Raw genomic sequence first — 72,089 nt, 5'->3', positions numbered from 1 at the left:
CCCTCAGGGCAATGGCCACTCCGGGTGCGGCCAATCCAGTCAAAATGCCCATTTTCATTACCAGTTTCAAAAACCATGAATTTTGATACCTATATTGCCCCAAGTCGTATGGTTTGATTAATGTCCCCCCGGTAGAACCTTCCCGAGGGCACTGGCCACTCCGGGTGTGGCCAATCCAGTCAAAATGCCCATTTTCATTACCAGTTTCAAAAACCATGAATTTTGATACCTATATTGCCCCAAGTCGTATGGTTCGATTAATGTCCCCCCGGTAGAACCTTCCCGAGGGCACTGGCCACTCCGGGTGTGGCCAATCCAGTCAAAATGGCCATTTTCATTACCAGTTTCAAAAACCATGAATTTTGATACCTATATTGCCCCAAGTCGTATGGTTCGATTAATGTCCCCCCGGTAGAACCTTCCCGAGGGCACTGGCCACTCCGGGTGTGGCCAATCCAGTCAAAATGCCCATTTTCATTACCAGTTTCAAAAACCATGAATTTTGATACCTATATTGCCCCAAGTCGTATGGTTTGATTAATGTCCCCCCGGTAGAACCTTCCCGAGGGCACTGGCCACTCCGGGTGTGGCCAATCCAGTCAAAATGGCCATTTTCATTACCAGTTTCAAAAACCATGAATTTTGATACCTATATTGCCCCAAGTCGTATGGTTTGATTAATGTCCCCCCGGTAGAACCTTCCCGAGGGCACTGGCCACTCCGGGTGTGGCCAATCCAGTCAAAATGCCCATTTTCATTACCAGTTTCAAAAACCATGAATTTTGATACCTATATTGCCCCAAGTCGTATGGTTCGATTAATGTCCCCCCGGTAGAACCTTCCCGAGGGCACTGGCCACTCCGGGTGTGGCCAATCCAGTCAAAATGCCCATTTTCATTACCAGTTTCAAAAACCATGAATTTTGATACCTATATTGCCCCAAGTCGTATGGTTTGATTAATGTCCCCCCGGTAGAACCTTCCCGAGGGCACTGGCCACTCCGGGTGTGGCCAATCCAGTCAAAATGCCCATTTTCATTACCAGTTTCAAAAACCATGAATTTTGATACCTATATTGCCCCAAGTCGTATGGTTCGATTAATGTCCCCCCGGTAGAACCTTCCCGAGGGCACTGGCCACTCCGGGTGTGGCCAATCCAGTCAAAATGGCCATTTTCATTACCAGTTTCAAAAACCATGAATTTTGATACCCATATTGCCCCAAGTCGTATGGTTCGATTAATGTCCCCCCAGTAGAACCTTCCCGAGGGCACTGGCCACTCCGGGTGTGGCCAATCCAGTCAAAATGGCCATTTTCATTACCAGTTTCAAAAACCATGAATTTTGATACCCATATTGCCCCAAGTCGTATGGTTCGATTAATGTCCCCCCAGTAGAACCTTCTCGAGGGCACTGGCCACTCCGGGTGTGGCCAATATCCTATAAATGTGGTCCCAAGCCCATTGCCCCAAATCATTCTGGTCCGGTGACCGTCCTTACAATCTTCATAAGAACAGAATTCCTCCCAATTTAGTGCACAAACTGTGTCTTTCAATGTGTGCGTGTGTGTGTGTGTGAGCAATAAAATTACCACCGTCGATCCGTCTCTGACGGATTTTCGGTCAAAACTATCTGTTCAGAGGCTATCTGTTAGCGTATATAGTTCGCATGAAATGTGGCAACAATGGTGCAACATTCTCGCGTGACAGTTCCAACAAAGCAGGAGACGAGGCAAAATTTGCACAATGTTGCCACATTGCATGCGAACTATATACGCTAACAGATAGCCTCTGAACAGATAGTTTTGACCGAAAATCCGTCAGAGACGGATCGACGGTGGTAATTTTATTGCTCACACACACACACATTGAAAGACACAGTTTGTGCACTAAATTGGGAGGAATTCTGTTCTTATGAAGATTGTAAGGACGGTCACCGGACCAGAATGATTTGGGGCAATGGGCTTGGGACCACATTTATAGGATATTGGCCACACCCGGAGTGGCCAGTGCCCTCGGGAAGGTTCTACTGGGGACATTAATCGAACCATACGACTTGGGCAATATAGGTATCAAAATTCATGGTTTTGAAACTGGTAATGAAAATGGGCATTTTGACTGATTGGCACCACCGGACAGTGCCTCGGGAAGGTTCTACCGGGGACATTAATCGAACCATACGACTTGGGGCAATATGTATCAAAATTCATGGTTTTGAAACTGGTAATGAAAATGGCCATTTTGACTGGATTGGCCACACCCGGAGTGGCCAGTGCCTCGGGAAGGTTCTACTGGGGACATTAATCGAACCATACGACTTGGGCAATATGGGTATAAAATTCATGGTTTTGAAACTGGTAATGAAAATGGCACTGATTGGCCACACCCGGAGTGTTCGAAGGTTCTACCGGGGACATTAATCGAACCATACGACTTAGCAATATGGGTATCAAATTCATGGTTTTTGAAACTGGTAATGAAAATGGCCATTTTGACTGGATTGGCCACACCCGAGTGGCCAGTGCTCGAAGGTTCTACCGGGGACATTAATCGAACCATACGACTTGGGCAATATAGGTATCAAAATCATGGTTTTTGAAACTGGTAATGAAAATGGCCATTTTGACTGATTACCCACACCGAGTGGCCAGTGCCCTCGAAGGTTCTACCGGGGGACATTAATCGAACCATACGACTTGGGCAATATAGGTATCAAAATCATGGTTTTTGAAACTGGTAATGTAAATGGCCATTTTGGGCCACCCGGGGGGCAGTGCCCTCGGGAAGGTTCTACTGGGGGACATTAATCGAACCATACGACTTGGGGCAATATAGGTATCAAAATTCATGGTTTTGAAACTGGTAATGAAAATGGGCATTTTGACTGGATTGGCCACACCCGGAGTGGCCAGTGCCCTCGGAAGGTTCTACCGGGGACATTAATCGAACCATACGACTTGGGGCATATGGGTATCAAAATTCATGGTTTTTGAAACTGGTAATGAAAACATTTTGACTGGATTGGCCACACCGAGAGTGCCAGTGCCCTCGGGAAGGTTCTACTGGGGACATTAATCGAACCATACGACTTGGGCAATGGGTATAAATTCATGGTTTTTGAAACTGGTAATGAAAATGGCAATTTTGACTGGATTGGCCACACCCGAGTGGCCAGTGCCTCGAAGGTTCTACCGGGGACATTAATCGAACCATACGACTTAGGCATGGGTATCAAAATTCATGGTTTTTGAAACTGGTAATGAAATGGCCATTTTGACTGATTGCCACACCCGAGTGCCAGTGCCTCGGGAAGGTTCTACCGGGACATTAATCGAACCATACGACTTGGGGCAATATGGGTATAAAATTCATGGTTTTTGAAACTGGTAATGAAAATGGCCATTTTGACTGATTGCCACACCCGGAGTGGCCAGTGCCCTCGGGAAGGTTCTACTGGGGGACATTAATCGAACCATACGACTTGGGCAATATGGGTATAAATTCATGGTTTTTGAAACTGGTAATGAAAATGGCAATTGACTGATTGGCCACACCCGGAGGGCCAGTGCTCGGAAGGTTCTACCGGGGGACATTAATCGAACCATACGACTTGGGGCAATATAGGTATCAAAATCATGGTTTTGAAACTGGTAATGAAAATGGCCATTTTGACTGGATTGGCCACACCCGGAGTGGCCAGTGCCCTCGGGAAGGTTCTACCGGGGGATTAATCGAACCATACGACTTAAGGCAATATTCATGGTTGAAACTGGTAATGAAATGGCCATTTTTTGATTGGACCACCTGAGTGGCCAGTGCCCTCGGGGGTTCTACCGGGGACATTAATCGAACCATACGACTTGGGGCAATATAGGTATCAAATCATGGTTTTGAAACTGGTAATAAATGGCCATTTTGATTGATTACACCCGAGTGGCCAGTGCCCTCGGGAAGGTTCTACTGGGGACATTAATCGAACCATACGACTTGGGCAATATGGGTATAAATTCATGGTTTGAAACTGGTAATGGCAATTTGACTGGATTGGCCACACCCGAGTGGCCAGTGCCCTCGGAAGGTTCTACCGGGGGATTAATCGAACCATACGACTTAGGGCAATATGGTATCAAATTCATGGTTTTTGAAACTGGTAATGAAAATGGCCATTTTGACTGGATTGGCCACACCCGGAGTGGCCAGTGCCCTCGGGAAGGTTCTACCGGGGGGACATTAATCGAACCATACGACTTGGGGCAATATGGGTATCAAAATTCATGGTTTTTGAAACTGGTAATGTAAATGGCCATTTTGACTGGATTGGCCACACCCGGAGTGGCCAGTGCCCTCGGGAAGGTTCTACTGGGGGGACATTAATCGAACCATACGACTTGGGGCAATATGGGTATAAAAATTCATGGTTTTTGAAACTGGTAATGAAAATGGCAATTTTGACTGGATTGGCCACACCCGGAGTGGCCAGTGCCCTCGGGAAGGTTCTACCGGGGGACATTAATCGAACCATACGATTTGGGGCAATATAGGTATCAAAATCATGGTTTTTGAAACTGGTAATGAAAATGGCCATTTGACTGATTGGCCACACCAGTGGCCAGTGCCCCAGGAAGGTTCTACCGGGGACATTAATCGAACCATACGACTTAGGCAATATGGGTATCAAAATTCATGGTTTTTGAAACTGGTAATGAAAATGGCCATTTTGACTGGATTGGCCACACCCGGAGTGGCCAGTGCCCTCGGGAAGGTTCTACCGGGGACATTAATCGAACCATACGACTTGGGGCAATATAGGTATCAAAATCATGGTTTTTGAAACTGGTATGAAAATGGCCATTTTGACGATTGCCACACCCGGAGTGCCAGGAAGGTTCTACCGGGGACATTAATCGAACCATACGACTTAGGGCAATGGGTATAAAATTCATGGTTTTGAAACTGGTAATGAAAATGGCAATTTTGACATTGCCACACCCGGAGTGGCCAGTGCCTCGGGAAGGTTCTACCGGGGACATTAATCGAACCATACGACTTGGGCAATATAGGTATCAAAATCATGGTTTTTGAAACTGGTAATGAAAATGGCCATTTTGACTGATTGGCCACACCCGGAGTGGCCAGTGCCCTCGGGAAGGTTCTACCGGGGACATTAATCGAACCATACGACTTGGGTATCAAATTCATGGTTTTGAAACTGGTAATAAATGGCCATTTTGACTGGATTGGCCACACCCGGAGTGGCCAGTGCCCTCGGAAGGTTCTACTGGGGGACATTAATCGAACCATACGACAATATGGGTATCAAAATTCATGGTTATTGAAACTGGTAATGAAAATGGCAATTTTGACTGGATTGGCCACACCCGGAGTGGCCAGTGCCCTCGGGAAGGTTCTACCGGGGGGACATTAATCGAACCATACGACTTAGGGCAATATGGGTATCAAAATTCATGGTTTTTGAAACTGGTAATGAAAATGGGCATTTTGACTGGTGTGGCCAATCCGGGTGTGGCCAATCCGGTCAAAATTGTCATTTTCATTACCAGTTTCAAAAACCATGAATTTGGATTCCCATATTGCCCCAAGTCGTATGGTTCGATTAATGTCCCCCGGCAGAACCTTCCCGAGGGCACTGGCCACTCCAGGTGTGGCCAATCCAGTCAAAATGGCCATTTTCATTACCAGTTTCAAAAACCATGAATTTTGATACCCATATTGCCCCAAGTCGTATGATTCGATTAATGTCCCCCCGGTAGAACCTTCCCGAGGGCAATGGCCACTCCGGGTGTGGCCAATCCTGCCAAAATGGTCATTTTCATTACCAGTATCAAAAACCATGAATTTTGATACTCATATTGCCCAAATTTGTATGGTTCCGTAAGTGTCCTCCCGGTAGAACCTTCCCTCAGGGCAATGGCCACTCCGGGTGTGGCCAATCCTGCCAAATGGCCATTTTCATCACCAGTATCAAAACCATGAATTTTGATACGCATATTGCCCCAAGTCGTATGGTTCCGTAAATGTCCTCCCGGTAGAACCTTCCTCAGGGCACTGGCCACTCCGGGTGTGGCCAATCCTGCCAAAATGGCCATTTTCATCACCAGTATCAAAACCATGAATTTTGATACCCATATTGCCCAAATTTGTATGGTTCCGTAAATGTCCTCCCGGTAGAACCTTCCTTAGGGCAATGGCCACCCGTGTGGCCAATCCTGCCAAAATGGTCATTTTCATTACCAGTATCAAAACCATGAATTTTGATACCCATATTGCCCAAATTTGTATGGTTCCGTAAATGTCCTCCCGGTAGAACCTTCCCACAGGGCACTGGCCACCTGAGTGTGGCCAATCCTGCCAAAATGGTCATTTTCATTACCAGTATCAAAACCATGAATTTTGATACCCATATTGCCCAAATTTGTATGGTTCCGTAAATGTCCTCCCGGTAGAACCTTCCCACAGGGCACTGGCCACCCGGGTGTGGCCAATCCTGCCAAAATGGCCATTTTCATTACCAGTATCAAAACCATGAATTTTGATACCCATATTGCCCAAATTTGTATGGTTCCGTAAATGTCCTCCCGGTAGAACCTTCCTTAGGGCAATGGCCACTCCGGGTGTGGCCAATCCTGCCAAAATGGTCATTTTCATTACCAGTATCAAAACCATGAATTTTGATACCCATATTGCCAAATTTGTATGGTTCCGTAAATGTCCTCCCGGTAGAACCTTCCTCAGAGCAATGGCCACTCCGAGTGTGGCCAATCCTGCCAAAATGGTCATTTTCATTACCAGTATCAAAACCATGAATTTTGATACCCATATTGCCCAAATTTGTATGGTTCCGTAAATGTCCTCCCGGTAGAACCTTCCTCAGGGCAATGGCCACTCCGGGTGTGGCCAATCCTGCCAAAATGGCCATTTTCATTACCAGTATCAAAACCATGAATTTTGATACCCATATTGCCCAAATTTGTATGGTTCCGTAAATGTCCTCCCGGTAGAACCTTCCTTAGGGCAATGGCCACTCCGGGTGTGGCCAATCCTGCCAAAATGGTCATTTTCATTACCAGTTTCAAAAACCATGAATTTTGATACCCATATTGCCCAAATTTGTATGGTTCCGTAAATGTCCTCCCGGTAGAACCTTCCCACAGGGCACTGGCCACTCCGGGTGTGGCCAATCCTGCCAAAATGGTCATTTTCATTACCAGTATCAAAAACCATGAATTTTGATACCCATATTGCCCAAATTTGTATGGTTCCGTAAATGTCCTCCCGGTAGAACCTTCCCTTAGGGCAATGGCCACTCCGGGTGTGGCCAATCCTGCCAAAATGGTCATTTTCATTACCAGTTTCAAAAACCATGAATTTTGATACCCATATTGCCCAAATTTGTATGGTTCCGTAAATGTCCTCCCGGTAGAACCTTCCCTCAGGGCAATGGCCACTCCGGGTGTTAACAATCCTGCCAAAATGGCCATTTTCATTACCAGTATCAAAAACCATGAATTTTGATACCCATATTGCCCAAATTTGTATGGTTCCGTAAATGTCCTCCCGGTAGAACCTTCCCTTAGGGCAATGGCCACTCCGGGTGTGGCCAATCCTGCCAAAATGGTCATTTTCATTACCAGTTTCAAAAACCATGAATTTTGATACCCATATTGCCCAAATTTGTATGGTTCCGTAAATGTCCTCCCGGTAGAACCTTCCCACAGGGCACTGGCCACTCCGGGTGTGGCCAATCCTGCCAAAATGGTAATTTTCATTACCAGTATCAAAAACCATGAATTTTGATACCCATATTGCCAAATTTGTATGGTTCCGTAAATGTCCTCCCGGTAGAACCTTCCCTCAGAGCAATGGCCACTCCGAGTGTGGCCAATCCTGCCAAAATGGTCATTTTCATTACCAGTTTCAAAAACCATGAATTTTGATACCCATATTGCCCAAATTTGTATGGTTCCGTAAATGTCCTCCCGGTAGAACCTTCCCTCAGGGCAATGGCCACTCCGGGTGTTAACAATCCTGCCAAAATGGCCATTTTCATTACCAGTATCAAAACCATGAATTTTGATACCCATATTGCCCAAATTTGTATGGTTCCGTAAATGTCCTCCCGGTAGAACCTTCCTTAGGGCAATGGCCACTCCGGGTGTGGCCAATCCTGCCAAAATGGTCATTTTCATTACCAGTTTCAAAACCATGAATTTTGATACCCATATTGCCCAAATTTGTATGGTTCCGTAAATGTCCTCCCGGTAGAACCTTCCCACAGGGCACTGGCCACTCCGGGTGTGGCCAATCCTGCCAAAATGGTAATTTTCATTACCAGTATCAAAAACCATGAATTTTGATACCCATATTGCCAAATTTGTATGGTTCCGTAAATGTCCTCCCGGTAGAACCTTCCCTCAGAGCAATGGCCACTCCGAGTGTGGCCAATCCTGCCAAAATGGTCATTTTCATTACCAGTATCAAAAACCATGAATTTTGATACCCATATTGCCCAAATTTGTATGGTTCCGTAAATGTCCTCCCGGTAGAACCTTCCCTCAGGGCAATGGCCACTCCGGGTGTGGCCAATCCTGCCAAAATGGCCATTTTCATTACCAGTATCAAAAACCATGAATTTTGATACCCATATTGCCCAAATTTGTATGGTTCCGTAAATGTCCTCCCGGTAGAACCTTCCCTCAGGGCAATGGCCACTCCGGGTGTGGCCAATCCTGCCAAAATGGCCATTTTCATTACCAGTATCAAAAACCATGAATTTTGATACCCATATTGCCCAAATTTGTATGGTTCCGTAAATGTCCTCCCGGTAGAACCTTCCCTCAGGGCAATGGCCACTCCGGGTGTGGCCAATCCTGCCAAAATGGCCATTTTCATTACCAGTATCAAAAACCATGAATTTTGATACCCATATTGCCCAAATTTGTATGGTTCCGTAAATGTCCTCCCGGTAGAACCTTCCCTCAGGGCAATGGCCACTCCGGGTGTGGCCAATCCTGCCAAAATGGTAATTTTCATTACCAGTATCAAAACCATGAATTTTGATACCCATATTGCCAAATTTGTATGGTTCCGTAAATGTCCTCCCGGTAGAACCTTCCTCAGAGCAATGGCCACTCCAGTGTGGCCAATCCTGCCAAAATGGTCATTTTCATTACCAGTATCAAAAACCATGAATTTTGATACCCATATTGCCCAAATTTGTATGGTTCCGTAAATGTCCTCCCGGTAGAACCTTCCTCAGAGCAATGGCCACTCCGAGTGTGGCCAATCCTGCCAAAATGGTCATTTTCATTACCAGTATCAAAAACCATGAATTTTGATACCCATATTGCCCAAATTTGTATGGTTCCGTAAATGTCCTCCCGGTAGAACCTTCCCTCAGGGCAATGGCCACTCCGGGTGTGGCCAATCCTGCCAAAATGGCCATTTTCATTACCAGTATCAAAAACCATGAATTTTGATACCCATATTGCCCAAATTTGTATGGTTCCGTAAATGTCCTCCCGGTAGAACCTTCCTCAGGGCAATGGCCACTCCGGGTGTGGCCAATCCTGCCAAAATGGTAATTTTCATTACCAGTATCAAAAACCATGAATTTTGATACCCATATTGCCAAATTTGTATGGTTCCGTAAATGTCCTCCCGGTAGAACCTTCCCTCAGAGCAATGGCCACTCCGGGTGTGGCCAATCCTGCCAAAATGGTCATTTTCATTACCAGTTTCAAAAACCATGAATTTTGATACCCATATTGCCAAATTTGTATGGTTCCGTAAATGTCCTCCCGGTAGAACCTTCCCTCAGAGCAATGGCCACTCCGAGTGTGGCCAATCCTGCCAAAATGGTCATTTTCATTACCAGTATCAAAAACCATGAATTTTGATACCCATATTGCCCAAATTTGTATGGTTCCGTAAATGTCCTCCCGGTAGAACCTTCCCTCAGGGCAATGGCCACTCCGGGTGTTAACAATCCTGCCAAAATGGCCATTTTCATTACCAGTATCAAAAACCATGAATTTTGATACCCATATTGCCCAAATTTGTATGGTTCCGTAAATGTCCTCCCGGTAGAACCTTCCCTTAGGGCAATGGCCACTCCGGGTGTGGCCAATCCTGCCAAAATGGTCATTTTCATTACCAGTTTCAAAAACCATGAATTTTGATACCCATATTGCCCAAATTTGTATGGTTCCGTAAATGTCCTCCCGGTAGAACCTTCCCACAGGGCACTGGCCACTCCGGGTGTGGCCAATCCTGCCAAAATGGTAATTTTCATTACCAGTATCAAAAACCATGAATTTTGATACCCATATTGCCAAATTTGTATGGTTCCGTAAATGTCCTCCCGGTAGAACCTTCCTCAGAGCAATGGCCACCCGAGTGTGGCCAATCCTGCCAAAATGGTCATTTTCATTACCAGTATCAAAAACCATGAATTTTGATACCCATATTGCCCAAATTTGTATGGTTCCGTAAATGTCCTCCCGGTAGAACCTTCCCTCAGGGCAATGGCCACTCCGGGTGTGGCCAATCCTGCCAAAATGGCCATTTTCATTACCAGTATCAAAAACCATGAATTTTGATACCCATATTGCCCAAATTTGTATGGTTCCGTAAATGTCCTCCCGGTAGAACCTTCCCTTAGGGCAATGGCCACTCCGGGTGTGGCCAATCCTGCCAAAATGGCCATTTTCATTACCAGTATCAAAAACCATGAATTTTGATACCCATATTGCCCAAATTTGTATGGTTCCGTAAATGTCCTCCCGGTAGAACCTTCCCTCAGGGCAATGGCCACTCCGGGTGTGGCCAATCCTGCCAAAATGGTAATTTTCATTACCAGTATCAAAAACCATGAATTTTGATACCCATATTGCCAAATTTGTATGGTTCCGTAAATGTCCTCCCGGTAGAACCTTCCCTCAGAGCAATGGCCACTCCGAGTGTGGCCAATCCTGCCAAAATGGTAATTTTCATTACCAGTATCAAAAACCATGAATTTTGATACCCATATTGCCAAATTTGTATGGTTCCGTAAATGTCCTCCCGGTAGAACCTTCCCTCAGAGCAATGGCCACTCCGAGTGTGGCCAATCCTGCCAAAATGGTCATTTTCATTACCAGTATCAAAAACCATGAATTTTGATACCCATATTGCCCAAATTTGTATGGTTCCGTAAATGTCCTCCCGGTAGAACCTTCCGTCAGGGCAATGGCCACTCCGGGTGTGGCCAATCCTGCCAAAATGGCCATTTTCATTACCAGTATCAAAAACCATGAATTTTGATACCCATATTGCCCAAATTTGTATGGTTCCGTAAATGTCCTCCCGGTAGAACCTTCCCTCAGGGCAATGGCCACTCCGGGTGTGGCCAATCCTGCCAAAATGGTAATTTTCATTACCAGTATCAAAAACCATGAATTTTGATACCCATATTGCCAAATTTGTATGGTTCCGTAAATGTCCTCCCGGTAGAACCTTCCCTCAGAGCAATGGCCACTCCGAGTGTGGCCAATCCTGCCAAAATGGTCATTTTCATTACCAGTATCAAAAACCATGAATTTTGATACCCATATTGCCCAAATTTGTATGGTTCCGTAAATGTCCTCCCGGTAGAACCTTCCGTCAGGGCAATGGCCACTCCGGGTGTGGCCAATCCTGCCAAAATGGTCATTTTCATTACCAGTATCAAAAACCATGAATTTTGATACCCATATTGCCCAAATTTGTATGGTTCCGTAAATGTCCTCCCGGTAGAACCTTCCCTTAGGGCAATGGCCACTCCGGGTGTGGCCAATCCTGCCAAAATGGCCATTTTCATTACCAGTATCAAAAACCATGAATTTTGATACCCATATTGCCCAAATTTGTATGGTTCCGTAAATGTCCTCCCGGTAGAACCTTCCCACAGGGCACTGGCCACTCCGGGTGTGGCCAATCCTGCCAAAATGGTCATTTTCATTACCAGTATCAAAAACCATGAATTTTGATACCCATATTGCCCAAATTTGTATGGTTCCGTAAATGTCCTCCCGGTAGAACCTTCCCACAGGGCACTGGCCACTCCGGGTGTGGCCGATATCCTACCAAATTGTTCCCAATCATTTCGATATTCCGGTGACCGTTCTGGCAACCGTCAATAACATCTTGGACCTCCTCTCAAGTTCGTGCACCACCTGTTTCTTTCAACGTGTGCGTGTGTGTGTGAGCAATAAAATTCATAACGTAAGGTCCGTCTTTGATGAAAGTCTGATGGACACTAAATCCTCCAGAGGCTAACTTTTAGCTTAAATAGTTTTCACGGCATCTACGCAACAGAAACAGAATGTCACGCCGAGGGCTTGCGACGGTAACGCTACATTTTCGAAAAATTTTGCATTGACACCGCAGATAGAGCTTTAAGACAAAGTCCTTTGTCAAAAAGTTGAAAAGTTCAACTATTCAGCACCCATTTCAGTGCTGAAAGTAGAACTTTTCATCATTTATTTTGAAAACTGTTGCTTTTCGATTCTGTTATTTTTGGTACAGAAAAGTAGGCTATTTCGTCGTTCAAGAATGACAGGAAAAGTAAGTAGCTTCACGACGGAATTGCAAAAAATACATTTAATTTCTCTTTTAATAACATATCTCACATTTTTATTACAATTTAGTAACGAAAAGTGGCAAAGTTTTTTAATCGATTTTTGTATTATTTTTTTTCAATGAAAAAACCAAATGGTTAGAAACATACAGTGTAGTAGAGAAGTGTTCTTGTAGTTTTAACAAGTTTTGGAAAAATAAGAAAGTTAGTTAACTATAATCATGAAAATATTTTTAAATAGGATTTTTCAAACACGCTCGATTAATAATAGTACACATCTTAAAACGAACTGCATTATCGGATTCTCGGACAATTTTACACTAAGAATAGCTATAATAAGTTTCTACTTTACAAGTATTTATGTGTTATTGATACAGAAATCACAAATATCTTTAGATTTATAGGCATTTTTTGTAGAACTATATTCTAAGTTTATTTAGATTTTTTCAATCCTTTAACAAAATTTCAATGATTATATTTAAAGAAAAAAAATTCTAATAAGATTTACTAAATTCTAATTGAGACTTACTTTACATTATATTTATACACTCAACCCCCGGTGGTTGTTCACTTTTTCGTTTGACACTTATTTAGTTTGTACTCCGTTGGTTGGTCAAAGTCAAACTAAAATGTGACGAACTCACTTTTTACACGGCGCTCACGCACACTATCAAATCAAACGTTTGGTAGTGTGTGTTAACTCCGTGTAAAAGGGGTGTCAAACTAAAAAGTGACCCCGTTCGTTTGACAACAGTTGGTGTCATACCATCGGGGTTTGAGTGTATGAATTTCATTCATTCCGGTTTTCGGTACGCTATTAAATTGGCTGGCCATTTCGGGCTGCAAATTATTGAAAAAATGGAAGGGATCGTACCACCACTCCGTGTCGAAATATAACAAAATGGACCTCTGATTTGTATCAAGGACCAAAATCATTACAAAGTTCCACTCAAATCTAAGAGGGATCGGGGCAACTTTTTCCGATTTCGTGTGAGTTGGCAGAACCATTTAATATAATTTAAAAAGGATTAAGGTTACAAACCTTTGCTGACGGCCCTGCCTAGATGAGATCACCAAAGCTTGCAAAGCCCTAAGCGTCATGAACTTACGAACCGACCCCTCCCGCAGTTCAGGGGCGAGGTCTACAACAATTCTAACCCGCTAGGAGCAGCAACACCAACAGTTCAATGTTTCAAAGTTCGTCTCTGCCCTGATGCAACGCTGAAAATCGTCGTCATACTCTTTGCGGCCGAGAAGCGTCTCTGTGCTATAAATATACACTACACTGCGGATGAGGCGTGAGTTCATAACAAGCTTTTAATGAGGTCCCAAGAGTTTGCGCTTCCCCCGTCGTCGTCGTCGTCGGTCGATTGGTTTCCCGTAGTGCGAACCCACCCTGAGAGGTTTTGTAATAGCGCGCGATTGTGTATGAAATACGGCGGTGCCCACACACCCACTGTATTGGGGGCACTGTGAGAAAAATTTTTTTTGGGAGGCGCGCGTGAGCGAGAATTGAACACAGGTCGCTTGGCTTGAAACGGGCGCACGCGCTTACCAACTGAGCTGCGTCGGTAGGTATCGTAAAATTTTCTAACTGTGCACCTTCGATGCACAGTTTCGTTAGATTCGCCGTTGTTCCAACGAGCGATCTCCGCTGGAAGAATCGGGGCGCGTCCATGTGTACAGAGTTCGCGGCACGGTAGCACACAGAAAAAAAGATCCCGGGGTGTGATAGAATTTACGATACCCTTTCTCCTGGGGGTCTCTCTGTAGAGCTGCGCGCGAGCTCGTTGTTACATCATCGCGAGCATAAAAACCGCTCGTTGAGGGGTGCGAGCGCAATGTTTCGGAAACTATTGCGCCCTAAGAAAGGTTAAGAGCATTCTCGACCTCTCGCTCCGAAAAAGAAAGAATAAATAAAGACCGGAGGCAACTAACCCAAAGACGGAGGAGAACTCTATTATTGCTTATTGGCTTTTACATGATGGTTTGAAAAATTGCCCCGGTTATGATGAAGTAAGGCACCGTTTCGGGAACGAGATCGATGAGATAAAAAAAGTGCTGCCCGCGGAAAGTGCTTCTGTCGATGCATTCTGAAATGTTGAGGGGGAGCATAGAAGAAGTGCAGGCGGGGAAGAATCATAAAACCTATTTAACGGCCCCCAATTTTGATACGAAACAGCTGTTTGAATTTGAGCATAAATTTGCTGCTGCGTTTTGTTTACAGTCGCGGGCTGGCTTTTTCTTTCGAGTTTTGGGGAAAGATGCTCCACCGTTTTATGTTTCGGTTAGCTGGACTTGCAACCACATTGAGTTTCTTTTCCCATCAAGCACATGAGATAAGATGCAGGTTAATTGCTGCTGAGAAACAATGTGTGTTTGCTTCTGGGAGCAAAGTTTGGTTACAGGGAAAAAAAATGCACATTGTTTGATTTCGTTCCGTAATTCCCGTTTAATAGGTGGGGCCTTTCTCAGCAAACGTTACATAATGAGATGCATCGTTATTGTTTACTGCCGCTGTGTTTATTTACCGGCTCGTTTTTTTGGATTTTAATTTATTACAACCTGTATCGTAAAAATTTAACTTGAAAGCTAAATCTGAATCTTTTCACACACTTTTTTCACTTCGGTGTACAGGGCACTTAAATAATAATTTGAATAATCTTTGGACTTCTTTAAGAAAAATAATAGTTTCACTGTATTTTTGTAATATTGTGTAATATTGTTTTGAAAATAAATCACAGAGCAATTCCAGCCCAAAACAGGAATTTTTAGGTACTTTTTTCTCGACCCTCTCCGAAAACTTTGTAGACATGTTATCCTACGCTCATATAAGCCATTTTTGTGTATATGGAGCCAGTTTCACTCGATAATGACATATGCAGAGGCGACGCGTGGCCAAAATGTTTACCTGTTCAAACAATCTTTTAAGTAATTTTCATGTTTTTAGCTCAATTATATTTCAAAAATATCTTTTATTCATAATAAAGAGAAATTAGATGATGTTAGCAATATTGTTGTGAGAATTGTTGATCACATGATTTTTATTGAAATAGTAACTTTTTTAAATTACAGCAATGATCATTATTTAAGAAGTGTAAAATTGAAATGCATTTTACATTGTAGTTTTCTATAATTAGCTTGTTTTGTCAATAACAAAAAACTAAATCAAAACTTGAGGCGTAATCCAACCACAAGTTTCTCCCTGGAGTTTTCTTTAGAATGAACTTTTCTTATGTTCCATTGGATTAGATTAGAGCAAAAATTATTCATTATTTTCAAATCTCACTAAGAAAACATTCCGGATGTTGACCCTTCTAATCCTGAAATGACGTGCTCTAGTTTCCTTACCAAAACAATTAGGCCATAAAAAAATTGTATATTACGTTTCTTTTCAAAATTTCCTAAAAAGACTAGAAGGAAAATAATTAATATCGATGAAAATTAAATTTATCATTTAACAAAAACTCTTGCAATCGATTGGACGTTTAACGTTTATTTTTGCATCGATTTTCAAAATGGGCTTTTTAAGCATATAACAAATTTTGAATTGATAGCCACAAATAAACAAATATTTTTTTGAGATTTGAGATTTTTTTGTTATTTTTCTGCATTTCATATCTCAATATAAATCCATAAAATAAAATAAAAATATCACTTTATACAAATTTCCGAAAAAAAATTACACGATCAAAACTCAAGAATTCAAACCAAGTAGACATTATTACGACAGCTTATTTAAGCTTTGTTTTGATATTTGTTTTTGTACAATTACCATGTAAAGGAAATTATTGTATGCTTGGTAGGTTAAAGATTTTGTTCTATTTTCTTCCAAATTAATTTTCAAATCTGTCGGTGAACTTGCTTGCTCTTTTTTAACAGAGCTATTTATTACTTTATTTCAATTAAAAACGCTTTTTTGAAGCAATATGCCGTTCTACTATTTATAACAATTAAAAAAGTTTTACAAAATATTTGAGCGAACACGCCAAATCGTCTTGGAATCATAGAACAGCCAAGCGCATTCGTATCCATAGAGCTCTCAATGAAAATCTAACGCGCATTGAAAATCCTCCCAAGCAGCCGCCAACCTGTTCGGATTTCTCCATGCACGAGTTCCCATACAACGCATCCAAAAATACACAGAAAACCCCCCCTATTTGTACACGCTGGGCGGTATGAATGTGGTAGTTCAGACTGTGCATGAAAGCTTTTGCACAGTCGACATAAAAGCGCGCGAGCCGAGACACGAGCAGGGAGAGAGCAAAGTTCAAAGAGAGAGAGAAAGCTCCATATTTTGTTCTCTCCCTGCTCGTGTCTCGGCTCGCGCGCTTTTATGTCGACTGTGCAAAAGCTTTCATGCACAGCCTGAACTACCACATTCATGCCGTCCAGCGTGTACAATAGAGGGCTTTCTGTATTTTTGAAGTGTTGTATGGGAACTCGTGCATGGAAAAATCCGAACAGGTTGGCGGCTTGCGCGTTAGATTTTCATTGACGCTCTATGATACGAATGCGCTTGGCTGTTTCATTATTCCAAGAAGAGTTGGCATGTTCGTTCAATTATGTTGATGAACATATTTTAATTCTTTCTTCAAAAAGAAATCAAAATGATAACCTGTCCTATGAACAGGTTGAACAGGTGGACGCGACGCCTCTGGACATATGAGAAGGGCGTTAGTGTTTAAAATATTTCTGTATTTCGTAATTTAAATATTGCTGTATCTCGAAGCCGTTGCATCGTATCAAAAAGTGGTCAAGAATAAACTTGTAGAAAATTTTACGGGCTTTCCGAAAAAAATACACTGAAAGAAAAAAAAACTCCACTTTTATGAGATTTTTTGATTTTTAAGTTTAAAAGTCAAATTTGAGGGTGAGCTCACGTTTTTTTTCGTTCAAAATTTTTGTGAAAATAGCCAAAGATCTTACAAAAAGACTCATGAAAAATGCAGGATGGAGCAACTCACATAAAAAAAATCAAAAATCATTTACTGAGACTATTTTTTTTTCAAAAGTGCTCTGAACATCAAAATTTTCAAAAATCGAACCCGAGAGTCGATTCTCCAGACAATTTTACATAAAAGTCTCAATGTAGACATTGTCCTAAGTCCAATCCTTATAAAGTAACAGCGGATTTAAAAATAAAAATGTTGAAAAAATCAGGTTTTTTGATGGTTTTTGGCAATTTCTATATGACAGACTTGATTTTTCAGTCTCGTAAATATTTTTACCGGAAAGCTCGTTCAATTTCCCATAAGATTGTTCACTTTTCCACTTTTAAAAATAACTCGTTTTTTGAAGATTTAAGCAAATTTACTATCCAGGTTACTATACTACACTGAAAAAATATTCTGTTTTCAGTTATGAGCCAGGTAACTAGCTTATATCTGTAAGCCCGTACATCCAATTGAAATGTGGGCAAAGACAAACTTTCCGGTAAAAATATTTACGAGACTGAAAAATCAAGTCTGTCATATAGAAATTGCCAAAAACCATAAAAAACCTATTTTTTAACATTTTAAAACCGCTGTAACTTCACAAGGATTGGACTTATGGTCTATATGGAGACTTTTATGTAAAGTTGTCTGGAGAATCGACTCTCGTGTTCGGTTTTTGAATATTTTGATGTTCGGAGCACTTTTGAAAAAAACAGTTTCAGTAAATGATTCTTGTATTTTTTTATGTGAGTTGCTCCATCCTGCATTTTTCGTGAGTCTTTTTGTAACATCTTAGGCTATTTTCACAAAAATTTTGAACGAAAAAAAACGTGAGCTCACCCTCAAATTTGACTTTTAAACTTAAAAATCAAAAAATCTCATAAAAGTGGAGTTTTTTTTTCTTTCAGTGTATTTTTTTCGGAAAGCCCGTCAAATTTTCTACAAGTTTATTCTTGACCACTTTTTGATACGATGTAACTGCTTCGAGATACAGCAATATTTAAATTACGAAATACAGAAATATTTTAAACATATATTTTTCGAGTGAAGCTGGCTCCATATACACAAAAATGGCTTACATAAACGTAGGATAACATGTCTACAAAGTTTCATTGAAATCGGAGAGGGTCGAGGAAAAAGTACCTAAAATATTCCTGTTTTGGGCTGGAATTGCTGAAATAGATCCCCAAATTTCCTGAACTGGATTAGCTTACAAAGTATTCGATTTTATCCACATCCGTCACTCTAATTGAAACCTTAATTAAGTCACACAAATAAACCAAAAATCGCCGCAATCGCCTGGTTATGTCATGGTCCTCTCGTGAAACTAATCGATGCTCATTAGTCACGGCACGGCTGCTCTCCGTCTTGAGGGTGGCAGCGCCGGACGCCAAAATCCGGGTGAATATCCAAAACAAACAAACCAATTTCAATTAGAGCCACCTTTCTCAATTTTGCAACTTATTCACTAAGCAAATAAATGTTTTCTGGTTCACTAGCTTTGTCGTTGTTTCAGTTTCATCTTGTTTCCTTTAATCGTTATAGGATCCCATGATTTTTTTTTGCCTCAAGGTTTTTTTTGGTTCGCTCCCAGAAATTGGCAATTATGCAACAGTCAGTAACAGTTTTTGGCTTAATTCAAACCACGAGCTGCATAATTCCGGACTTCCTGCAGGGCATGCATGAAAATGGAGTCATATTCTTGGAAGGGTAAAGTGACCTAACCTCAGTTTTTTTTTTTTTTTTTTTTGGTTGATTTAATTTACATATTTTTTGTTATTGATATTTTTCTTCAAATTTAAAATTACTTAAAAATTCTATTAATTTTCGCACTATTGAATCACCTTTAACCCTAACCAATTGTTTTCCCATCTCCCAACAAGCAACGACCCAGAATCTGTGGGAAATGGTTGCATAAAACATTGTTGTTGTGCAAGAAGTTGGCTTGAATTGGTTCCAACCCCCACGTGTGTGTGTGCGCCAAAAGAGGTTTGCAGTGCAGAGGGTTTCCTCATTGTTTCCAAATGTGAGCCAAACCGGGAAGCTTTTACCGATGCGAATGTGAGTGTGTATCGTGGTAAAAGTGCAGGATGCAGTCTGACCCGCCTCAGATGTTGTGCAATTCAGAGTGCATACATGTTGGAGTGGGTCGAGCCACAATGCTGCTTGGGAGTATACGTTAAAGTGTGAGACTTGATTGAAGATTTGAAGAAAAAAAAAACATTATTTGTGAAATCTGAAACAAATCGACTGAAAATTATCATCTAATTCTATGAATTGATCTATTTTCATTTTTTTAGATTCATACCTAACTTTTATTTTTTTCCATTTCAGGTAAGCTCCAGTTAAAATATCAACTACACTAGACTGATGAGAAAGGGCCAAGTATCATGAACAAAATAAACAAATCGCTTTTAGTCAACATATTTTAATTTAGCTTTTGGCCCTTTGAAACGAATAGGAAGGTTTGTAGGAAGCCATTTCGATGAAAGATTTGCTCTAGCTTAATCAGAACAACTATTTTCTTCAATTTTCTTTCATTTTCTATGAATTTACTTCTGAAATTTGATTTATATTATTTGGATTACAAAATCATTAAAAAGCATCAAAAATTTAAAAAAAAAAACGTCAAAGCATTTTTTAAATATATCTAATTTGAATTCATCAATTTGTATGTGAGCTGCCATCTACAAATCTCACGTTTCTGACGATTTTTCATACGCTGAGTTCAACATAGATAATCGGTGAATCTTAGTAAAGGGCTTGCAATTGCACACAAATATTTAAAGCTAGCTCATTTCATCATTCCCGGGAGAAATCAAGCAAAAAGCCACTTTCAACTTCCGCCTTCTTTTTGTTAAGTGACTCCCACAACATGTTTGCCTTATGTGGACCCATTTTCTATGCTTGCCTTCTTGCTTTCTTGTGGTTTGCTCTCTCTCTATTTGTCGTGGAGAACGGCAATAGAGCATGATTCTAGTGTTTTTTTTTCCTTCCTCCTAAACATCCAGCAGCAGAAAAATGAGGGACAGTTTTTGCCGCTCCAGAACTCAGCTCAACAGGAAACGAGCATGGTTTTATTTGGCTATAAATTTCCTGCAATGGAACCATATCAAGCCATTAGCTAACTGGTGCAAATCATTGCGTGGATCGTCGTAAAACTCGAGCTACCACATGAAATTTAAAACCAAAGTTCAGCTGTTTTAGGTTTACTTTCACTCTGTTGTCTTTCAGAGTAGACAACGAACAACTCCCATTAAAGTCCAAAACTCCTGAATGGCTGCAAAGCAGCACTGATAAGATAGTGCGGTTTAGTGCGTCTTTCCAAACAACATCAACTACCGCAAACAAACTTTTGCTATCAACAAGACAAGTCATCAGCTGCGCCTAGCTTTTTTTTCACCAATTCGTACTACGAGACATTGTGTCGCCCTTTTCGAGAGGGGTCTCCGTTTCCCCATAAGTATCCCAAGGTTGTCCAGTTTTTGTGGTGTTTTTTTTTTTTTCGTCTGTGTTACTGTTGTTGTTGGTTGGCTTCTACACCAAAAAAAATGCCGCGGCTTTTAAAGCCCCATTAGCGAGCATAATTTATGACCATTCCGATATTCAAGCGCGCACAGCGGCGTCGTCGTTTTGTTTGCTTGCCTTTGGACTGGACCACCGCGCAGACCAAAATCCGTCCATCAGTCATCGCCGGGAAGTTCCCACAGTTGAGCGATGGGTAGTATGGCCCGGTTTACGCCAAGATTTGGAATAAGGATTTGATTACAATCCAATGTTTTTAACATCAGTCCGACCGCAATATTCAGGATTTTTGAAAAACGATTTTTGCAGCAAGTATGATCGTTACTTTTAGAAAATATATAGAAAATAACACTAAAACTGTTATCGCCGGGATATTTTATCATAAATTTCACTTCGGATAAAACTGATTGTAAAGAATTGGTAGAGGTAAGCAAAAGAGACGACTAATGATGTACTGTGGTACGCGCGGCTGGTGCTACCCCGCGCGTACTAATTCTCGCCTGTTTAGGTGGCAGTTCTGAAGTCGCTCTTTCTCTCTAATTTAACTTTTCTCTGTGGTCCCACTCTCACCAAATTAACCCTCCCAGCTTACTGCGATCGGTGGCGCGAAGATGCACCGATCTGATCCATGTATGTTGCATGTAGTTTTGTAGTAATTAGATCCAAATAAAGTGTCCGTTGAAGAAGATCGTTCCGTGTACGAGTAGAGCAAATAAAGTTCGTTTTGTTTCTACGCTCGCGTTTCAATTTGTCCGGAACTCTCCAGAGTGATCCGGCCCATCCGGTTCTGTACACTGATCTACAAAAAAAAATCATAAATGACTACGCAGGCTCAACTCGAGGAGAAGCTTGAACTTTGGGGTCCCAAGAAATTCGTTTAATTTGTTTTTTTCAAAAATATTAAGACAGAGCCAGTTGGTTTATCTCCAAAATTTGTATAGAGAATTAGGGTCATTCTTTGCTCTTGCACTTATTCTCCATACAAACTTTAGAGAAAAACCATTCGGTCCAATCTAATGATATTTTAAAAGTGTAAAGTGTAGGTTTTCCTAAAATGTTTGATTAACTTGTGTTTAACTTGTGTTTAACATTAAAACATCCAAATTTTAAAATAGTAATCATTTGTTAGAATCCTGCTATTTCCTCTAAGATATAAATAACGATGAAATTGGCGAAAATTCATATTCAAACTGATAATACTACACAGAAAAAAAATCATGGCAATATTACATCTGGGAAAGAGTACATCTTTAATGTCAGAAAAAAGGTGTAATTTTACCTCTGGAAATGTGTAATTTTACCACTTTTCTGGTGTAATGTCACTTTTTCAATCTAAAATGAGGTTACAAATCACAGCTTCCAAATTTACATTATTTTTTACTGTGTATTTTTTTGCTCTGAACGAAGAGTACTGATTAGATGGTGACTGTTCGGGCCGGCACGTTGGCCCCACGGAAAAAGGCGGAATGTTCAAGGGTGGACTGTATGTTGGATCCGATGGCCGTGGGTGTGATGAAGAAAACACTCGGACTTCTTAAAACACTACTTTAATTAACTATTTAACTTAAAAGCGTGTGAACTCTTCCGAGGGTGAAAAGGAACTGGTACCGCAAAATGGCGGTTTTTTCTCTCGTCGTCGTCGTCGTCGTCGTCGGTCGTCGTTCGTGTTTCGTTCGTGGCTCGTCGCGGCAACGTCGCGCCGTTGCGCGCGAAAAACGTTTCGCAGGGTTGCGCTCGATCGCAGCAAGCTGGTTGCGGCAGGCGAGCAGGGCTGTCAAATTTACGCAGCCAGTCTAGCCGCCAACATCCTCCCCCCTGGCTGGGACGAAGACGCAGCAGTTTTTTCGGGTTCGTTGTCCAGGATCGGCAAGACGGACAGCTTTGAAGTCGGTCGTCGGATGACGGTTCCACCGACCTTCACGTCCGCAGTGCGCACAAGACCGTCCGGTCCAGGGTAAGTTTGCGTCACGATTCCCATTTTCCACTCAAGCGGCGGCGCGTTCTTCTCCTCCAGCAGGACCACCATTTGAGGGCGGACGTTCGGCATCTCCTTCCGGTTCTTTCCTCTTGGCTGGAGGGTCGTCAGGTAGTCCCGTCGCCAAGCTCTCCAGAAGTGCTCTCGCAAGAGCTGCAGGTGCTGCCACTTGGACAGCCGGTTTGTCGGTGTTCCCTCGTACGCCGGTTCCGGAATTGCCGTCAGCGGACGGCCGCTCAAAAAGTGTCCCGGCGTCAGGACTTCCGGATCCGCAGGGTCGGTTGACGTTGCGAAAAGCGGCCTTGAGTTGAGCACGGCCTCGACCTCCGCAAGCACGGTCGCGTACTGCTCGAAGGTAAGCTGTGCGTTCTTGAGGATCCTCTTCAGGTGGTACTTCGTGCTCTTTACAGCGGCCTCCCAAAGGCCACCGAAGTTCGGCGCGCCGGGAGGGATGAACGACCAGGTGATCTCCTTGGGCTGGCAGTACATCTGGACCCGGTCGGTGAAGGTGCGTTCGTTGAAGAGGACGTACAGCTCGTGAAGTTCTGTCTTGGCCCCCTTGAAGTTTGTACCGTTATCCGAGTGGATTCGGCGAGGCACGCCGCGTCGGCTGACGAAGCGTTGGAGGGCGGCCAGGAATGCCTCGGTCGTGAGGTCCGAAACAAGTTCGAGGTGGATCGCCTTGGTCACCATGCAAACAAAGACGGCAAAGTATGCCTTGACGATCTGTGGCTTCCGGGTTCCTACCTTCACAGAAATCGGTCCGGCGTAGTCCACGCCGACCTCGTCAAACGGAAGGTTCTCGGTCACACGGCAGGACGGCAGTCTCCCCATCAGCTGGCTCGTACTGCGTGGCTTCGCGCGGAAGCACGTCACGCAGCTTCTCGTCTCGCTCCGAACTGTCGACCGTCCGTCGAGCAGCCAGAACTGTCTCCGCAGGATTGCGAGCAGGGACGACGGCCCCGCGTGCAGGTGCTCTTCATGGTAAGCCTTCACAATCAGGTTGGTAATTCGGTGCTTGGGCAGGATCAGCTGGTGCTTGGCTGCGAACGGCAGCTCGGAATGCTGTAGTCTTCCTCCAACTCGTAGGAGGCCTTCGTGTAGGAACGGCGTCAACCCTTGGAGACGCCCGGCCGTGTCGTTCTCGGCCACTTGCTGGATCTCTTGAGACAGCACGTCGTGCTGCACCACCTTCACGATCAGCTTCAGGGACGACCGCAGCTCAGGAACGGTGAGATGGCGTAGGCGAGTTCGTTCCGTGGGGTTCTTGATCCGGCAATTGTTCACGAAACGCAGCACGTACGCCATTATCCGCTGCAGCTTCCGAAATGAGCTGCAGTCCTCGAAGATCGGGAAGTCGGTCGTGTTGCAGGCCAGCAAGGTAACTAGCTTCACTGTTCTCAACTCTGGCAACTCACTGTCCGGTATCTCGATTGTAGGTTCCTCCTGGTACACGATGGATTCAAGAAACTCTGGTCCTTCCCACCACTTACCGCATTTCATCAGGGCGGCCGGAAACATGCCGCGAGAGATCAGGTCGGCCGGGTTGTCCTTGGAGCGAATGTATTTGAAAATGAAGCCGCTGGTCTCTTTCCGGATCTCCGCGACGCGGTTGCGCACGAACGTTTGTAGTTGGTCCAGCGGTTTCTTGATCCACGCAAGCACGACTTGGCTGTCGCACCACAGCACCACGTTTCGGAACGGGAGATTCAGCGCCGCGATGACTTTCACCACCAACCTCGAAAGCAGTCGAAGGGCAAGCAGTTCCAGTCGGTGGATGTCCAGTGGCTTGGTTGGCGCCACTTTCGATTTGCTGCAAAGCAGCCGCATCTTGCACTTGCCGTTCGGGAGAGGACTGCGAACGTAGGTCACCGCACCGTAGGCGACCTTGGAGGCGTCGCTGAATCCGTGAAGCTCCAGGCCCGGGTTGCCAGGCCCGATCACGTACCGAGGGATACGGATGTCGCGCACGTCGGGGAGTGCGCACTGGAATTGGTGCCACGTGTCCATCATTCCGCCTTCCAGCAGAACGTCCCACGATAGACCAGCGAGCCAGACTCGCTGCATCAGGATCTTGGCCTTGATGATGACCGGCGACAGGAGTCCCAGCACGTCGTAGAATTTGCCGATCTCCGAGAGGACACGGCGCTTGGTGGCATCTGCTTCAGCTTGGGTGACGGTGAAACGAAACTCGTCGTCTCCTGGACTCCAGTAGAGTCCCAGGGCCTTGACCACACCGCCGATCAATCCGTCCAGATCGATCAGCTTCTCTCGATCGCTTTCAGGTATGCGTTCCATCACCGCAGGTTCGTTGGAGGTCCACTTGTGGATAGGAAATCCGCCGCGACTGAGCAGGCCTTGCAGCTGCGTCAGACAGTCGAGCGCTTCTTTGGGGGAGCTCGCACCAGACAAGATATCGTCGACGTAGCAGGCCTCGCGTACAATCTTGGCAGCCAGCGGAAAATTTTCACCTTCGTCGTCGCAGAGCTGGACCAGACATCGCGTAGCAAGAAAGGGTGCGGACGCGGTTCCGTAGGTCACCGTGGTGAGTTCCAGGACACGGATGAACTCGGACGGATCGGCCCGCCAGAAGATTCGTTGGAAGCGAGTGTCGGACGGGGCCACGCGAATCTGGCGGTACATTTTCGAGAGGTCTGCGGTGAAGGCGACAGGGTGCTTTCGAAAGGCGAGAAGGATCGAGAAGAGATCATTCTGGACAGTGCCTCCGACCTGAAGGGCTTCGTTCAGGGACACGTTCGTGGGGGACATCTTTGCAGATGCGTCGAAGACGACCCTCAACTTCGTCGTGGAGCTCGAGGGGCGCAGGATAGCGTGATGGGGCATGTAGTAGCGGCTCGTATTCGGTAAGTCGTCGGCCTCTTCAACCGACTTGCAGTGCCCCAGTTCTTCGTATTCCCTAATGAACTCACCGTATTGCAGTTTCAAGGCAGGATCTCGGGCGAGTCGTCGCTCCAGCGACAGGAAGCGCCGCAGAGCGAGGCTGCGGTTGTCGTCGAGCTTGGCTACGACTGGACGAAATGGCAAGCGTACCTCGTACCTGCCAGTTGGATCCCGCTTGTGGGTGGACGCGAAGAACGCCTCGCATTCTTCTTGCTCGGTGGAGACCGCTGGGGCACTGTCGATGTCCTCGACCTGCCAGAATCTCTGGATCGCTTCGTTGATGTCGTCGAGTGTGGCAGTGTGCGTGTACTGCGGGCTTGGGACGGTGTCTCCAACTTCTCCGGCGATGACCCAGCCGAGGTGAGTCTCGCGCAGCTCCGGTAGATTGCCAGCTAACTCCATTTGTCCCGATTTTAGCAACCGGAAGAACATTGCGACCCCCAGCAGCATGTCGATGCGGTCAGGCTTGTGGAATGCTGGGTCGGCCAGCTGGACGCCGACAGGAATCGGCCACTCGTTGATGTCAACTGGCACAGCTGGAACCATCCCGGTCACTTTCGGCACGATCAGGCACTCGACGTTGACGGAGAAGTTGCTGACTCGGGACTTGAGCTCGACCGTGACAGACTCCTTGGCGTAGGTCTTCACGGCCCCGATGCCGCAGATCGGGACGTTGGCAGCAACTCGTTGTAGCTTTAAGTGATCGGCCATAGTGAGCGTAATAAAGTTCACTTGGGAACCGTTATCGAGGAGGACGCGACAGGGCACGGGTTGGCCCTGGCCGTCGAGCAGGTTGACGACCGCGGTGAGCAGCATCACGGTCTTCACCGTCTGGGTGTGGTTGCAGGTCGCTTGGCTGGACGTCTGCTGAGATGTGCCAGCGGGTTGGACCACTGGCGGCTGGTTCACTTGTGGGGCCACACTCTGGGGAGTGGCCGGCTTCTGCGCAGGTTCTTGCTGTTCTCGTGGTTCGTGCAGCGTTGTGTGATGTCTCCTTTGACACTTACCGCAGGCGTACTTGGACGAGCACCGCTTCGTTGAGTGTCCTGGCCGCAGGCAGTTGTAGCACAGGTTCTTCTCCCTCGCCTTGTCCTTTCGCTGGGCCACCGTGTATCCGAGGAACGTTGAGCATCGAAACGTTTGGTGTGCCTCGGCGCAGATCTCGCACCGGAATTCCGGCTGCGACGGTGTTGTGGCCGCGTTGGCTCGCTGAGACGGCTTGTTGGCGGAGGGCTTGGCTGGTTTTCGCTGCTTCGGTACCGACTTGTTCGTGGCCTCCCACCGTTCCAGAACGGAGACTCGGTCCTTCAGGAACTGGATGGCCGCTTCGTACTTCGGGAGTTCCCCACGCTTGATGGTCGCCTCCCACTGCTTGTAGGTTCCTTCGTCCAGCGCGTGTGCCAAGATGTAAACGGCGATCTGCTCGGACACTCCGGAGAACTCCTGGCCCAGGAACTTGAGGTTCTCGACGTGTCCAGTGAAGTTGTCCAGCAGGGATCTCAAGTCCGCGTGGCTCTCCTCTTCCAACTTCTGCACTCCCAGCAGACCGCCGATGTGGAGATCGACCATCCGCCGCTTGTCTTCGAACCGCTCTTCCAGCAGTTCCCAGGCTCGCTCGTAATTGCCATCCTGGATGGTCTTTTCGTCGATGGAACCTGCAGCTTCTCCGATCAAGGCTTGTTCAAGGTGGTAGAGCTTGATCCTGGCCGGTTCGTTCGACTTGTCCACGACGTCCTTAAACATTACCTTGAATCTGTCCCAGGACTCGTACTTGCCGTCGAACTTTGGGATGATTCTGGGCAGGGGTTGCGAGATGATCACCGGTTGGGGCCTGGCTGGTTGGAGTGCCGTGGATGGCCCTACAGCGACAGCGGGTGCGAGGTCATCCGCTCATCGCTCGAGAGTTCTGGAGACCTGATCGTGCAGCTTCCTGAACTCCTTCCTCTTTGCGTCGTGTGGATCTCGAGTCTTGGAGTCCGTCAGGAGGACAATTCGCTGGTGGAGGTTACCGAAGTCATTGTTGATCCGCTCCAGGTTCTTTAGATGCGAGCGGACATCCGAAGCCGTGCGATCAGCTCGTGCCCAACCAGCGAGTTCCGTCTGGAGCTCCTCGAGGGTGTCCATCTCCTGGTTCCGGAGGTGGATCAGGCCGTCCAACTCATCTTCTTCCGTCTGCTTCTTCGCCGGGGTTCGTTGAACTTTCGGCGGCATTTTTCACTTAAACTTCACACTTGTTCTTTTTTCACTTTGTTTGAACACTCGCGACGGGAAATGAGGCCGGTTGCCTCCGTCGGAATATCGCGAATGTTCGGGAATCGAGACCGTGTCGTCTCGCACTTGTCACTCGCGGCTACGTCTCTCTCACCGGAGTTGGATTGCACGGGAACTGTCCGTTTTGCACTCGAGGCCTTTGCCTCCTTCTTTTCACCGGGCTTCTTCACCACATCCACGCCGGATGTCCAAATTCGGGTCGATTGGACCAATGTTCGGGCCGGCACGTTGGCCCCACGGAAAAAGGCGGAATGTTCAAGGGTGGACTGTATGTTGGATCCGATGGCCGTGGGTGTGATGAAGAAAACACTCGGACTTCTTAAAACACTACTTTAATTAACTATTTAACTTAAAAGCGTGTGAACTCTTCCGAGGGTGAAAAGGAACTGGTACCGCAAAATGGCGGTTTTTTCTCTCGTCGTCGTCGTCGTCGTCATCGGTCGTCGTTCGTGTTTCGTTCGTGGCTCGTCGCGGCAACGTCGCGCCGTTGCGCGCGAAAAACGTTTCGCAGGGTTGCGCTCGATCGCAGCAAGCTGGTTGCGGCAGGCGAGCAGGGCTGTCAAATTTACGCAGCCAGTCTAGCCGCCAACAGTGACGAACGGAAATTTCCAGGACAAATTTCCCGAGAAATTGACTATTTTTTAGCCTCCCGATTCCCGGGAAATTTGGTCGAGGCTCCCGAGATTTTTGATACTTATAAATATTGAAGTAAAAAAATAAAAATACAATCAGCGACAAAAGAAGAATTAGATTGCATTTTCAGAAATCAAATAAATAACAATTTTTTGAGTTCGATGCTACCAATGCTTCTTTGATTTTCCAATTCAGTAGGTGAGCAACTCTCTACGAGTCGCCTGATTTTGACCTTTTTTTTGGATTTTTTTTTTTGGCTCAAACTTTGTCAGGATCTTCCCTATGACTAAAGAAGCTATTTCTGCCCATAATTGAAAATTCGGCTATTATGCCAAATCAAGTATTCCGAGAAAAGCGCGTTTTAGTGTTTGTCACAAAATCTCCGTCAAGGCAATTTCCCATAAGAGTGGCATATTAGCCGTTTGGTTTTTCGCATCGGCAGCCAAGTCTAAACATTATTTCAGTGAAATTCAAATTCCAGAAGGTGCGTTAGAACATCCCCTACCACCTGGTGCTAATATCTCGTTTTTGCCAAAAGTGGATATTAGCCGTTTTTTCAATGATGGGCAGATTTTGTGTCATTGGTTTACCCATTCCAGTCACCATACAATTTTGGTAGCTGTCAATACAAAAAATCGTAAGTAAATATTCGAAAATCTATCTATAACTTTTGAAGAAATTTTCTGATCAATTTAGTGTCTTCGGCAAATATTGATGTTGACTTTTTAGAAAAAAGAGGCACACGAAAAAAAAAATTTACCGATTTTTCATTAAACTGTTTTTTTTACAAACACTCGATTGCCTAAAATCCGTTATTTTTATTTTAGAGATTTTTATATATGTTTAGGGGACCAAAAACCGCAACCAATTAGGGTCCCCATTTTGAGGATTTTCGAAAATAATAGTGATTTTTGGAAAAATGGAAGTTTCATACATGCATTATTTTTTACTTCTTTTTTGTGAGTTTAAATTTGCAATCGCAAAGTATTTCACAGATTTTTTGATACACGGCTCCATTTACAAGAAATAGCCACCGAAAGTTTGATTTCAACGAAATATTAGCAGCTTTTCGATTTTACAAAATAGTGACCATGAGTGACCATTTCAGATTTTTTTTTTTTTTTTGAGAAGTACAGAAAATTTTCTACAAAATTGTCCAAGAAACATTGAAGATTGGACCTCTGGTTATTGAGATACAGAAAAAAATCATGACTAGCATTTCAAAAGGGCGTAATATTGAATATTTAGCCCTTTTCATTAAATCGAGTCTTTGTAAAAGAAGTAAATAAAAAAAGCTGCAATTTTTTTCGTGTGCCTATTTATTTTCTGAACAGGTTCAACAATACCTTCAACTTTGCCGAAAACACCAAATTGATCAGAAAATGCATTGAAAAGTTATAGATTTTCGAATATTTACGTACTATTTTTGTATAAACAGCTGCCAAAATTGTATGGAGACTTTTATGAGTGAACCAATGACACAAAATAGCTTCTTTGGTAATAGGTAAGACCCAGACAAAGCTTGAGCAAAATAAAAAAAATCATATACAATCTATTTCCGGCTTTGGTAGAGAATTACTCAGTTGTAAAATCAAACTTGTAAAAAACCAAAATATTTAATTGATGATACGAATACCAAGTTTAGGAACCTAAAAATTTCCAAAAAATTAGCAATGTCAAAACAACCAAGGTAGCTGAAGAAGTAGACTTATCTTCTTCAAGGTAATTTTCAAATTTAATTTCAGATAAATTTGTGTTTCGAATAGACATAATGTTTAGGAACGCCAATTGTTTATATTTAAACTTTTGTTTTGGAAAAGAATAACCAAATAACAAGTTAAAGTCTTCTACGAACAACTACAACGCAGACAGATTCATTTAACTCAGAAAAATCATTCAGTGAGAACTTAAAAAAAATATTGAAAAAGCTTGTTGAAACAAGGAGAACATTCCACAAAGTTATTGAAATTTTGATACTAAATTATTATTGAAATTCTTTGGAATGTTTGTCAACATATAAAAAAAATTACCAAAACAGCTTAAAATCCCGGGTAATCCCAAGAAATTGCAGAATTCAATCCTCGATTCCCGGAAAATTAAATATCTAGTCCTGATTTTCGGTTCAATGATCGGTTATTACTCGCTCGGTGACAATCAAATCGTTTCACGGTTTAGTTCACAAGCAGTGAGCGATTTGGTCGATCAATATTTTGATATTTATATCAAATACATGCATTTTAAAGTAAAATGCTCTAAATTCCTATATTAAAGACTATCTCCATTCAGAATCAGTCATGATTTATTCCAGTTGACGGTACTTATATTTTGAAAAGCTTTTAGTATTAGCAGAACATTTTTTTTTCTTGGATTTGTTACATAGCTTTTTTGAATATTTTAATAGCACTTCATTCATTCTTTATTTTTAAAAGAAGCTATTTTGGAGTCATTGGCAGATAAAAAAAAACAAAATAAATTAAAATATGTTGGTTTTGTAAAAAAGAGTGTTTTGAAAATTATTGATGATGCACTTAAAAATACAAAAAAAAATCTTTTTGCAAATCTTAAATCCATTTCTAATCGTAATGATTTTATTTTATTACTGCCAAAACTGTGTTAGTCGTCATATTGATTTGATATTATTTTTTCTCTTTTTCATCAAACTGTGTCGTGTTTTTTCGTTTCTTTGACGAAAATGTATGACACCGTACTACACTTAATTTGACTGTTTCAAATCACCAGAAAACCATCAGAAAAAAAAACCGCGAGGGTGAAGCCCTCCTCTTCTTCTTCTTGCTAGTTGACGACGGGATGGGAAAAGTAGAAACAAACTCTTTAATCCACGTCGGCTTGCCTGCCGCAAATTCCACACTCTCCGGGCCGGGCTTCCTGATGAGTTTGTCTTATGCAATACGCGCGCGCGTGGACTAGACCACCGCCGTTACGGTTTTAGTATATATACTTATAACTTGGCTAGCGAGAGAGAGCGCTGATTCATCGCAAAATTTTATACACTTTTTCGGGATGGTTTTCCGGCAGCACTAAGTAAGCACTTATGGGATCCAGTCGCAGCAGCAGCTGCTTTGCCCCGGTGAATGTTCGACTTGGACTGGGTGGATGTTTACTTTGGCGATGGAAACGAACTTTGATGAGCGGTATTATTATTATTGTGGGAACATTTTCGAACTTGTGTAGTGTGGGGTTTGCGTAAATGCGTGTGTTGTTTATTAGTTGCTGGATGATGTTTTGATAGAATGTGTCCAGATTTTGGAAAACATGTCACATTTGTGGTTTCACATTTCGAAATATTTCTTCAGTTTAATCTTACGGTTGATTTTGCATTGCATATTTACAAAGAAATTCATTTAATTTAATAGTTATTTTAGAATTTTATTAGAATAAGAATAAGTTTTCTAAAAACTCTCGCCAAATGTCCCCGTTACACCCATCAACTGAACTTTGATAAGATCAATGACAACTGCGTAACTGACAAGCCATCATCGAAAGAATAGGTGAAAAAATGTGGTAGTCACACGCGTTCAAATGCTTTCGCGTTGTTTACCTTTGGCCAATGCCGTAGCAAACACCATATAAAACTGCATTTTATGTAAATATTAGCATATCCATAGCAGCAGCAGACTCAGAGGGGTTAGCCCCAGATAATGAACGTTAAAGGTGGACTAGAAAAAAAAAACGACAAAACCACTTCAACAGAGCGCAACAACTGGTCTGGCTTTTTGAAGTAGCGTGTGCTGTTTAGTGGAGATATAGTTTTTGCCCTCGAGGAAAGTAAAATCTATCCGTTTTTTTGGGCTATAAAAGGTGCACAGATGAAGATAAGACACAGCGTACCACACACTCGGGTCAGACATCCATCTGTCATACGGCGGCGGTTGGACGGAAACGGTCGTCACGCTTTCGCAGGATTTGGAACTAATGACTTGAGATGGTTTTTTTTCTCGGTGAGTTTAAAACTGTTACTGAAGCTAATAGCTGTCGCAAATCGATTATCGTCGGTAAACACTTTGGTGATCTTATGCAAGCTTTTGCATAATCCTTTAAATTGTTTGTCTTAAAGATTGACATAAATCATTTAAACTTCCTTGTCAAAACATAACATTAGCTATCTTGACAGCAAATCATCAGTTTCCACAATCTGCTTCCGAAAGAACTAACCAACATTTTCCTTCAACCCCTCCGTAGCAAGAAGCGAAGAAAACTATTGTTTTTCAACTTTTCTCCAAGTTTGGTTGTACAGAACTAGCAAGCTGTTACGACGAACTCGACGACGTGCGATAGTAATTTTCACCTTTTCACGTTTTGTCAGGGTAATAAAATGTATCACGCCCACAAACCTCGGTAGTGTGCATTATGAATGAAGTTTGCTAATGGGTGAGCTTCCAAAACTTCCACAAAGGCTTTTCTTTCCCGAGCAGGTGGGAATAACTCAAGAATAACAAGTTTTGCAACGATTTAATAACTCATGATAACACGAGAAGATCCAAACCTGTTAAACCAAGATCTCTACACGTTATTGAAATGCCCAGATTAGCTGTTATAATAACTCAGATAATTGCAGGGAAATCGTACTGAAAATAACTGTTATTGTTTTATCTTGCAATAACAAACCAATAACAAAAAATCAAAGCAAACGGATAACAAAACATGATTGAAATCAAATTAAATGGTATTAGATTTTATTGAAAAATTTCAATTAATGACAAACTTTGTTATGATAACACAATTTGTTTTTACTTAAGGGGTTACATATATGTAGAAAATCACAAAATTTCATATTGGATAACATTTATTAAATCCACTATAAAGATGATTTTCAATCGTTCCTGAATGTTTCATGAAGATTTTTCATAATTAAACGGAGTAAGAGAAGATTTAAGTTTGAATTTTTACCATGCGCAAAGCAAACTGTCAAACTTTGTGAGCGTTATTCTCTGAACATCGAGTTGATTTACGGGTGCCACGATATCTCGAGATGGGATGGACCAATTTGTCAGAAATTTGGGGTGAACACTTTCAAGACATATTCCGTGTGCATGACGAAGCCCGATTTTGAAAATTTGCTTTTTAAAAAATTACAAAAATCAAAAACTGACGATTTTTTATTTGAATCAAAAAAATATTTTTATCTCTTTTTATAATAAACATTTTGGAAATCGGCTTTCGTCATGAACAAACAACCGGTTTACCGAGTCTTCACCAACATTTTGATCCGATTTGGTCAAATCAGTGTTGAGATATCGTGGCACCCGTTTTTTGAAACTGCTAACTTCAAATAGCTATATCTCGGTAATGATACAACCAAATGTCTTCAAATTTGTTTTGTTAATAGATGAAAATGTATATTTTAGTGCCCTGAAAACAGATTTAAAAAAAGTGTATGATCCTTCCAACTTCTGACATTTTTGCCGATTTACATGTATGTATGGGACAAGAAGATTTCAATAACAGGATTTGGGATGATTGCCGATTTGTTATTGAAATGGTATTCTCCCTGTTATTCCCACCTGCCCGGGTTGTTATTTGATAAATGTAGGGGAGGGGGGTGCGTGGCCGAATGGTTACGCTGTTCGCTTTGTAAGCGGATGATTCTGGGTTCGATTCCCATCTGCTCCAACCTTCCATCGGATGAGGAAGTAAAATGTCGGTCCCGGCCTTGGTTGTTGTTAGGCCGTTAAGTCATTCCAGGTGTAGGAGTCATCTCCATGCCATAAGTACAAACAACACACCAAACCAAGCCTACTCCGGTGGAATCGCTGGCGTCGGTTAGACTCGCAATCCAAAGGTCGTCAGTTCAAACACTGGGGTGGAAGGTTCCTTGGAGTAGAAAGAGGTTTGGGTGCTCTCTCCATTCAAGCCTTCAGACTCCTAGGTTCGAGCAGAAACTTGCAATAGAGACCACAAAAGACCCGGGGGTCGTTAATGTGGATGGTTTGATTTTTTTTTTTTTTTTGAGGAGAGGGGGGGTTAGACGGCCACCCCACTGTTTTAATAAGTACACTAATGAATATTACTAAAATGTTTAGCAATACTGTTCCTCATGCTAAATAATGCATATAATGCATTTAAAAAAAACCTTTGCCAAACATATTGTTTGAAATAGTATTAAAAATAGCTCAAAATAAACAAATAATTTTTGAACTTGAAACTGGATGTTTTTTTCATAAATTACAACTTAGGCATTTTTGTTAGATAACAATATGTTTTCCTGTCTTCAAATATTTGTTCACGTTAAATTGAAGTTTTCCCTAGTTTATGTCCCTCGGAAATGTTTAAAAAATGCGATGAGCTATTTGCAAAAAATGTTTAAAAAAATAATTTATTTGGGGGCAAGACGGCTACCTGTATTTTGTAAATTTTATTTGATACAGTCATCCCACATATTCGGAACACCCACAAATTCGGAACACTTTTGTGGTAATTTGTAAATAACATGGCAAATGCAGCTTTTCTGTCGACTCTACTATTTTTAGGACCCCATTGGACATTCTCTTGCTATTACACTACTAAAAGTAGTACTTTTTGAACAAAAAACCTCATTTCAAGACTATTTTATCCAGAGCAGCAAAACTCTGCCTCCAAATTGCCTGTTCCATAATTGTGGGATGTTATTGTGCCTCCCACAATTGTGGAACACCTGAATTTAACTGATTATTCACAAAAAAAAGTTATCAGACCATTCATAAAACATAACTAAGCTTGAGTTTCGTTGGTTTCAGTGCGTGAAGTCATTATGTTGTAAAAATTATGTACTCATGGAGAGAACCAAAGTTTGTTTACATCCGTAAGAAAAAAGTGTTTCGAATTAGTGGATTTCAAGGGTCAAAGTTTTTCTTCAAAAACTTGATATAAAAGTTAAATTTTGCAGTTGTTCGATACAGCATTCGGAAGATCGCAAAAAAGCTTTCAAATGAAGGTAAAAGCGAACCATTAAGTTCATTTATCAAATTGCTATGATTTTTTGAACATTGGCCGATCTGTAAACTGTTCCGAATATGAGGGATGACTGTACAGGTTATATTTTTGACTATTAAGACATATTTGTAGATAGGGAAAAGCATTTTCAATAAAACTATCTATTTTTAATCAAAATGCTGTTAACTACCGTTTCGACAACATTCTTTACTGTGATATAACAAAACTCATGAATAGTATGAAATCCTACCAAACTTTTCATAAACATCGCTAATTTAATATTGTTTACATAATTTTGATTTACTTATTGTTATCGAAATACACTAACTAATTATTTTGCATCAAATTGTGCTTGTTTTGTAGTAAAAAATCTCAGTTTCATATCGCAATAATATGAAATTCACTTAGCCAAAATATGAAATTTGTAAACAGCATTTAACTTCACATTTGAAACTTGATTTTTTTTACCAAAATAGTTGTGATGTTCAGAAAAGTCTGTTCAACCAACCATGCAGGTATTTGGGTGGATTTAGCAAAGTTATTAAGTTAATTTATAGCACTAACTGTCTTAACCCACATGGCTGGCCGTCTTACCCCGCGTATTGCATATATATACGATTTCAATAATTTTTTTAAAATTTCTGAAAAGTATTGAAAATTGGTTTTCAGACCAACTAATTTATGTCATTTCTATAATGAACTACTAGTAGAACAATATGTACGTAATTTGAGATCAAAATAAACTGTTGTGTAAATTTTATGAGACTTCTCCCTTAGGGTGGCCGTCTTACCCCCATCTCCCCTAGAATAGTGTTGGATTTCAAATACAGTTCAGACTCGATTATCCGAAGGCCTCTGAAAAATTTCACTTCGGATAATCGAATCACGAAAAAACAATTTTTTGCGTTGTCTTATTTTTGATTGTATGTAAGTATGACCCCTAAAATACGCTAAAGTGATTTAAAAATTTCAAATCCAAGATGGGTGACGAAATATTGAAAAAGTGCATTTTATCATTTAATAGGCAATCAACTATTCAAATTTGACTAAAATAGGGTCACTGAACTCGAATTTAATGTTCAAAACTTGAAAAAAATAAACAAAATTTTTTGTTCGTTATTCGATTATCCGAAGTCCCATACAAACCTTCAGATAATCGAAACTTCTAATAATCTATGTTTCGGATCATCGAGTCTGGACTGTAGTTTTGTTTTTCTTTTTCTAATAGAAATCAGCACTGCAAATAGTGGCACTACCTCATTGGAAATGGAACTTTAAAAAATAAATCGCATAGCATGATTCCTTAAACTCTTGCAAAAATCTTCGACAAGGTCAACCACACACAAAATCCTTCCAATCCGGATCACCTCCCAATGTCCATGTTTGAAAATCATAACCGCAAAACGCACACACACACTCACCGGACCCACCTTTCCTCACTCTGCGTGTGACACTAAGTAATGCGATTAATCAGGTGTGGTAAGAAGACACAAAAAATAACTTCGAATACCTCGTGTGTCTGTTTTTATTGCGGATTTTGCGTTGACAAATAAATATTAGCTACCTGTCCAAGGAAATCTGGCGCTTAACGTGATGATTGACGAGGACTTCCTACGAGCAGCAAATCGACTCAACGGCTTCCGTACAGTTGTGGGCGCCGAAGCTCATCGGCTTCACGTTGGTCTGGTGCAGCTGGGCGAGGGTGCTGTTCAGGTACGAGCATTCCCAGTTGTTCCCGTCCAGGTAGACGGTCTGCAGTCGGGGGAAGGAATTCTGCACCTCGCACATGCTGATGTAGACCAGCCGGTTGGTGGAGAGGTTCAGGTCCTGCAGGACGTTGAACTGCCACTGGCTGGCGTCCAGGATGGTGAGCTGGTTGTGGTCCAGGGCTAGGGAGGTGAGGCGGGGCAGGTGGAGCATGTCACCGGCGGCGGTTGTGATGATGCGGATTCGGTTGTGAGAGAGTTTTAGGGTGGCGAGTTCCTTGGCGGGATCCAGGATGGACAGGTCGATCTTGTCCAGGTAGTTGTTGCTGAGGTCTAGATCGCGCAGTTTGAAGAGACCTTTCAGGAAGTCGATCTGCTGGAGACGGTTGTGCTTCAGGACGAGGGATTTGAGGTTGTACATGGAGGTTGGGTCTACGATGAGCTCGGAGAGGTAGTTGTGGGAAGCGTCCAGGTTGATGAGGTGTTCCCACAGGATGAAAGATACCAGGGAAACGTTCTGGATTTCGAGGGACTGCACGTTGGTCAGCTTCTCGGCGAGTTCTTTGGTGACGGTGGTAACGATAGTGGACTCGTCTGGAAGTGGGTAGCTACCGAAGGCAAGATCATGGTGATCCGGGAATTCCCACTCAGAGACGTCCGTATACTCGGTGATCATGACGTTGTTGATCTCGCAGAACTTCATCCGCATCGTACTGCAGTTGAACTGCATCCCGTACGCTGAACTGGCGAATCCGAGGATCCTAAAACGGAAGAATCTTCGGTAACGATCTGGAACCACAGGACTCTCAACCTCTTACCATACAAACAGCTTCAAGTAATCCATATTGCACAACCCAGAACGGCGTCCGAACGTAGTGAAAGTTGCAACTGCAATGGAAATGCATCGCACTTTCGTTCTGCCTAAATAGTTGTCACAGGGAGGGCAAAATCTAGATTCTAGCGTGCAAATCTGAGTGCGGCGCTCACGCAAGATGGCCCGTCGGCATCTCCAACAAAGTGTGATCATCCAACGCTCGGCCTCCACAGAAGGAAACCGTTAATTGGTGCTAATCTAAAACCTCCATCGTCAAATTAGTTCAATCACGGTAAAAAGCGAGAGTCATGCGATAACAAGCTGTTAAGATTCCATTTCGAGCAACGCGCGGCGTAGATTGCTTCCTGGTGAAGTTGGTCACGGTCGTGTCGGGAATCATCTCTGTATGGAGTATTTTTTGGAGGCTCTCCTTAAAAGGAGTAACGCGCAAAAACTTGACGAACATAATCAGCAGTGTCTGGTGGTGGCGACGTGGAGCCCAGGAAGTGGTCAAACGGACCGTAAAATATGATAAATTAATGGCGATCGGTTCCTGTTGTCGCGGGGATGACGTTATCGTATCGCCAACGAATCTATACACCCAAAGTTAAAGAACGAGGGGATAGTCCTCACGAAAAGAAACGTGAGGAAAGTGCTATTTTGCGAGAGTATAGTCCTCTCGCGTGTTCATTCGTTCATTGGACAAATGACCGCCACTTAGTTACCGAACCATGGTGGCCCATACGGCAAAGGCACGGTTCAATATGCCGAAGGACTTGGGTTCGAGTCTCGGCACCGGTACTTTTTTTTTTTTGATAGATGAACTTTTTTTGAAGATGAACCATGAGTAAAGTACTCTCGGTAATTTCGGGATTTATCCTCTCCGTCCGCACACAGTACCATTTTACTACCGAATCGTGATCTTTATCCTCTCGTATGCCGATACCCAGTTCTGGGTGTACGTCTGACTTGCAGACCTCTCCCGGTTGTTCATTTGGTTACCAATTTGAGCGCCAATAAACGACATCCGAGCATTGTGGCCAACCTCGTGCGAACTTTGATCTTTTTCATTTGCCGTTTATTTTATGATCTGTTTTATTGAATTTCAAAACATTGTACTACCAGCTCTAAATCTCGCACAACACTGCGTGCAAATTTGTGCTCTGAAAGCGCACCATAACCATAGTAGTGTTGCCAACCGAAAGACGGACGCACACACAATTGGCATATAAAGCTGTCTTCATAAATTGTTATTGACTCTCTGTCAATAGAGCGATAAAACGCAGGCAGGCTGCTGGCAGTAGCAGCACGGGCATGTTCCAGCATTCCGTCGATGCAACTCAATTTGTTATTCAAAATCGAGACCCACGAATGTGGACGCGATCGCGATGGTCATGGGAAGGAAAGTGTGGTTGGAAAAATGCACACGGGGTTGTCTGCGAGGATACATGGAGTGAGATTTTGAGAATCTAACAAAAAATTTAAAAGGTAAAATTTTTTATTTAAACCGGCTCAGCTGATGTTAAAATTATTTTTGAAATTCCGTCGTGAAACTACTTACTTTTCCTGTCATTCTTGAACGACGAAATAGCCTACTTTTCTGTGTGTGTGTGTGTGTGTGTGTGTGTGTGGTCCAATCCAATACCCGCTAACCGGTAGCGAAATTATGGGAAAGTATAATTTGTATCAGATTGTGCATATGCCGAATGCTGATACAGCTTATCTCAGTCCCGGGTATTAGGTGGTGATAGCCCTCGCGCTGCTTCCAACGACCCATTTCAGAATGACAGAGCTCCTTGCGGTCCAATTCCGAGGTCGCTGGGCATTGTTCGGCCCCGCCTAAACATAGAAGCAAGCATCTGAAGGAAACTCGATCTATATTAGACTTCCAATCCCCTCAGGCAAATCAGGGATCAGCGCGTATTTAATAATATAAGAAGAAGAGATAACATGTTTCAACACTACACCCAACTGGCGGTCGCATGATTGTGATGCATGGCGGCATGAAAGTATATCAGAATCTGCATGAAAACTGTCCTCATGCATTTTTTGCGATATAGGGGTATGACATTTTTGCCCGTTACCGACAATTATCGACATTACCGACGGCTTTTTGGTTGTATTTCACCAAAAAAAACCTTAGCAGAACGAGGATTGAACCACTAACTTCTTGGTTATTGATCCGACACGCTACCACCGCGCCATGGACGCTTGATGAAAAGTGAGTGAAAGAGCACCAACATATGCTTCTCTTTGGAGTGTTGCTCGGGGACGGGCCAGCTTTATATGTGTTGGTGAGAACTGCAGATCGCTGAAATGTTTACACGCGGACAAAAATGATCTAGGGGCTTGCTGCAAAAAATGTTATAAAATATGACATTTTCTGCAGCAAATCCACTGTTGCAGATTTTGAGATATATTTTTCCTTTGGGTGTACGGATCAATTCACTGCTAGAGTGTAAACCTTCTGATGGCCGACTGCTTAGCGTCCCAGACCACCACCAATCCAAAGGTGTGAGTTCGCATCCCACCTGATTCATTTTAGTTTTTATTCATATTCAAATTCCTGATTCCAAATTTCAAAGGTACCGACCGGGATTTGATCCCTGAACCTTCTGCTTGGGAGACAGAAGCCGTAACCATTAAGCCACGGAGCCGGTTGAATGGGACGTGGTTCTCTGAATGGCTTTTTGCGAGATGAGAGCAGAGGACAACAATCATCTCAACGTTTCCACTTTACCCGGGCTAACGACCGGCAGTTCCAGTTCACGATGATTTCCCTTCATATGTTAAAAACCATTTATGATTTTGGCACATATTCCGTTTGTCAACGTTTCCTGTCATTACTGGCGGGAAAAATCTACGTGGAATCAGCTGTGCAGACCTCATGTGTGACAGGAATGCAGGTTGAGCGACTCCCACGGGCACGACGAAATAGCCTACTTTTCTGTACCAAAAATAAAAGAATCGAATAGCAACACTTTTCAAAATAAATGCTGAAAAGTTGTACTTTTCAGCACTGAAATGGGTGCTGAAAAGTTGAACTTTTCAGCATTTGTTTCGAAAAGTAACACTTTTCAACATTTTTGACTTATAATTTCACTCAATGGGTGTTTTTCAGAATTGCAAAAAAAAAGTTGTTTGGAACTCGTTGCAAAACTTGGTTTTTTCAGCACTCGACGTATTTATCCAACTCGGTGAACCTCGTTGGATAAATGTACGACTCGTGCTGAAAAAATCCTCTTTTTGCAACTTGTTGCATAAACTACTATTATCATTAATTTGTTATTATTTGGCGTCTCCCTTGTGGACCACCGATCAGTGAGGTACTCCTGGATATTAGCTCCTGAAAAGTGCTTTAAAAGTGCAAAAAATGCCTCACGGCAAGAAAAAGAGGCGGTCCTCACCAGCAGGATCGGCAGATTTGAAGAAGCTAAAGAATGCCGAAGCGCTACCTGCAAAGCCAGGCAGTTTGAGCAAGGACGCTCAAAATTCGTCTGGAAACCAGTTCGCTACTCTCCCTGTGGACGTGAGCGAGAAGGAAGAATTTGAACGACGGGAAAAGTTGCCACCCATTTTTGTGAAAACATCGTCATCGGATTCGGTGCGAAAGTGGCTGACCGGATTTATCAAATCTGGTGCTTTACGAGCTTCCATTCGCTTGTGTGCTGATGGACTCAAAATTCTGCTACCTACCAGAAAGGATTACAACTACGTTCGGGATTTTCTGAACAACACCAAGATTGAATACTACAGCCATGACGATCCAGGTAAACGCCCCATGAAACAGGTCCTCCGTGGCCTGTACGACATGGATGTGAGTGTGCTGAAAGAAGAGCTCAAAACTTTTAAGTTGAACGTGATCGAAGTCTTCAAGATGACGAGACACAACAAGGACATCAAATATCGTGATCAACTGTACCTGGTTCATCTCGAGAGAGGATCGACAACGCCGTCTGAGCTGAAAGCAGTTCGGGCAATTTTCAACATCATCGTGACTTGGGAACGTTATCGTCCAGTGCACCGTGACGTGACGCAGTGTTCGAACTGTTTGCAGTTTGGACATGGTGGAAGGAACTGTTTCATCAAGAGTCGTTGTGCAACCTGCGGAGGTGAGCATAAAACTCAAGCATGCGAAACAATCAACGAGAACATCGAAGCTAAATGCTTCAATTGCGGCGGCGACCATTCGACCAAGAATCGAAGCTGCCCAAAACGTGCTGAGTTTGTAAAAATTCGGCAGCAAGCGACGACGAGGCACCAACCAAATCGTCGCAAAACACCACCAGCATACACGGACGTGGATTTTCCTGCTTTGGCGTCACCTGTAGCGGGATCTGTTCGAGTGGTTCCAAATCTGCAGCCATTGCCGTTGAATCAGCGGCAAAAAGTTGCAGAGAATACAACACCTCCAGGCTTCAGTCAGCAACCGAGGGAAAACCAACCAGCATCAACGGATGAAGGCAGCAGTGACCTGTTTTCTCCACAAGAACTTCTGAACATTTTCATCGAGATGACAACAACACTGCGTGGGTGCAAAACTCGTGCGGAACAAGTAAGAACGCTTGGAGGATTTATCTTAAAATACAGTTCGTAGTTTACTCGTTCTAATGATTTTGAATATTTCAATGAATTTATTTTTTTAGTTTTAAGTTAGGATTAGTTGTTAAAGTGATTTTTTTTCTTTTTTACCCAAATGTATTCGATTAAATGCAATAATGTAAAACAATTTGAAGTAAATAAAATAAATGTTATCAGTTAATAATAAAACGAAAAATACAACAAAGATGAAGAGCATTAGGCCATACCACTTAGCATGTAAAAGAAATGTAATTATTATAAGAAAGTTCAATAAAGACATATTTAGTTAGTTTAGTTATTATTTGGCGTCATTGCACTATTTTAAAACAGCTTTTTTAAAATTAGGTCCAATTAAATAAAAACATTTCATTTTAGAATCTTATTGCCGTTCAACTTTTCAGCACTTGAATCGAAAAGTAATACTTTTCAATATTGTGTTGATTTGAACTGTGAATTGACATGGAAATTTCACTTAAAATTCCATTCAATGGATGTTTTTCGGAATTGCGATAAATATTGTATGCAACTCGTAGCAGAACATGATTTTTTTTAGCACTCGTCGTATTTATCCAACAACCTCGCTGGATAAATGTACGACTCCAGCTGAAAAAAAAATCATTTTGCAGGTTTTTGTGGTTTATTGATGGTCCCTAGTTACTAAACTTGATTTTTCAGCACTCGTCGTATCAATCCAATGTGGTAATTCTCGTAAAATTTACGAAAAAGCATCTTTTTGCATAAAAACCGTTTTAAAAAATACTCACTTTTTCATAATTACCAAAACTAACAGTGCTGGAAAGTTCATTACAGCTCTCATCTGAGTGCTGAAAAGCTCATTTTTTCTAGCCTGTATCGAAAGGTAATACATTTAGACACTGTTTGGCGGTTTGAGCTGACCAAACACATGGATTACTAAATTAAGTGGGAAAACAGAGGATTTACCGAAAAATCCTACTCAAAAACGATTTTCAGATTTGCGTAATTAAGCTCAGCTGATTTCAAATTTCAAGCAGATTTGCGCAAAAGGTATGTAAACTCGTTTCAAAATTTGATATTTTTTTCAGCACTTGTCGTATTTGTCTAACAGCAAACTGTGACTCAATTTATTTCAATTTATTTTCAAATATTTTTCAACTAGTAACGCTTGTCTATTTTCTTAGAAATGTGATGTAGTAAGTAGCACAACATCCATAAACTAATTTTGCATTGATACTAAAAAAATGCTTTGAATTTTTTTTATTATGAATTCAAATGTGCCTTCAATAGCCACCATGCCAAATTTTAGATTAAAATGCATTAAAATTGGAGGTTAAGTTCATAAAAAGTTAGAATATTGTTAAAAATTCTTTAGAAAAATTTCTTAAAAAGTCATTTTTGGTTGCCAATAAAACAACTTTTTAAGTAATCATAAAATATCTATTTACATCAACTATAAATAACATTTATTCTACAAAAACTGTCTGGAAATCCGAAGATATTTTTGATCTTATTTAAAAAGCCTTTAAAACTTCTAATACAAAAACAGATTTTACATGTTCAAAGTTGAAAATTATCCAAAAAATCTGAAACTCATCTTCATTTATCATTGACGCAATTCATTTTGATTAGGAAAAATCGAAAAAACGTAATATTGAATGTTTGGCCCTTTAAAATGTTAGTCTAGATTCAAAAAATATTGTTTTTGCAATTCCGTCGTGAAACTACTTACTTTTCCTGTCATTCTTGAACGACGAAATAGCCTACTTTTCTGTACCAAAAATAACGAAATCGAAAAGCAACACTTTTCAAAATAAATGCTGAAAAGTTCTACTTTTCAGCACCGAAATGGGTGCTGAAAAGTTGAACTTTTCAGCACTTGTTTCGAATAGTAACACTTTTCAACATTTTTTTGATTTAAACGATTTATTGACAAAATACATGAAAATTCTACTTAAAATTTCACTCAATGGGTGTTTTTCGAAATTGCAAAAAATGTTGTATGGAACTCGTTGCAAAACTTGATTTTTTCAGCACTCGTCGTATTTATCCAACTCGGTGAACCTCGTTGGATAAATGTACGACTCGTGCTGAAAAAATCCTCTTTTTGCAACTTGTTGCATAAACTACTATTTCACATTGAAAATCGGACCATTAGTTGCTGAGATATCAACATTAGAAAATGGTGGGTTGTTTGGATGAGACTTATAAAACTTCAATTTTTATGTTTCTTTTTCTTTAAGCCGCTGTTTTTCAGCAACCACAGATCTAATCTTCAACGTCTCATAGACAATTTCTTAGCAGGTTTTCAGAATTTTTCTAAAAATATATTTTTAGAAATGGTCGATCACTATTTTTAAAAATCGAAAAACTGCAAATATTTCGTTAAAATTAAACTTTCGGTGGCTACATCTTAAAAACGGAGCCCTTTATCAAAATAATTTTTATAGTACTTTTCGATTGCAAATTCAATTTTACATATAGAAAAAAAAATAGGTCAATTTTTTTTTGCTATGATATTTCCATTTTTACCAAAAAAAAACTCAAACGACGCGGGTTTTGGTCCCCTCAACATATCAAAAAATCTCTAAAATAAAAAAATACGTATTTTGGGAAATTGAGTTCTTATAAAAAAAAATAGATCGGCAATTTTTTTCCGTGCACCTATTTTTTTCTCAATAGTCCTCAACAATACCTACAACTTTGCCGAAGACACCAAAATGATCAGAAAATTCACTCAAAAATTACAGCTATTTAAATATTTACGTACCATTTTTGTATGGACAGCTGCCAAAATTGTATGGAGACTTGTAGGGGTGAACCAATGACACAAAATAGCTTCTTTGGTCATAGGGAAGGGCCCCACAGAGTTTAAGCCAAATAAAAAAATACAAAAAATTAAAATGGTCATAATCGGCCAATTTCGTAGAGAATTGCTCTATTTTGAATTGCATTTATCCTGTCTAGTTTTTTTTTTTCTGGATCACAGAAAAAATTTATGGTAATATTCATCAGGAAATGGTTTTTGTTTTGTGACAAAAAACTGTGTAATCTTACATCAGAAAATGATGAATTCGTCAGGTATTTTTTTTTTTTTTTTTTTTTGAGCCCTCCCTTTCCCACAAACACTACAATTCAATGGTTTTTAAAGTTTGAATTGAAGGCAAATATACCCCATCAAGTACAGCAATCAGACAGAACAACACAACCCTTCCAACCGGGAGTGAGAGAAAAAAAAAATGAGGAAAAATGACAACACTCACAGCTGTCACAATGACACGACACCGAGTTGGCAAAGTAATGTTTTGGAGGGATTCTCCGCAGCGTTGCTGAATTATTTCGCGATCTGTCGTGACTGGGGCTGCCACCATTAATCACTCCGTTTCGTTTTGGAGTGTGTATATGTGGTGTACAGATGGACCACGTGGGAAAGGTGGGAGAACGTGAAGTTGCGAAAAAAGTGTAAACAGTTGACGACTGGGAGACAGGTTATTCTTCCTCGGGTCTCCGATGGGATCAGTTACAAATTGCTACTTAAATAACACAATACCGTGCTGTTTCAGGAAATAATTGGCTTCGTTGCATAATTGGAAATGTTAAAAGTTGCCTCAGCTACACGTGCTCCACTTCAAAAAGGGATAAATATCAAAATGATAAATTATTTCACGCGCCGTGCTCGGCGTAACGTAAGTTTAGTTACAGTGTTTTACGCTGCTAATACAAGGTTGGTGGGGGGGAAGGCTCGCGCCATTACTCCGCTAGAAAACGGCTCTATTTCGAGTGCCGAGGATCGCGATTGTGATCGGGATTGAAACATAAATCGTGCGGTGAAACACAGAGCTCTGTAATTTGAACAGTCATGAAGTCGGGATACGATGAAAGCTGCAGATTTGCAAACTTAAGAGACCACCGGAGCGGGGAACTTGATGATTTTCACTCTTTTGGGAACCACTGCTAGGGAGCGGAAATTCCATTGCTACTCTGATGACTTTGAAAATATTCCAGTACGCAACAGCAGGACGCTCATTTAGCAAGACGCATTTTTTCCTAAATCATAGCCTACCTGAAAACAACTTGCGGGCACATGGCACATCACACGTGGTGATTACAGATTGTCAAGGGAAACAGTTTGGCCAATGTTTGACGGATCCAAATGCGCTGGACACCAACCACCCTTTGCGATCAGCAGAACTGGCAGTATTGCCAGTGCCGATTTATTATGCATCGACCAAACTGTTTCCTTTGACAATCTGTTGTTATGATGGTTTGAGTGAAGGCTTTATTTGTATTTCCAAATGATTTCATTTTTGAATCTAAAACTAAATTTTGACAAAATCAGTAAATTATATATATGAATGATAAGCGGAGAGGTTATGCATTCATGTAACATATCTCAGTTATTCAATAGGTTAGTCGATTGACAAGGGAATATCGTAACAAATATGAAATCCAGCATAAAAAATAGCGTGATATAATGGTAAAACCAAAAGTATATTTTTCATGTAAATTTGCAGGTACATAGTTTTTTTTTCTATCGAATTATAAGTGTTCTGTATTGGAGGCATTCGTAAACCAATTTGACTACTCAACAAAATATGAATCCGAATGTGGTATCCAAAAATTCCGTGTGTTAGAGGCCGTAATGCTTTTCCAGCGTGCAAAAAAGAAATGAGAGGAACCATGCGACGGTAGTATTTACATTGCTTTTCTGAGAGACCAATAATTTCAAATATTATTTCCAACAACATGAAATTTCTATAATACGCTTTGAAATTCAGAATACTTTCAAAAATCTTTGATAACTAAATTTGTATCATTCATGAAAATTTCATCAATATTATTTTGCATTGTGCTTGTAGTAAGTAAAAGGTGGAACTCGAAAACTTGAAAACTCAGATATGAAGAAGCAAAAAGTATTCTTCAACAATGCTTCACCCGCAGTAAATCAACGCCATCCGAGAGAATAAATAACACTATCTGGTAGTATAAAGGGACTGTAAACGGACACAAAGGATAAACCCAGAGATTTCCGAGAACTGAATTGTCATGGGTTCATTTTCGAAAAAAAATCACCTACACTCACAGGAAAAAAATGAATCAAAATCTGTCAAAGTGGATTTGCTACAAAAAATGTTACCTTTTATAACAGATTTTGCGACAAGCTCGTATAACAAGTACACCCAAACGGCGGTCGCATGATTGCAGTAATGGAATTCTAGCTCCCTTGCGAGAAAAATATCATCTCTCCAGTTCTCGCCGTGAGTCCCGAGCTGGCGAAAGCAACTAGCCGATTTCCCGTTCTCTCTCCCGCTCTCGAACGGGCTAGCTCACGAAAAAGAATTGTCCGCTCACGAGAAGTAAAACGAGTTGGCAACGAAGAAAAAAACAACATAACTATTGAAGTTACACCTCTTTACCATCGTGTCGTTCGCATTCATAAACCTGATAAAAAAATTGCTATCTTGGAACGAACCATCAACTTCTTGAATGTTAATCCGACACGCTACCAGCGCGCCATGGACGCTTGATGAATTTCGAGAGACAGAGCACCAAAATGTTCTTCTCTCTAAAGTGTTGCTCGGGGACGCACACATGTTGACGCTGACATGTTTACACATGGGTAAAATTGATATATGGGCTTGCTGCAGAAACTGTTATAAAATGTATAATTTTCTGCAGCAACTCCACTGTTGCAGATTTTGATATATATTTTTCCTTTGGGTGTAGTATTCAGTATGGGGAGGTGTGAAAACGAACTCAGCAAAGTGCGATTTTCATTTACAGTGCATGTATCAGTGACCTGCAGTTCTCACCATACGATCAACTTTTCATAGAGAAGAATATATTTGTGATCAGTCCATTTAATTTTATCAAGCGCTTCATGGATCGGTAGTAACGTGTTGTATTACCAATCAAGAAATTGTTGGTTCGATCCTCCTTTCAAGAAGTTTTTTGTTCAATGCAATCAGACAGCCGTCGGTAATGTCGATAATTTTCGGTAACATACAAAATTGTCATACCCCTATATCGCAAAAGATGCATGAAGACAGATTTCAAGCAAATTTTCATATCCTTTCTTGCATTTTTGCCGCCTATTGCTGCGACCACCGTATCAAAAACAAAAACAAAAACAAAAACAAAAACAAAAACAAAAACAAAAACAAAAACAAAAACAAAAACAAAAACAAAAACAAAAACAAAAACAAAAACAAAAACAAAAACAAAAACAAAAACAAAAACAAAAACAAAAACAAAAACAAAACAAAAACAAAAACAAAAACAAAAACAAAAACAAAAACAAAAACAAAAACAAAAACAAAACAAAAACAAAAACAAAAACAAAAACAAAAACAAAAACAAAAACAAAAACAAAAACAAAAACAAAAACAAAAACAAAAACAAAAACAAAAACAAAAACAAAAACAAAAACAAAAACAAAAACAAAAACAAAAACAAAAACAAAAACAAAAACAAAACAAAAACAAAAACAAAAACAAAAACAAAACAAAAACAAAAACAAAAACAAAAACAAAAACAAAAACAAAAACAAAAACAAAAACAAAAACAAAAACAAAAACAAAAACAAAAACAAAAACAAAAACAAAAACAAAAACAAAAACAAAAACAAAAACAAAAACAAAAACAAAACAAAAACAAAAACAAAAACAAAAACAAAAACAAAAACAAAACAAAAACAAAACAAAAACAAAAACAAAAACAAAAACAAAAACAAAAACAAAAACAAAAACAAAACAAAAACAAAAACAAAAACAAAAACAAAAACAAAAACAAAAACAAAAACAAAAACAAAAACAAAAACAAAAACAAAAACAAAAACAAAAACAAAAACAAAAACAAAAACAAAAACAAAAACAAAAACAAAAACAAAAACAAAAACAAAAACAAAAACAAAAACAAAAACAAAAACAAAAACAAAACCAACGACTCCAGGCTTGGTTTAGTGTTGTTTGTACGAGTCCTGGTGGTGTAGTCAAGGGTGTAGTGGTAAGCGTGGTTGCCTCTAACTCCAGTTGGACTGGGTTCGATGCCAGACGGTCCCGGTGGCATTTTTCGAGACAAGATTTCTAGATTTTTTTTAAAAAAGTTCTCGTTCCAGAAAAAAATCCAAATTTTTGCCAAATATTGTTTTTTGCCAGCGACCCAGAGCGTTCCAAGGATGATCTCGAGTACATTCATCAGTGGTGACAGAGGCTCTGGGGGTGAGATTGGATCATACATATTTCAGCTTTTTTGTATGACCCAATCTCACCCCCAGACCCAATGTCACCACAGATGACGTTATTATGAATGAGTTTGATTCAAAAAAATCCGAACTTGGATAATCACATTGCAAGGCTGCAAATGATGCTCTAGGAATAATTTCATATATCGTAATATTCCGAGTTTCCCTTGGAAACTTGAATCTGGATCCGGAATTGCAAGATCGGTCCAAAAATGATCGCGAGTAAAATGTACTCTTATTGAACGATAAAACGTGTTCCACGAATAACATCATCTGTGGCCGTATTCCGGGTTCCACCGGAGAACCCAATGGGACCGGATCTACCCAAAATTTGTCTTGGATATAATGTATAGATTTGAACATTCGTTTAGATATGAATATGGCAATAATTATAAAAAAATGTTTCGATGTTCTATCAAGCCAAATCGTAAAACGTAATAAAATTGCTCCTAGATTCTGTTACAATTCTGTAGCGTCCGAAAATAGCCCAATTATCCAAGATTTGAAGTATTTTGAAGCCTCTATTGTTCTAGATTTCGTGCTTGCCATTTCATTAGGGCACAAAACTTTTGTAAACAAGAGTGTATCCCTCTCACACCTTATGCAAACTGTCATTTGAGTGAAAGGGATACACTATTGTTTACAAAAGTTTTGTGCCCTTTTGAAATGTTAGGCTCCATTTAGAGTTCGCCTAAAAAAGACACGCAGAATCCTAATCCCCATCTTGTATCACCTCCTGGCGGTAGATGATATCTCACCGACTTGGAATGGAGTGGAGTGCTGGTTTGAGGTTCAAGTACCCACTCGGCACTTGGTCACCTGCTAATCGACAGAGGTGCACTCCTCGTTGGTGGCCAGCGTGACCAACCAACAACCGTCCGTAAGCAAACAATGTATCTCCTGGCAAAACGTTTCCCCCGTATGCTGATACTGGCTTCAGCACACAGTCCTCTGCTGGACGCTAGGTTGTGCTCCAGGATGAGGTTGAAGTCAGCGCACTTGAAGCGCCAACCCAGCTTCGGTCACGTGTTGGTGATGGATTTGCGAGTCCCAAGCTCGTTGGTGCCTTTCGTTGATCTGCTTGCTTACTGGGTGTTTTCGTGCTCCGGGTGGTCAGGCGCGTCCTGTTGCGGGAAGGAATGAATCATCCTGAGATTTCGCGGTTGAGATCTGGTGAGTGTCCACTACGGTTTGTGTCAAACTTCTTCCGTGCCAAGTTACGGAGTTTGATCCCAAGCGGGGGCCTGCGTGCAGCAGGGGACTGTGTGCTAAGGCCAAACTTACGGCGTATTGACCAGCATTTTCGAAGGTCGGGGACAAAATCGGATACAATACCTAAAAGAATTCGAACCACTTTGGAAAAAAAACAATCTGAACGTAAACACACGAGAAGTAAAACAAATGTGATGCATCCATGGTTACTGCGTCGCGACGCCACCCGTTGACAGAGGAAATCAACAACAAACAGTGGTTCTCAAATGGTGGAGTCAATGTATGAAAAAATGAAAAATTCCTTCGTTTGAGCAGCTTTTTCAGCAACGCGGTTGAATGAATCAAAATTTTTATTACGTCTGTTCCTTCGTAAGATTCTGACGATTCTAAAAAGCCTATACATTAGCGTGGTTCACGTTTCTATGAAAAAGACAAAAGTTGTTATTTTGTCTTGCATCAACCGGAATTTCGTTCTTTTATGTCCCCAGAAGCACTCCTGAAAATTTGAGCCCATTTGGTAAGGTCTAGAGCTCCAGTTTTAATTTGAAATTTATTTGGGATTTTGATTTATTTTCCATGGAAACTATCTTTTACATTGTATTAGGATTTTTTGTATAAATCGATGAAATGACTTGATTCTTATAGTAGGAGATAGGTTTGAACTGGGAACAACTTTGTAGAACATACCAACATGCTAGGAAGTGACCCTTTAAAGATACAGGTACTTTTAGATGGTGGCTTTTGAAGGGGCCAGCCACCATCTAAAAGTATCTGTATCTTTAAAGGGTCACTTCCTAGCATTTTGGTATGTTCTACAAAGTTGTTCCCCAGTTCAAAACCTATCTCCTACTATAAGAATCAAGTAATTTCATCGATTTATAAAAAAAATCCTAATACAATGTAAAAAAAGATAGTTTCCCATGGAAAATAAATCAAAATCCCAAATAAATTTCAAATTAAAACTGGAGCTCCTAGACCTTACCAAATGGGCTCAAATTTTCAGGAGTGCTTCTGGGGACATAAAAGAACGAAATTCCGGTTGATGCAAGACAAAATAACAACTTTTGTCTTTTTCATAGAAACGTGAACCACGCTACTATACATGCATAAGAAAAAATGAACCGATTTGTAGACACCTACATTTTACTCCAATTTCAACCAAAAACTAGCTCAATTTTTCCAATTTCAACAACAGGTTTCAAATAGAAAGAATGCTCAAATCTCTGCATGGAACCTTTCTACATGTTCAAAATTGATCAATTTAGGAGACCCGATGATTTCAAAGCATTTCATTCAGCCATTTTTGAGTTCTGGGATCAAACGTGGAAGAAAAGCTCGTAGCAGATTTTTCGCCTCCGGTGGTCTCTTAAGTAGATCTGTGAGGTTTCGCTGGATCACTGGATGGCGGCGAGCTTTGGTGATCATAAATCCGTACTAGCGCGCGATGTTGTAAGCAACTTGTTCACACCTTTTCGACTTGCGTTTGGAGTGGTGACTTGATCGAACCCTTTGGGATCCGACATTTATTTTTACAAAGAAAATATATTAAATGTTTTTTTGATGATCATGAATACAGCATCTGGACCATATCAATAAAAGGAAGAAGATATTTCTGATTCCTTGTACACAAATGAACAATACTCTGGTTCTGAAAGGGTCACTTCTTGGATCTTGGACAAACTTCTGTTTTGCATGGTATAGTTACTTAGAAAATGATCGTCTAATAACGAGAAGGGGGTGGGCACCGTTTCGTGACGTGTCAGATTAGGCAGCCCGGCTTCCAGTTCAGAGATTGCATTGTCTGGGATGACGGTAATCAGACAGATGGTTATTACTGGTATATTGTTGCGGAGTCTATCGAATGGGTACCGTGGTATTGATCAAGTTGTTAAAAGGCTATCGTAGATTTTACTTTGAGTTTTGCAACCGGTGTTATTTCCAATACAGAAACTTGATGAAAGACTGGATTTTAGAGCAATTTCAATAATAGGTCTTATTTTAACATGAGTTATTTTTTTGAATTTCGCAATTTTTTTTCGAGATTTTTAATTTTGTATTTTTTATTTGGATGACACCATTCTGCATCATTAGTTTTTCCATACAATGAAGACAAACAAATTTTCAGGCATGTGTGTTTTCAAAAAATGTATCGTAAACCGGGGTGACTTTATTGGGTTTGTTTTTTTTTTTTGCGCAAAATGAAGAGTCCAAATTGATACGCTATAACATCATACCGACTGATATGTTTTTTTAGTTTAAAAAAGGTGTTAATTATAATAAGGAAAATGTTGATAAATAGCATAGAAGACCGATTCTTAGCGAAGCTACACCAAAATGTCACATTTTTCAACTTTCAATGTGATTTTTAATATGAAAAGAATCATTTTTATTATGATTCAATAGTTACAATGTGCTTTAAATGCGTTTTCTTACCTTAAAAGCCAAGAATATTAACCAAATATGGTCTGCAAGCCATTGAACCGGAGAGGAGTTTTTTTCATAAATCTGCTCCTTTCGTTGTCCCGTCACGAAAAGAAATGGCTGGCAAAAACTCAAATTTCAACCAATGCTTTCAGTTCAAGGAGCAAAAGATTCGTTTTTTAATTTGTGATAATGTGTAGAAGAGCAAAAGTTTTTAAAAATCAAACTGACAAATCTGTAGCGATTTTTGTAGTGTGCCTTTTGAAAGTCCAGTTTTACGATGTTGTCCCGTCACGCTACATTTTTGTTTCAGGGGAAGCACAGGTACTATATGATTCATTCTGCATGATATTTCTTTGTAGGAAAATCAATTATCTTTCCAAATATGTAATAACATTGGGGGGTTTCTTCTTTTATTTTGCCACTACAGCCAAAACGCTGAAAAAAACTTGGGATTTTTTTGAAAAGGAGCCGAAGAATGGGTCAGAAAATGAGTTCGAATCAGAAAACGGAAGGCATTTCCGGGTTGTATAAAAATGTTGTTTTTTCATAATGTGACTTAAAAATAAAATTCAAACACTTTAAATCCAAATATGACTATCAAATTCACCCTGCAATCCATAATATGAATTTGCTACGAAACTACTTTAAAAACACTATTAAAAATACTTGTTTCCAAAATATGACTTAAAAAAACAGATTCACGGAAAAATCCATATTTTTCATTTGACTTTTTATCACAACAAATTTAATTCCCAAAATACGCTTTTATTTTTTTTTTATATAAATTATAGGGGACTAAAAAAGTAGAGATTTTTGGAAAAAAACAGAAAATATAGTCAAACAAATCATTTAAAAAAAAAATTTTTTTAGATGCAACATCAAATTTGCTATCGAAAAGACTCTAAAGTGCACTGTTTTCAATTTATAGAAATTTTTTTAAATAACTGTTTTCGTCCTTTCAAGGGGTACTCGTGATTTTAATAATCTAAGGCCGTTGCAAATATTTTTTGAACATTATGTCCTTCAACTCTGACCAAAGTCGGGGGGGGGACAAAAAAATAAAAAAAAAGCATGAAAACTGAAATTACGAGCCAAGGTTTCAACATTTTTGTGAAAAAAGTGTTTTGATAAAATGCATTATACACCTGTCCAGTTTTTATTTTTTTTAATCATTGAAAACCATACCACACAATTTCTATCTAAAATATATTAAAAATGAGGGTCAATTTGGAGACACTGATCAAAATCATTTTTTACAAAATTTTAAGTTTGGGAGGATGTATTTCAGCAACCTGCAGTCAGATTAACAAAGTCAAAAATTAAATAAATTGCAGGAGAATTTTCACAGTTTTTCAAGCATGTTTTTTTTTTTTTTTGAGTGTGCGTTTTCCTTTATGAAGTATTTCACATTGCCAAAACTGAATATTTTTTAAAAATTTCACGTTCTAAAGGCTTTAACTTAAAAAAGGTTCACTTTATAAAAAAAATTGAGGTAATTTTTGATTGCAAATTTGATATTGCATCGACAGTTTTTTTTCGAAATTTTGAAAGAATATTTTTATTATATTTAAGCAGAAATAACAGTTTAAAAAATATGTCCCGGATACAAAAACTGTAAAATATCTTGTTATTTTTTTTAAATTCAAAGGTTTTTTAAAGGATATTAAGAGCATGATTTCAATTTATGTTTCTTGAATTAAATTTAACATTGTATTTTTTTTTCAATAATAGTCTGCATATTTTAAAATGATAATAAAATTAATATGTTCAAACTATTTCCCACCTTAATAATTTCTTTTCTTCTCTTTCAGGTAAGTCATATTCACAAGCAACGATGCAATCCATTCTCGTAAGTTGAACACACAAATACGGCAAGTATGGGGATTGAATACAATGACCAACAATCATTCTAATACCTCAACAGTTTAGAAATAATTACTGTTTTTCTTTTAAACAAAACATTAAAAAACCACTTGTTATTTGTTCAACTATCTTGTATAAATTGAAGGCCTTCCTTAATTCCCACGGGGACTCAGTAGGATCAGAGATTGAATGCTCATTCGAGAACGTGCGTTCTAAAGACACTACTTCAGGGCTGCCCTTTTCAAATTTTGTCGTTTTTTTTCATCGTGTGAAAATGCGAACTTTTTCTAAATGGAATTAAACAAATGATATTTATCATTTTAGTCAATCCACTTTATACACGCAATGGACTCTTACTAAAATGATGACAGTATCCAAAAAAAAACTTGCAACACTGCTCGTCATCTATTCCAAAGTGTCCACCACTAACCACCGCAGTGAGTCGCGATTTGATAAATTACTTCAACAACCACAAAGGTGTAATCAATGCGTTTAATTTATGCGCATCCAACACCACTCACCACACTACTGCCCCGTCCCAAGGGGCAGCCACCCCCCTGAGACACAATTAGTCTGTCAAAGGTGTGTTATTTGGCTCCATTACCGTCGGTGCTCTACCGACTCTAGTCTTCGAACAGCTTTGCTGCCGCGCCGGTGGCCAACGACCAACTCTTAACATGACTTAGATACGCGCGCTGCTTCACCTGAGGTAGACTTACTGAGCCTCGAGACAAGTGCATACTACACACTCCATGATAGGGCCCTAATTGACGTCAATTAGTAAATACTAAATAGTTTAACCCAAGTTGGTGCACTTTTGTGGTGGCGGCAGCCGTAGCGCCATAAAAGTATCACTTTCAACGGCTTGCAATCTGCAGCTGCATCAAGAATTACGGGGTATCATAGCCAACCGTCACTTCATGGATAGCTCAGCTAAACGGGATTAGAGTTCAACCAAGCGCGTCTAATCCAGTTGACGCGGGCCGGAAGAGCCACAATTGGCCACGTTCTTTTATCGCGTTGTGCGTAAGTTTAACCTAACGTGTACTCACATGTCAGTTGATACCATAACAAAGTACTGACGACCGCAGCAGTAGCGGGGCGTGTTGACGTTGATGACATTCATTGAATAACCACTTGAAAGGGATTAGCGTGAAGTCCCTCTGCTAAGAGTGCGCACACATATAGGAAGTACGCTGCGAGTGCAGTTGCGTTTCATTGAGTAAAGTAGCTTGAAGAGTCTTGAATGAGTTGGCTAGAACAAGCGGGTAGCTAATAGCCTGCATGTATGTGATTTGTATGGCAACTTGGTGGAAATTGGCTTTATTTTGGGGATCCTCAAAGCTGATTGAATTTGTTGCTGCCATACAAACTTCAAGAGACAAATAAATCTTGATCCGGAAGTCGATCACATCCGAATCCTTCCAATCTTGAAGACTCTAGAGAAATTGTTTTGTGAATTTCAGGTCATTTGACCCAGTTTTATCTTTTATAGCAGGAAGTACTTAATTCTAGAATGTATATTGCACTACCATCAGGTACAAGCCACGTGCCTCCATTATCAGTACATCTCGCTAATGTGTCAGTAGGACTGTCTTTGCATCCATTATCTGCAGGCTTTCAAATTGTCTTACATTACAATGCACTACTAGTTCAAGATGAAACTGCTGCGAAACGTTCTCGGAATAACTGGATACCACATCCCAGAAATCTCTCCGCAAACTACAATCCTGTTGAATGCAGTTTCCTGGCTCTTATCTTTCTGCAATCGCAACTTATAAACGGTCACCTAACGTGGCTTGCATCAGTTCTGATGGACCGTTGAGAGTGAAAATGTGGTCTTCAGTGATTCTTCTAACCGTTTCCGCTCTGCTGACGAGTGCCCAAAACGACTTTGATGGTAACTACAAATTTGATTGTCAAGTTTCGATACGTGATTCCTGAATATCCTTACTCTTCAGCCATCCAAGGATGCAAGCAGTACACCATCAGTCGACCGTCGTACAACAGTCCCAACCCGTATTACGCCCTGGATCAGTTTCAGGATCTACAGCAGGTTGAGGTGGCTGGGTTGAAGATTCGTTCGATCAAGATAGCAGTTATTGGAAGCAACGATGGTGTCATTAGGCTATCCCCAGTTGAACAACCCTACCAAAATACTCTTATGGATGAAATTGGTATAGTTTGAATACCATAGTTCAATCACTTGCATTACAGAACAACGTAATTTCTTGCAGTTCTTTCCGGCTGGGGAAACACTCGCAACGCCGTTCGGCAGTACGTTCGATCCAGTCCGAGCAGATATACCAGAGCCGTGATCCTGGCGAATCAGCTTAGTGGTGGAATTCTTTCGCCATACAAGCCGTTTGTGTTCACCCTGTCAATCGTGAATGATCATCTGGTGGCGCTCAGCAAAAATGGCGAATCGTTGCCATTCCTGCAGTACACCGATGTGGGGGTAACGCCCAAGTACATCGGATTTAGCAATTGGAATGCCCCCGTTTCCGTGTTTTACGATTGTCCACCTCCGGCGCCTACAACGACACAAACTCCAGCTACAACGCAGACTCCAGCTACAACGCAGACTCCAGCTACAACGCAAACTCCTACTCCAACACAGACTCCAGCTCCAACGCAAACTCCTGCTCCAACACAGACTCCTGCTCCAACGCAGACTCCAGCTCCAACACAGACTCCTGCTCCAACACAAACTCCTGCTCCAACACAGACTCCAGCTCCTACGCAAACTCCTGCTCCAACCCAGACTCCTGCTCCAACGCAGGCTCCAGCCCAAACTGATGCTCCTGCTGTTACAGATGCTCCTGCTGTAACCGATGCTCCTGCTGTAACCGATGCTCCTGCTGTTACAGATGCTCCTGCTGTGACAGATGCTCCTGCCGTTACAGGTGCTCCTGCTGTTACAGATGCTCCTGCTGTAACCGATGCTCCTGCTGTTACAGATGCTCCTGCTGTAACCGATGCTCCTGCTGTTACAGATGCTCCTGCTGTAACCGATGCTCCTGCTGTTACAGATGCTCCTGCTGTAACCGATGCCCTGCTGTGACAGATGCTCCTGCTGTAACCGATGCTCCTGCTGTTACAGATGCTCCTGCTGTAACCGATGCTCCTGCTGTGACAGATGCTCCTGCTGTAACCGATGCTCCTGCTGTGACAGATGCTCCTGCTGTAACCGATGCTCCTGCTGTTACAGATGCTCCTGCTGTAACCGATGCTCCTGCTGTGACAGATGCTCCTGCTGTAACCGATGCTCCTGCTGTTACAGATGCTCCTGCTGTAACCGATGCTCCTGCTGTTACAGATGCTCCTGCTGTAACCGATGCTCCTGCTGTGACAGATGCTCCTGCTGTAACCGATGCTCCTGCTGTGACAGATGCTCCTGCTGTAACCGATGCTCCTGCTGTTACAGATGCTCCTGCTGTAACCGATGCTCCTGCTGTTACAGATGCTCCTGCTGTAACCGATGCTCCTGCTGTGACAGATGCTCCTGCTGTAACCGATGCTCCTGCTGTTACAGATGCTCCTGCTGCGACAGATGCTCCAGAAGGTGGTAGATAGATGTTTAAGTTTTGAAATGTCCTGAATTAAAAATTAAACTTCCTATAAGTCCGTTTTAGTTAATTACTACTAAAAATGTGCACTACCCCAGAGAATCTTTTCGCTAGACGAGCTGTTCTTTCGCAATTGATTTTTTCCTGGATTAAAATTAGCAGGGTGAGCGACATTATTGACAACTTTCAGAAATCGACATTGTCGTATTATCTTGAATAGACACAAAATAGAGCACGCAATGGAAACAACAACAAACATGTTTTTTTCGACGACCATTCCGAGCTATGTCCCGAAGTTTGGTTGAATTTGGTTGTCGGAGTCCCGAGCTATAATTAAAAATGTTTACAGTAGTCGGGAAAGTACGTGTGTCAAACTGTTTCTGAATAAATTCCCTTTGGCCATTTGTCGCACTTCGTCGCTTTCGTGCTATTTTGTCGTACGTTGCTTTTTGACGTTCCGAGAAAAACGCATTTTAATGTTTAACTTTGAATAAACAAAAAATAGAGCACGCAACGTAAACAATACCAAACATGTTTTGTTTGGTTGACCATTCTGTGCATTGTCCCGAAGTTTGGTTGCTGGAGTCCCAAGTTATAATTACAAATATTTACGACAGTCGGGCATGTACGTATGTCAAACGCGTTGTGACCTGAAATCCCTTTGGCGCATTTACAGCAATTTTCATGGTGTGTCAAGATAGCTCGACTTGATTGAAACTTCTTGTGAGTTCTATGTGAGCTGCACAAAATGGCGTTCTTAACTCAATTTGGCCCAAAATGCACCTACAACGACGACTTGCAGCAACTATCAAGCTGTGTCAAGATAGCACGATCAGATCGAAAAAAATATATATATAAAAGTATACAGGAAGATTTTTTTAAAGTTGATTAGCACATAAAAAGTGATTAAGTGATTAAGTGTGTCCTCATTTTAAGTTATGATTTGCTGTGCAGCTTTGTTGGTTTAATTGCGAGCACTTTCCTTTACGATTCATTTCACTGCATTTGCATAAACAAAATGTTACGATAAACTGCGTTGGAAGTCCTTGCTCTGGTGTTGTGCTGCTTGTTGTTCTGGTTGATGAGTAACGACGATCGTTGAAATGTTGTGAAAGTCGCCCGGAGGGCCTCTCCCCCCGTTGTTGTTGTTTTGAGTGATCGCTGGCCTGTGAGCGCAAAACACTCCGCGAGTCCGGTTGACCTGGAACCTCTGCGGTCGGACCTGACGGTAGGTCGACCTGGATGAACGTCCTTGTTGAACTGGCGGAAGAGCACTGGGATGGATCGCGTGCCAGGCTTGGCGGACGATACCCACGAGAAATGCTTGACGATACCCGTTGTGATGTATCTTCCAGGACGGACTACTGCTGCATGACAAACCTTCGATTGATCACCAACCAAGATGTCATCGGTGTGCCTTGTGCCGCTGAGAGTGCCGACAGTGTTGTTCACCAACTGCTGCTGATCCTCCGGTGCTGATGTGTTATCCGGGGTGTGTGTTGTGGTGATGATTGGTGGCTGCTGCGGACCGATGGCTGACAGTTTGGTGCTGCTGCGCTCCGCCATCTTGTTGAAGATGGTCTCCGATGGGGGCAGCGTGTGTTCCTGGTGGCAACCGGCTGAATAATTACTGAGATGGATGAATTTTGATTCTTCTCGGCTGGAAGCACGGCCGCGTGCTTTCGTGGTTGCCGGATCTCCTTCGCTGCTTTCGACCCGCGCGAGCCCTCGCCGGAAAAATCCACCTGTGCACAGGTGTCGGAAACGTCCTCTTGTGCCACCAGCTGGACAACGGGCAGCGGCGGAACGTTCAGTTTCTCCATGAGGTTTCGTTGCTGATCCAGGATTTGACGAAGCTGGTGCATGGTCCACTCGTCCATCGGATCTGTTCCGAACAGCGACTCCTCCATGGCGAACATAACCTCACCCGAGCGCGGAAGTTTCTTTTGCGAGAATCGCGGCGAATTCCGCGAGGAAACGGCCACAATCCTCGTCGCCAATTGTTACGATGCCGGGAGTGAGTAAACGACGATGTTTCACGTAACAAAGAATATAGTTTTATTAAACTAATTATACAGAACTAACTACTCAAATAACCAAGTCTGCTTCAGCCGGCGCGCGTGCAGTGAGTGGCGATCACACACGCGGATGTTGATGCTGTCGCGATGACAGCTTGACGTTGGAGGCGAATAGGGTGGTACCCCAACACAAAATATACACGAGTCGACATAATGCACTTGAAAGAACCAGGGCAAGGCAGCAATTCCCAAAACAAATAAACAACCGTCGTCCCACACCGGCTTCCGATACCAATCCACTAAGGTCACAACTTCAAGTCCTGACCAAATAAATCAATTACCTCCGGTCCCAGCGACCCGGAGCTCAAAACCCGGGGACCCCAATCAAAAACCGCGACCAGCCCCTCCAATCTGCAACGCTGACGTTCTGCACTTGAACCCGCTCGCCACGAAATCTCGGGCGGTCAATCACGACTTTTATGTTGCTCGCTTCCACTCCGTGAACGCGGGACGAAATTGAGACACATTGTGGCTTGCGGTGAACAAGCCTTGCGCGGACCTGCCACCAAACCGCGCAGCAGCCCAAGAGCACCGAAGAATTAATTAAATAATTGCATATTAATTCGGCGTGATTCGATAAGTTCTCCACTGCTCCGTCCTGGGTTCGGAGCTAGAGTATCGCTTTGGGCGATTGGATTTCGGTTGATCGGTTGGGCGAGCTGTAAACTGGTTTGCTGACCAAGGCAAAGGGATTAGTCCGGTTGGGACCAACGTCGCGATTGCAGGCTGTGGTTTGCTGTGCAAGTTGGTTTTTGGGTTGGAGTGGACACGCCGCGGTGAGCTTTCCACGATTAAATGGGTGGTTTGTAATCAATTATTGGATTTGTCCTCTGGAAATTTGTTCAGTATTTGCACTTCTTGTTATGTTATGTTCAAACTATCCAACGAAGTGCCACCCGAGCTACGATGTTATGGAATGAGTTTGGATAATGGCATTTGTAAGTTGAAATAAATTTCGTTGTCTTTGCGTTTATACATTGTACGGCTTTTACTACTGAACCCGATTTGTCCCTTACCTTGCATGATATATGTCTCGCCGAGGAAGGAGCGATTAGTGTAATTGATACCTTCAGGCGTGACCAGCGAAACCGCCTGTCATGGGGTGCGAATTATCATGTCGTCGTAGGCGCCACACGGTGAAGATGCTCTTAGTCGATTGTAGTCACAGACTGGAAAACCAGCTTAACTCTTTTCTAACATTTCAAGAGTGAGACAATTAAGCATATTTAAAGCAAAAACAGAAAAACACTTAAAATTTATAAATAAAGATAAAAATTAAGTTTAGGAGAGAGAAGAAAATTTCTTATTTTGTGCGAATTCAGGAAATTAAAAAAAAAATCCCGTTTTTATAGTAATTAAAATTCAATTAAAAACGTCCAAACGTGATCAAACATGCCACAAGAAGCAAAAAAGATTGATAAGCCCAAAAATGGCACAAAGCCATTCAACTTGCATAGGTAAAGCGAAGAAGCAGTTATTATCTCGTTCCATATCCCTTAATTAAGCCGAGGAACTATCTTCATCAAAGCTGGGCACCTCCACTCGTATGAAGATGAGATGAGAAAAATTTCCCGCTAAACACGGGTTATTAAAATTATTGCATTAATTAATTGACTCGTTACCTTGGAACTAACTTGCAACGAGTGAGACCCAGTTCCAGAGTTGTGCAAGCTGATAATTTATAGCTGTTTGCGAAAAAATACCGCATACGCACTTGGAAAGCATAAATCAGGCCTGCCCAACGTCCGGCCCGCGGGCCGGATCCGGCCCGTGAAGCCATTTCATCCGGCCCGCGACGGCTTTTCAAAAATGTTCTATGACCGGCCCTGTTCATGGACTGTTCATGAAATATTCAATAAATAAACTGAGTGTTTAAATTAAAAAATAAGCATGAGATTAAATATTCACGCAAGCAAAAATTTAACGAGAAAAATTTTGGTTTTTTATTTTTTTTTTTTTTTGCTATAAAATGTTACTAATTCAACGTATTATTTGGATTTTGCCTTTGTATTTTCAAAGATTTTTGTTTCAAAATCTAACATTCTTCATGTTTGAATTTAATTCTTATCATTTCTATATTGATGACTTCAGAATTAATCAATTAACTGAAAAATGGATTAAAAAAATAAAATTATCCATTTCGTGAGAATGTGAAATAAAACTGAAGTTTTTCTTTTTTTAGGAACTTGATTAAAATTGATTTTAAAATTCAAATATCGTTTTTTTCAGAACATCTTTTCAGTGATAAACTCGTGTTTGAAAAAAAAGCTTTTTAAAAGCAAATTATTAAGACCGAAGAAAAAATAGCTGCAAATATTTTTAAAATATTGAAATGTCAAAATGAGTCAACAAATCTGGGAGCATAAAATATATGACACGTTCTTCAGTATATTTTTTATGAACGTCGATAGTTTGAAGAAGTTGGACCACACACACACACACACACGTCGATAGTTTAAAGAAGTTCAATGAACTAAACATGAAAACTACTCAATATATATTTTTCTACACGTTTTAAAATTTGTTTGTTTAAAATCTTTTAAAATGTTTTATAAAATATATATTTCAATAAAGGTGAACAACAACGCAAAAACTGTTTTTTTTGTTTCATTACGCTTGGATCCAAATTTCGTTGAGATAGTTTTTGTCAAGCCTTATTGATTTCTTTTATACATGGTTGTGTTGGCAATCAAGCTTTCAAAAAAAAACTTGCAACGACCAGTTAAATTTGATTGTTTTTGCCTTTTTTTTACTAATTTTTAAATTAATTATATCAAGGTATTGAATAGCAATCTACAAAACCAATAACAATAAATGAAAAAAAACTAAATGAAAATAAAAGAAATAAACACATTTTTCAATGTTTTGATTCTTATTTTCAACACTAGTTTATTCATTTGATTACACGAAAAGAACCTATAAGAATAATTTTATGAAAAAAATGTTTACTTTTTCAATTTTTTATCAAACATTGGTTCCGGCCCGTCACTGCTTCAGAAAAATCAGATCTGGCCCGCAGGGCCAAAAGGTTGGGCACCCCTGGCATAAATTATACCTTGGCTCGATGCATTTCTAATCAATTTCCACTGGAATGGGTTTTGCTGGCTCGGCTAGAAACTGCTTAAGAGACTAGCTTGAAGTCTACCAAATATGTAACTTCTATGAGTTTGTCGATACCAAACTAAATAATATCTGAGTCCAAACTACCAATTCAAACTACACAACAACGTTCACAACAATAATCAGGTCATTTGTCCCAGGTTCGTTTTTACAAACAGGAAGTTTCTAACTCCAAAATCACCAGGGAAATCCACCTACCTTTCTTATCAGTCGACTAGGCCCTTTTGCAACACTCCAGTAGGACTGTCTCCGTATAGCTTTGCAGAAGATATCTCCAGCTCAGCAAAACTTAATTCAAGTGTGAACTATATTTTCGCAAAATGGGGTCAAAGCTGCATCAAACCCTTATCTTTCTGCTACTGGACCTTATAAATGGTCACCGAACGCTGCCTTCATCAGTACAGGCGACATCTTGCAAGTGAAAATGTGGTCCACAGCAATTCTTCTAACCGCTTCCGCTCTGCTGGCGAGCGCCCAAAACGACTTTGATGGTAACTTTAATTTCGATAGTTTGGTTTCGTTACGTAATTCTTGAATACTTCATCCAATAGCAATCTTAGGATGCAAGCAGCACACCATCACTGGACCGTCGTACAAGAATCCGAATCCGTATTTCGCACTGGATGAATTCCAGAACGTCTTGGACGTTGAGGTGGCTGGATTGAAGATCCGTACGATTCGGCTGGGTGTCATGGGGAGCAACGATGGTGTGATTAGGCTAGCTCCGGTGGTAGAACCCTATCAGAACACTCTAATGGATGAGATTGGTATGGTTATCATATCAGCATATCACTTGCATTTCAGCACAACGTTTTTCTTGCAGTTCTTTCTGGATGGAAAAACACTCGAAACGCTGTTAGACAGTACGTTCGATCCAGTCCGAGCAAATATAGCAATAACGTGATCCTTGTGAACCAACTCAGTGGTGGAATTCTTTCGCCCAACAAGCCTTTCGTGTTCACCCTGTCAATCGTGAATGACCATTTGGTGACATTAAGCAATGATGGAGAGGTGCTACCATTCTTGCAGCACACCGATACTGGAGTTCTACCAAAGTACATCGGATTTAGCAACTGGAATGCCCCCGTTTCCGTGTTCTACGATTGTCCTCTTCCAACACTACCGACTCCACCAACCACGCAGCCTCCAGCAACCACTACAGCGGCACCGACACCAACTTCTTCAGCAGTCCCTGAAACATCCGCTACAGCTACGCCGGTTCTTACAACTACAGAAGCTCCTGCTTCAACCACACCGGTGGATCCAGTTGAACCTTCTACAGGAACACCGGTTTCAAGTACTACAGAAACTCCAACTCAAACCAACACAGCTGCCCCGGTTACAACGACTACAGCGGCACCAGTTTCATCTACTACTGAAGCATCCGCTGCATCCACTACAGTGGTACCGGTTACAACAACTACAGAGGAATCGACTCCATCAGCAGCACCTGAACAGACTCCAGATCCAGAAAATGGAGGGCAAAGATAAACGTTTTGAAAATGTGTTCTTCCCGTATGTGAAGGAATATTCCATCAGTCACAAAAACTGTTTCTACACGGAGAAAAATCAGTTTCCAAAATCGTGAACAAGTGCTCATGAAATTTCGTTTAAAAAAAAAACGCTTTGTTTGTGGTTCCGAATATCATAAACGCTTGTTCGCGATTGTATGATCTGATTTTTTTACAGTGTACTCACGATTAAGTGATATTAGCTATAAATTATCTCATAAAAAGATCATCATTTATTTTATTCCAACTGGTCTGATTACTTTGGCAAATGTCCCTATTTTGGGCCTATTTTAGACCCAAATTGAAAAAATACCTGATTCTTGAATACAGTGGTCTTTAAACGCAAATAAATAAACAAAAAACCAAAATTACCTTGATTATGTCTATTTAACAAAATCCTCATGATAAAAACCTAGAAAATGCTCATACCTCTTAAAAAATGTCGGCTATTTTATTCTCTGTCAGATTTCCTATGGGCTCCAATTAGACCCATCATTTCGTGTCTACTAAATCTGGTGTCATGATCTTTTTTCAACAACTCAAAGCTTTACTTAATTTTCCATCAAGAAGATCTCGAAGCCGTTGCAAAAAGTGGTCAAGGACAAACTTGTAAAAATTGACGAGTTTTCAGAAAAAAATATATGAAAGAAAAGTACACTCAACTTCTATGAGATTTTTCAAATTTTATGTTTAAAAAGTAAATTTTGAGGTCATGTAACTTTTTTTTCGTTCAAAATTTTTGAGGAAATAGCCTAAGATGTTATAAAAAAGGGAACTAGGTCCAAATAAGGGACATTGTCAATTTCTCAACGAACTTTTCTATGGTTTGGCTATTTTAGAAATGATAATTGGCTGCCAAAATCTTAAAAAAAAAATCAGGATCAAAACCCAATGTGTAGTAATACAGTAACAAGAATAATACAAATTATAGTCATAATAAAATGTTTCATCTATTTTTGTTAGGTTTTACAAAATGAAAATAAGTGAAACATTCCATTTCTTCTCAGTTTAAACAAGTTAATATCTGGTTGCACCCATTCATTTCGTGACGCCCCCGGGCAGTGTGAGTGGTGATTATAAATTATTTAGATTAAGATGTAGATCTTCGATTCGAGATATACGCTTCCTTTGCCATAAAGTTTTCCCCAGCTCGACGTCGTGCTGGTGCAATAAAAGTGACCGAGTGGAAAAGTGCACTTTTCCCCCTGCTCTCTCTCTCTCACGGTTACAACTCTCGAGATGATTTTACAACTTTAATGCGTTTTCTGCGATGACAATCTAAGATTGACGGTTTGAGCAACGCAATATTTTCGAGTTAAGTATAGTTATTTGCGGAAAAAAGCACACACACACACGTTTGACGCGAGTGCATTTAAATTGGCCTTTAATCAACTCGCAACAGTCGTTAATTTTGATTGCGCTAGCAATTAAAGAATATTAAATTACAAATCCGAGCTTTCGTCAGCTTGAACACCTTTATTTTCGCTGAGCCTCGCTTGTTACACTGGGCTGGTAGAACTTGAAAGCCATTAATTTTACATTCCAGCCGTTTGACAACTCCACAGGTGAGGTACCGGCGTCGTCACGTCGATATAAACTTTTGTAATGTAGGTTCTAGCCGTGGTCGTCGAGACCGGTTGCACTAGTTCACCATCGGTCGTCCAGAACGATCTCCAAGATCTCCGCGCAAGAATCTGGCCAAGAAGTTCAAGGATATCGTAAAGAGACCAATCGAATAATTACCTGGCGGCAGTCGGTGAGATCCCTATCTCGTCCCTGTCGGACTTAATGAAATTTCAACACCCCGTGGAACTAGCCGTTGTTGTTGAGGTTGTTCGACAACTAGCCATTAGCATCCCGTACGCCCCCCGGAGGGGGGACTGATTGGACATGATTGATGGCGCCCCTTTGTTCTTTTTGGCCGATATACTAGTTGCCAAAATAAGGTCCCCCGCCCAAAATGGTCTCAGCTGGGCAAAATTTCCCATGACAAATCGACTGTCGCGGAGATTTTGCCAGTTTCGAAGAGTTCCGCTTTGTCTGGCAAAGTACACCCGAAAGTAAGACTTCTGACAAACTACGTAAAGAAGAAAGAAACTTGATTGAAGAACATCGTTTACAAGCTTAGAATTCCACTAAATAAACATATTTTCTCCAGAAGCACCACCATCGTCGTTACAAATTCCAACTTTCTGAAGCCGAGTGCGCGTCACTCCACCGGCATAAGCACACTTTATTGTTTCAATTAACCACTTTACCGCAAAGTAGCGGCCCGGCTTGCCATCCTTCCAAACAGGGCAAAGTGATTGCTGTCGATTTAAACATGACCGTGGAATTTGAATAATGTGATTACTGCGCTGCTTTTTTGCCCTGCACTCTCGCCCTCCTCAAGAGCACACTCTTACTTCTTCAAGCGACGACTACTGTTGCCACTGCTCTAGGGTACTTGATACACTCTGCTGAGTAGCACGTTCCATACCGCGTCGTGTACTTCTATGTTTTTCCTTTTGCACCTCCACCAGAGCCCCGGAGTAGCCTCCGCAGAGTGTGTTCTCAAGGTAATTTGAGCGACCTGCCCTGCAGCCTCACTTTGCATCCGACCCAAGGATCAAGTTAAAAGTGAATGTGCTGCCTGGTAAGATGGTGTAGACTACGCGGCACGGTTGTAATACGATACTTTACTAGTCCGGAGCACACCCTTTTCCCTGACCTCGCGCGATACTGTCTTTAGCACGCAAATCGGGAGATCTCAGATTCTCAAAAAAAATTGTTGAATATTGTTGAAGACATTCTTTTTATTTCTTAGCGTGTAATACATCTTCCGGTATGCAATACAACAGTCTAGCCTTCATTCATACACAGTGAAAAAAGGTACTATTAACCCTCTACTGCCCAATTTTTTTTCGAAAATTTTTATTTTTTCCGTGTTCAGTAGGTCATTTAGAGCAACTTTTGTTCTACGAAAAACTTCACTTCTCTTGTTTCATGTTTTTCTTGTTTTATTTTTAGTATTTTTATTTGTTTATTTTACAGCCACTTTTTCAATTTTTTGCTTGTTTTTCACATTTTCTGCTATAGAATGGCACAATTATCATTTAAACTGTAAAAAATGCGTAGAGGCATAGTCTGGGACACCACAAATTTACTGCATATTACTTCTTATTACTTAAAATATAGGAAATAGTAGTAAAAAAATAGCCAAAGTTTACCCCTAAAAAAATACATTTTTAAAAACATTGGCGAGGTCACATACAACAAGTCACACTTCCAAACTTTAAATTTTCTTAAATTTTCAGAGTTCTTCTTTCCAATGCTTTTTAAAGATCAAAAATTGGTTGAAAAATTGCTTTTTGGCGATTTTTCAGATCGAAGCCTGTCTAAAGGCAGGGTTGGGTTGTAGAGGGTTAAATCTAACAATGTATGCAGAAAAATTACCTGTCTTCAAGTGTAATTCAATGTTACTCTACTCTTAGCCATTCCCAAAAGAATACGTTTAATAGTTCTTTTGTTATTTTAACAGCTGATTTTTTTAAGTCTTAGCATTAAAAAAAACTTTTACTACAAACAAACAATCAATCCGCAATTCACAGAAAGATTTTTGATAGGTTGTAAAAATGATTTCTTTGTAGAGCAAAAAATGTGACTTAGTATAATAGCAGCAATTCCCCACGAAAACACCATGATTCAAAAAAAAAAGTTCTCCGATCGGGATCAAAATTTTTCTGGGGGATCCTTGGCCGAAATAATTAGACCCGTATTTTTTTGTTTAGCCATTAGGGTGACCTACGCCGTGTTAGGGTGATCCGAAAAATGTCAATTTTCTCAAAACCCACTTTTTTCAAAAAATCATATCTCCGCGCCATTTCATCCGATTTCAGCTGTCCTAGACGCAAAAGAAAGGTGATTAGTTTGTCTATTTGGGAAAAATAGTAAGAAGTTTCAAAAATCTAGCTTAACATATGAAAAGGTCGTATGAAAACTTAAAATGCTGTTTTGAAGGTATCGAGACCAAAGAGCCTATGTCTGAAAATATTTTTATCGGATTCCTCGGAAAATTTCACATAACTTATCAAAAAATGGTAAAGTTATGTTTTCAATACTCTGAGATACGATTTTTTGAAAATAAAAACTGGGCTTTTGACGCGCCACGCGCAGAAATGGGAAAATGACGAAAACGGGGAAAAAATCGTCTTTTTTCACTACAACTGAGATAACTTGAAAATTTCATCTTATGGTACCAAAATTTTTGTAATGAATTACGCATCTTTTGGTTTTTATTTCCAGATTGCTGTTTTTTTTTCTTTTTAGATCATATTTTGTAAAACTTGCTTGTTCACTTCCTTAAAAAATCAAAAATCAAATTATTCGCTCTACAGCATTGCCTTGGCGTTCTCGATAACGAGATTCCTACTCAAAACTATGTGTCCGAAGGCTTGATTGTTGAGGCAATTACAAACCTCTTTTTACACCATAGCTTCTCCATCCTCCCCGGGATTCCAACTGACGACCTTTGGATTGTTAGTCCAACTGTCTACCAGCGACTCCACCGAGACAGGACCCAGGGAGACGACTCCTACACCTGGACTGAGCTAACGACCTAACCTTTAGGTTAGTCCGGGGCCAACATTTACTTCCCTTCCGACGGAAGGCGTGATCAGACAAATCTCGTCTCGAAAAATGCCACCGGGACCGTCTGGGATCGAACCCAGGCCGACTGGGTGAGAGGCAATCACGCTTACCCCTACACCACGGTTGTTCACTTCCTACTTAGCTATTTATCACTCAATTTCAGGTAAAAACGCCTTTTAGAGACTGTATCTAAACATTTATGTTCATCCGATTTAATTCCCCTATTTATACAATTTTAAAGTAAACAACCAAAATTTAGATCAAATTTTCTGATCATTTGAATCAAATTGGTTAAATGAATTCACCAATACTTGCTAAAGACTTTCCAATAATTGCTCAACTTTGGCCTGCCCAAATGTTTTGAGTCAAAACATTGTTGGAATTCTAGCGAGAAGAAGGAAAGCATTTCTCGCTCGCGAACGAGGGAGAGAACTTGTAGAACTTTTTTCTTCTAGCTCGCTCTCGAATTTTCGTTCGCGTTCTCGCTCTCGCCGCGAGCGCTCGCGAGCGCCTCATGCTAGCCGTTCGTCCCAATTGGCTAACAATTAAGCTAGCAATTTGTTCATCAGGCTTATGAATACGAACCAGGCGATGGTATAGAGGTGTAACTTCAATCGCTGTGTTGTTTTTTGTTCGTTTCTAACACGTTCAACTTCTCGCGAACGGGCAATTCTGGCTCGCGAGAAAGCCCGTTCGCGAGCGGAGGAGAGCACGGACAATCGGTGAGTTTCTCTCGGCAGCTCGAGACTCGCGGCGAGAACTCGAGAGAGAGAAAATTTTCTCGCGAGAGCGCGATAATACCAACACTGGTTTTGACCTTGTTTCCCAAGTTTGTTTGCTTTATGTTTGTTGTTTTTGGAAAAAAAGGAAAAAAATAAAATGTGTGTTTTTGCACACCTCGATTGTTTTGTGTGTTAAAATTGTATTTTGAAAAAAACATTTTTAGTAAAACAAAGAGAACTGTCAAAACTGAAATAATCTCTTTATCTAAAAACTTTTTGTAAAGCCATAATAACTCATGATAGGTGCAAGCAAACCCCTTGTTTACAACCCTGCAATGTTAAAAAACACGTTTATTGAAGATAAAAAAAACCTTCTATACATTAATATTACCTCTCTGGGTCATTTACAAATTATAATCAAACATTTAATTTCCCAAAAAATGACATGTCTCTCGATTTTTTTTTTTTCGTTGAATATCAGGAAATGGCAGAGGGTTTGAAGCTATTTAAATTGTTTTAAATTGATTTTTTTCAGAACATGGTACACACCATCGATGCGTCCTATTTTAGATAAAATACCTTTTGACCTCAAATTTCTACTTTGTCACAGTTAACCCTCTACAACCTAACCCCGCCTTTAGACGGGCTTCGATCTAAAAAATCGCCAAAAATCAACTTTCCAACCGATTTTTGATCTTTAAAAAGCATTGGAAAGAAGAACTCTTAAAATTTTAGAAAATTTATGTATTGGATATTTTACTTGTTTTATGTGACTTTGCCAATGTTTTTAAAAATGTCATTTTTTTAGGGGTCAACTTTGGCTGTGTTTTTACTAACATTTCCTGTATTTTCAGTA

General features: G+C 41.1%; 3 protein-coding genes across 3 annotated transcripts; 1 reads left to right on the top strand and 2 right to left on the bottom strand.

The window, feature by feature from the left end:
- Positions 1-22,855: 22,855 nt before the first annotated feature.
- On the bottom strand, positions 22,856-25,819 carry LOC119766037. The gene has a single exon (XM_038250389.1). It carries the CDS (start codon positions 25,817-25,819, stop codon positions 22,856-22,858), a length of 2,964 nt encoding a protein of 987 aa, XP_038106317.1.
- An 11,463-nt stretch (positions 25,820-37,282) lies between these two features.
- On the bottom strand, positions 37,283-38,417 carry LOC6043170 (nephrocan). The gene is made up of 2 exons (XM_001856829.2): positions 38,310-38,417; positions 37,283-38,252 (listed from the first exon to the last, which is right to left on the bottom strand). The coding sequence occupies exons 1-2, from the start codon at positions 38,333-38,335 to the stop codon at positions 37,397-37,399; spliced, it is 882 nt and encodes a 293-aa protein (XP_001856874.2). The 5' UTR covers positions 38,336-38,417; the 3' UTR covers positions 37,283-37,396.
- Positions 38,418-57,399: 18,982 nt separating this feature from the next.
- On the top strand, positions 57,400-58,668 carry LOC6043169 (skin secretory protein xP2). Its single transcript, XM_038250388.1, has 3 exons — positions 57,400-57,504; positions 57,566-57,781; positions 57,842-58,668. Exons 1-3 carry the CDS (start codon positions 57,438-57,440, stop codon positions 58,666-58,668), a joined length of 1,110 nt encoding a protein of 369 aa, XP_038106316.1. The 5' UTR covers positions 57,400-57,437.
- The last annotated feature ends 13,421 nt before the right edge of the window (positions 58,669-72,089 follow it).

Source organism: Culex quinquefasciatus, chromosome 2 (genome assembly GCF_015732765.1).
Source record: "Culex quinquefasciatus strain JHB chromosome 2, VPISU_Cqui_1.0_pri_paternal, whole genome shotgun sequence".
Lineage (NCBI taxonomy): Eukaryota > Metazoa > Arthropoda > Insecta > Diptera > Culicidae > Culex > Culex quinquefasciatus.
The sequence above is the reverse complement of the archived record's forward strand: the minus strand, read 5'-3'. Positions and strand labels throughout refer to the sequence as shown.

What these genes read in the sequence shown, in the direction of transcription:
- LOC6043169 (XM_038250388.1), top strand. Translation starts at nt 57,438, where the DNA reads ATGTGGTCTTCAGTGATTCTTCTAACCGTTTCCGCTCTGCTGACGAGT. An exon ending in TGCCCAAAACGACTTTGATG is followed by an intron (nt 57,505 to 57,565) that starts GTAACTACAAAT and finishes CTTACTCTTCAG; the next exon opens with CCATCCAAGGATGCAAGCAG. An exon ending in TACTCTTATGGATGAAATTG is followed by an intron (nt 57,782 to 57,841) that starts GTATAGTTTGAA and finishes AATTTCTTGCAG; the next exon opens with TTCTTTCCGGCTGGGGAAAC.
- LOC119766037 (XM_038250389.1), bottom strand. Translation starts at nt 25,819, where the DNA reads ATGTCCCCCACGAACGTGTCCCTGAACGAAGCCCTTCAGGTCGGAGGC.
- LOC6043170 (XM_001856829.2), bottom strand. Translation starts at nt 38,335, where the DNA reads ATGGATTACTTGAAGCTGTTTGTATG. An exon ending in TACTTGAAGCTGTTTGTATG is followed by an intron (nt 38,253 to 38,309) that starts GTAAGAGGTTGA and finishes CTTCCGTTTTAG; the next exon opens with GATCCTCGGATTCGCCAGTT.